This window comes from Pelophylax lessonae (assembly GCF_965119305.1).
Source record: "Pelophylax lessonae genome assembly, chromosome: 2".
Taxonomy (NCBI): Eukaryota; Metazoa; Chordata; class Amphibia; order Anura; family Ranidae; genus Pelophylax; species Pelophylax lessonae.
Window position 1 is genome coordinate 163,145,511 of NC_138769.1, and position 72,089 is coordinate 163,217,599.

The following is a 72,089-nucleotide window of genomic DNA, read 5'->3' on the forward strand; positions in this document are numbered from 1 at the left end:
AAAAACACAGGGAAAGTTAACCATCACATGACATCACTTCTGCAGTCGGCTGTTGTTGGCGGACAAAATTCGTGTGCAGTCTTTTGCACTTTTCAGCGGACACGACAGCCTGGGGACAAAAGACGGCCGATCGTTCGGCCGACAATCTGCACGTGTGTACGGGGCTTTATACAAGCTGTACACTCACAACTGTACATTGTAGCAAAGTGTCATTTCTTCAGTGTTGTCACTTGAAAAGATACAATAAAATATTTACAAAAATGTGAGGGGTGTACTTACTTTTGTGAGATACTGTATATATATACAATATATTACCAAAATATTGGGCGCCTGCCTTTACACGCACATGAGCTTTAATGCCAGCCCAGTCTTAGTCCGTAGGGTTCAATATTGAGTTGGCCCACCCTTTGCAGCTATAACAGCTTCAACTCTTCTTGGATGGCTGCCCACGAGGTTTGGGAGTGTTTCTATGGGAATGTTTGACCATTCTTCCAGAAGCGCATTTGTGAGGTCAGGCACTGATGTGGACGAGAAGGCCTCACTCGCAGCTCCAATTCATTCCAAAGGTGTTCTGTTGGGTTGAGGTCAGGACTCTATGCAGGCCAGTCAAGTTCCTTCACTTCAATCTCGCTAATCCATGTCTTTATTGACCTTCCTTTGCATCTATACTTACTATCTCCTAGATGGACAGAAGTCCATCTCAACCCTCGTTCACATTGGAGGCGGGTTTGAAATTTTGATTCCAAACCCGCATTTTATTGTAAGTTGGAGGGTGTTTTGAAAGACATCTGTGCAGGTTCATGCACAGATGTCTATTGAAATCATCCCTGAAGTCGCCAAAAGTCGTGCAGGAACTACTTTTGGAAATTAGTCGGCATGCCCTTGCCAGGAATAGGCTGCGATTTGGCATGCCATTTGACATGTCAAATGGCATGTCAAATCTTCCCAACGAGAATGGAGGCTAATACAGCTTCCTGTGATGATGTGGCAACAATGCTGCACTGCCCCTGAATTTGGAGCAGAGTCATCACTCATGTAGGCTGAACCTGTCTTCACTACAGTGGAAAGGGAAAAAGTTGCACTTGGCATGGCTATCTGCAGTGTCTCCGCTGATTTGCAAGCACGCAAATTTTCAGCCAGCACCTAGCTACACTTAGTCCTGTCCTCGGCTTTCTTGATTGACAGCACTGCTTTGGAGAGTTTAGAGAGATTTGATTAGTTAGGAAAGATATGGAGATATTCATTTAAGCCTCGTACACACGATGAGAATATCAGATGAATGATCGTCCGTTTTTTTGTTTTTTTTTGTATGCTAGTCTTATATTGTAAATGAAGAGGTTACTAAAGTTACGAAAATTCTCATAGGATAGAATACAATTTCGGAAGTGATGTAATATGTTGTATTGTATTGTAATGTATTCTGTTGTTTCTGAGCGTATGTGGTCTTGGTCTTCCGATTTTTTTCATACTAACACTGTACTGAATAAACAAATGTAACACTGTCCCGGTAGGGCTTGCTGTTGTGTTGACTTCTTATGTCTCCCTCTGATTACCTGCAGACAGTTGCTGGGGGTTTTTCACATATCCCTCCTTACTCCTGTTTGCTCGTTACTCAATAAACAGTCCAGGGCATTTGGTTTTGTATTTATTGAGGAATTTGGATGGGAGAAGGTAATAGTGGGATACTCCAAATGAACTATTCACAGTATATAAGGGCAACTCTCTCTTGGCTTCACCAGATTACTTGTGGAAGCAAACACACTGCTTTTACCATACTGGCACTTGTATGAAAGAATTAAATCTTCTTACTCTCTCTAGCAGCAGACTTGATGCAACTACTTTATCTTCAGGACACTCTCTAGCATCCCCTTGACTGAAACCCATCGACTGACTCTCTACCTCACAGGATAGGCCCCATGACACAGATTCTTCCTGGTGTCTCCCCTCTAGTCAGCTCTGCAGGACCTCTGGGTTCAGCATCTCTCTCTCTGACATTCAGGCCCTTAGGTGAAGCACCCAAGGCCGCATGTCAACTTCTACAGAGGAAGGGTAGCCGTACCCTCCTCCCAGGACCCCGGTCTCCATCCAAAGACCCCAAGCACATGTGCCCCTGGCATTTATACAGTCACCCAGCATGCACTGAGGCACTTTCCTTGGCCAATCGCCAGGGCTATGACAATGCCTGAGTCCTCACTTGTCAGGTTTCTTCCCACTGTCCAATATGCCTCCCCATTGGACCAGTGTGAAACACTCAGGCAAGCTGAGCTGCACCTGAGCACCATGGGCAGACCCTATCAATAGATCCCTGGTAGGCAGAGAGCACTTTAAATAAGCCTGGCAATCTTCCTGGTAAGCAGAAAGACCCAAAAACTACACTCTCTTCTGGCACCTACCTGCACCTACCTAGGAGTGTGCTACATCCATCCCCTGCCAAACTGAGCCATGTCCCCATTGGCTCTGGGCATCCGCCCCTACAAAAATACCTGTACAAAAATTTACAAGGAATATCCCACAAACTTGGAAAAGGGGGAAATAACATGTACAAAGCCATGGGGCATACCCTATATGTGGCCAATAAGCACAATATTAAAGGGAAAAAGTATAGACATCTGCTGTACAAGAAATGTACAAGTCTTCAAAAGAGTATCTACCAGGTATACTATATTGGTGCACCCCCGTAAAACAAAGACTGCTTGACAGGGAAATGGTAAAACACCCTGACTAACTATAATATAAATAACATTTTTACACATATACATTATTGGGCCATGGACAACCTCTACAGAGGCATAAAGACTCTACTTTACCAGGACAAGTCCTCTGTGGCAGAAGTTATTTTCTCCCAGGTGATAAAACAATGGCAGTTTAAGTGCCCCCCCCCTTCATTTGCAATTATAGAAGGGAAGGGAATTAGGGAAGGGGCCTTTAGCCCTAATAGCAACATTTCAATTGTGAAAATTATTTGGGCTCAACAGCCCCTTTGTAACATGCAGCCCTTTAAACAGACCAAGAACTTAGTGTACCTCAGTAGTAATGGTCAGGATGAGGTATACAAATCATCTTGCCTTCAGGACTCAAGATGCTGATGGCCCAAGCTTGGCCTTCCCTGTCTGGACGGTTGACAGTGAGTAGCACTGTCCTCCTAGGGCTTGCTGTTGTGTAGACTTCTTAGGCCTTCCTCTGATTACCTGCAGACAGTTGCTGGGGGTTTTTCACATATCCCTCCTTACTCCCGTTTGCTTGTTACTCAATAAACAGTCCAGGGTATTTGGTTTGTATTTATTGTGGAACTTGGATGGGAGAAGGGAATGGTGGGATACTCCAACTGAACTATTTACAGGACAACTCTCACTTGGCCTCACCAGATTAATTGTGGAAGAAGACATACTGCTTTTACCTTGCTGCCACTTGTATGGAAGAAATAAGTCTTATTGCTCTCTAGCAGCAGACTTTTTTTTTTTAATTTTTACATTTATTGTTTTTTTCAATACATTACATATTAATTACATAAAATCCACCAAACATACATCAAAACCTACAAACAATACTCTCAAAAGCATATAGCAGTACTCTCCTGGCCTCCCCCTCCCACCCTCACCCCCCCCCAAAAAAAAAAAAAAAAAAAAAAAAAAAAAAAAAAAAAACCCCCCAAAAAAAAAAAAGTGAGTTAATGAAAAAAATTACTACTTCTATGATCCTCACATCTTGAGGAAGTTACCTTGCATCGTGAAAAGAAGAAAAAGAAAGAAAAAAAAAAAAAAAAAAAAAAAAAAAAAAAAAAAAAAAAAAATAAAAAAAAAAAAACCCCAAAAAAAAAGGTGAATTAATGAAAAATTTACTACTTCTATGATCCTCGCATCTTGAGGAAATTACCTTGCATCGTGAGAAAAAAAAAAAAAAAAAAAAAAAAAAAACCCCAATCGTGTTACAATTCCTTCCATTGTATTCCTCCTGCATATATATATATACTGGAGTTATTAAATTATTGTGCTCTGTGAGAGAAAAAAAAAAAAAAAAAGGAGAAAAGGAAAAAAAAAGGGGGGGTAATCCCCCCCCTGCACCATCTTAAGTGACATAATTATTATGTGCCACATCATGATACTCCCCCCTACCCTCCCCATCCAAATTCAAAAACACACATATAAATTACTTAACATCCCCCCCCCACTTCTTGCCAAAAAAAACACAATACACACCCCAAGGAAAAAAAAAAAAAAAAAAAAAAAAAAGAGAGAAGAACGGGGAGGGGGGGGCAGATGAAAGAGAAGAAGAAAAAAAAAGAAAAACCCCCCGCCTCCCCCTCGCCCTAGAGGGTGGGAAGCTCAGCCAATTTACCACTCTACAATCATCATTCTATATCATCCTCATGTATTCCATCTATACTGTCCCTCCTGACGCGCACGTCAGGCTTCTAAGGATCCCTCCACTGACACTCCGTAAGGGGGGCGGGATCAGGGGGAAAAGGACATGAAAAAAAAAAAAAAAAAAAAAAAAAAAAAAAAGGGGGGGGGAATAGAGGAGACGGGGAAAAGCCCCTTCCTCTACTCTCTAGTCCCCTTCCCTCTCTCCAGTCCACCTTCCTCTGTCCCCGGTCTCCTGGACTTCCTATTTCCGTATTTAGCTTATCAGTCGTAAATATTCCTCTGAGCACGTATATTGTGACCATGCCTGCCATCTAAACCTACAACGTTCTTCCCTGCATGTACGTGCGGCTGTTAACATTTCCATCCTATGAATTTCCCCAATTTTGGCAACCCATAGCCGCACAGTAGGCGGCTGTGTTTGTCTCCACAATGCTGGTATGCAGGCTTTAGCCGCATTCAATAAGTGCGGCAACAAAGAGTTCCTATAATTCTTTACTGAGCTCCCCGTGCCATGTAATAAACACAGCACGGGGTCATCCCGTACCTTGGTCGAGGTTAGGTTCTCTGTTATACGAGCCACCTCATCCCAGAAACTCCTTATTGCTGGGCACGTCCAAAAAATATGCACCATTGTTCCACCCTCCTCTCCGCATCTCCAGCACCTATCCTGATGTTTCCTATCCATTCTGTGTAGTGTTGCTGGAACACGGTACCATCTAGCTAACACCTTATAACTGATTTCTTGATATCTACTAGCTATGGATACCTTATGAGTCAGTCTCAAGATTTTATTTATTTGTCGCTGATTAAAGGAGATACCTAATTCTCCTTCCCATTTTTGCAGGAATTTAAGTGGTTCCGAATCACGCGATGTCCCCAGAAGTGCATATATATGTGATAGTGCATGTGGTATTCTCTCCTCTGCTCTACATAAAGTCTCAAATGGCGTTAGGGGGCGTGGGATATAGCCTGTCTTCTGCATTTGTTTTAAATAATGTCTAACCTGGTAGGCACTGAATGCATCTAAATTTACTTCGGGCCATGCTAGCATTTCTGTCATCGTAGGTGGTTCCCTGTGGGTCCATATGTCACACAATCGTCCTCTACCCCCATTAATTAAACCTATAATTTTAGCATTCGTTCTACCAGGGGGAAAGTTTATGTTATCCCCTAAGGGGGTCATTGGTGATATTGTTGGTGCTACCGAGCTATTTTTTTGTGCTTTAATTGCTTCGCTTACCGTCGCCCCTATCGTCGGATGTAAATGTATTTTATCATTTTTTAATATCGGAGTCCATGGGGCTAAGGCCACTGTTGTATTCATGGCCTCCCTTTCCAATTGCACCCACTGTTTAAAGGTCCCACTGCCGTGCCATTCCATCACTCGCGTCAGGTGCGCTGCTCTATAATACCGCAACAGATCCGGTAACCCTACTCCTCCTCTCACCTTCGGGAGGGTTAAGATCTGCATCCCTATTCGCGGGGATTTTCTGGCCCACACAAAATTTCTGAACACTGCCCTTGCCTGTACAAAATATGTCATCGGGATTGCTATCGGAACAGCCTGGATAGCATACAGTAACCTAGGTAATACGTTCATTTTCACTGCGCTGCATCTCCCAAACCATGACAAAAATAGTGTCTGCCATCTTTGTAGATCTGCTTTAATAGATTTTAAGAGTGGAATGAAATTTGCCTCAAACAAGTCCTTCGGATCTGCTGTAATGTGAATCCCCAGATACACCACCGATTTCTTATTCCACTGAAAGGGAAAGGAAGATCTCATATGGTTCCATCTAGTCCCTAATATAGACACATTCAATGCCTCTGACTTCGACACATTTATTTTGAAGTACGATACTTCCCCATACTCTCTGATAGCCTTTAGGATTGATGGTATTGTTCTGTCAGGGTTTGTGACATAAAAAAGCAGGTCATCTGCGTAGGCTGCCACTTTATGTTGACCTCTACCCACTTGTACGCCCTCTATTTCTGCACTTTGACGGATTTTGCACAGTAAAGGTTCTAACGCCAAGACAAAAATCAACGGCGATAGGGGGCAGCCTTGTCTAGTGCCATTTTTTATCTTGAAAAAACTTGAGCACCAACCATTTGCCCTTACTGCCGCCGTAGGACCGGAGTACAATGATAGGATACACGTCATCATCCATTCCCCTAGGCCTAAGTGTGACAGGGTGGCCCGGATAAAATTCCATGCCACCCTGTCAAACGCCTTTTCCGCATCAACTGATAGCAGCATCATCGGGATTCTCCGCAAACGCACATTATATATCAAATCTATTGTTCGAATAGAGTTATCCCTTGCTTCTCTTGTAGGGACAAAGCCGACCTGGTCGAGATGTATTAATTGTGGTATATATGGCAGGAGTCGATTTGCCAATATTTTAGAAAACAACTTGGTGTCTAAATTTAATAATGAGATTGGGCGGTAACTCCCGCACACCGCGGGGTCCTTCCCTTCTTTCTGGATCAATGTGATGTAAGCTCTCAGAGAATCTGTCGGCATGACCCCTCCCTCCCCGATGTAATTTAGATGTTCCAAAAGGGGGGTCTTTAAATTTGAAAAAAATTGCTGATAGTATAACAGTGATAGTCCATCTGGACCTGGGGCCTTGTGTGGTTTTAACTGAGAGATAGCTGTTTTTAGTTCCTCTTCTGTTATCTTTCCTTCTAATGCCAATGCCTGTTCTGCATCCAGCGATGGCATATCTGTCTTTTTGATATAATTGATCGCCTCATCGAAGCCAGCACCCCCCCTATCAACTGATTCCGATGAGGCGATGTCATATAACTTCTGGTAGAATTTGCTAAATTCTTCGGCAATCTCTGATGATCCATATTTCATTTGTCCCCCGCCTGTTTGAAGTTGTGCAATTACCGTCCGTTTCTGGGGCCCCCTTAGGGCTCTGGCTAACATAGTTCCTGGTTTATCCGAATATTCGTAGTAATGTCTTTTTTGTGACACCAGTACTCTCATGGCTTTTTCATAAAGTAACTCGTTGAGTTTTTCCCTGGCCGCAGTCAGGGGCACTAGATGTTCCATCGCCATCGATCTTTTATGAGTGGCGCTTAATTCTTCTATCTGCGCTAGCAGCTCTGAGATCTTCTCCTCCCTTTCTCGTTTACGTTTTGCTCCCATTCTAATCAACACTCCCCTAATGACGCATTTGTGGGCCTCCCATATGTTCGACGGAGTAACTTCTGGTGTTTTATTTTCCTGGAAATATTTTGTCAGTTCTGCCTCTAACTCTGCTCTTGTCTCTATTCCTTGCACCAGTGATTCATTCAGTCTCCATGATGGTGGCTTTACTGGACCTGCCTCAAAGTTAATTATAATGTGGATGGGGGAGTGATCCGACATGGAGAAAGAGCCAATCTGTGAGGCCACTACTCTAGACAGATCGCCCCTTGAAATTAGGATGCGATCTATTCTAGAGTACCTATTATGTACTGACGAATAGTAGGTAAAATCTTTTTCACTTGGATGCATAATGCGCCAGGGATCGACTAGGTTGAGGAGTGTGATTTCCTTACTAAGTTTTTTAAGTCGGGCATATGAGAGATGTGATGTACCTTGTGATGTATCTAAGAGTGGCTCTGCAGCGTAATTAAAATCCCCCCCCATGATTACCAGCCCTTCTTGAAAGTTTAACATTATTGGTGCCACCAGTGTTAAGAATGAAATCTGATTCTGGTTAGGGAAGTACACATTAATCATAGTAATCAGCCTTTCACCTATCTTACCCTTTACCATCAAGTATCTTCCTTGTGGATCAATACAAGTTTCTAAAAATGTCCATGGAACCTCTTTGGCCACCAATATGCTAACCCCTTTTGATTTAGGAATAGGGGTGGGGGCGTGATAAGACCATGGGAAATCCTTATTTTGTAATTTTGGGATAGATTCTTTTTTAAAATACGTCTCCTGGCAGAAAACTATCTGCCCATGGTTTCGTCTCATGTCTGCCAGGAAGCGTATTCTTTTTTCAGGTGTAGACAACCCTCTAACGTTTAATGACATAATTTTCACTTCCTGCATTTTTCCTGTCTCAAATGATTCTAACCAATTTACTACTTTACTTCTGAATTTTCTTACTCAGCTGTCTTCCTCCCTTTGTCCCCTCCAAGTGCCAATGGCTTTAGGGCTTACTAGGCCTAGGATTTATCCAAAGTCGATAAACTGATCCCTCTGTACAGAAAGCCCCCTAGACCTACTCAGACCTAATAGAGACAGGGGGAGACCGAGTAAAAAAAAGGGACAGAGAGAGAAAGAAAAAAAAGAAAAAAGAAAAAAAAAAAAAAAAAAAAAAAAAAGAGAAAAAAAAAAAAAAGACAGAACAACCCCCCCCTTTTCCACCCCCCCCCCCCAAAGAAGTGCCAGTGGAGCGTGATCCTATTGGTCGACTCTCGACCCTGCGTAACTAGACGCAACCTATTTGGGTGGGCAAATCCGAGGATTCATACCGTGAACAGGAGCAAATCTAACACAACCCACAATATCTGTATCTCCTAATGAGTTGACAAATTAACATAAGCCTGTAGGTGCATTCATTTCCTCCAGTTTAGGATATAAAGAAAAAAACAAAAAAAAAAAGAAAAATGAAAGAAATAAACACACCGACCTCTGCAGGTCCATGTACCCTAGGCATCCGCCCCTGTGTTGCTATCTCTAGGGAGGATTGGGGTTCCCGTATATATTCCCCCCTACCTATACATTCCTGTATCCACCCGCTGTATCAGGATCCCTTTTCTTTTGTAATTACCAAACACATTATTTAACTCCTGAGCCCCCCTAGCTACCTAGTATTGGTGATCCTCCTCCCTCGACCCCCTCCCCCTCCACCATATCACGTATGTGCCCCCTCTGACCTGCTCTGTGCCTCCTATTGGAATTACTCTACCTTTTCTAATCACTCATCTGCTCGTTTCCAAACTCATAGGGCTCCTACTTTCGAAGACCATGCCCAGAGAGTTTTAGACCCAAGAGAGGAACCAAAGCACTAGACCAGCAGGACACCGAGGGGGATAAAGAGAGAACACAAATATAAAGGAAAGAGAACACCGCAAATTACTGCCCTTGAATACCAATTAATCCAGAATAATCATGGCTCCCCAATTACCCCTGGACCCGCATCCTCCCCCGACCGTGACCCCAAGTCAATCCCAGATTAGTCATATATGACTTATATTAATAATAGCTTTATTCTTGTATTGATATTCCTGGGTTCTACTTAAAAGCTGAGGGGCCCAGCCAGTCAGTGACCCTGATCGGCTGAATCTCTAGGAAGGCAAAAAGTCCTGGCAGTTGATCAGGCCAGCGCAGTGTAAAGGTCAGTTCCCCTTTCTTGACTTTTAGATGAAATGGGTGACCCCAGTGATAGATGGCCCCTGCCTTCCGAATTTCCTCCAGTAGGGGTTTCACTGCTGCTCGCATTCTTAGGGTGTTGCTTGATAGATCTGGTAAGAGCCGGATCGTTGCCCCTTCAAACTCAAAGGGGCCCCTATCCCATGCCTTCCTCATTATTTTTTCTTTTAGGGCGTAAAAATGTACCCTAGCCAGGACATCTCGTGGGTATCCCTCGCCCATGCTCCTTGGAGCCCTTACTCTGTGGACCCTGTCCATCTCAATTGCCTCCAACTGGGGTCTGTCCAGAAGGCTATTAAAAATCTCGGTCATTTTGGCAGATAGGTTGGGTCCCTCCACTGTCTCAGGTAGCCCTCTTAGGCGTATGTTATTCCGCCGATGCCTATTTTCTCCATCATCTTGTTGCAGCTGTATCATGATTAGCTGTTTGGCAAATGATCTCTGCAAAGACTCTATGCTCTCCACTCTCTCTGCCATCTGGGCCTGGTCTTTTTCCACCCCCTCTATCCTTCCATCCATTTTCTGTATCTGACCCCTTAAAGAGTTGATTTCGCTGGTTAATGAGCTGACTATCGAGGCAGCCATTGCAGTTAGATCTTGTTTCGTAGGCATAAGAGATATTAACTCTTTCCATTCAGGAGACTGTATTGATAAATTTTGGGGAGGGGGGGATTGTGCCGTTGACTGTTCCTTTCCCGCCACCGCCATCTGCTCAGCTGTGTCCGCAATGTTCTGAGCCTGTAATTCCTTACTGCTGTTATTATTTTTACTGTCTTTCTTTGATCCTGTGTTCCCTGCTGTTCCAGCCTTTGTTGGAGCCATCCTATACTGTTCCTCCACTCTTTCACAACGTGCTCCCCTTAAAAAGTAAGCGGAGATATCTGTGAACCGGCCTGGTCTCTTTATATTGTACAGTTCACTAGTCTGCATAGGAAATGGGGGGGGGGAGAGCAGACATTTACCAGCGTCCGTATCCTTTATCCCTCATATTTCTTAATGGGATGTTATATCTTCCAACCCCCCCCTTTCCTGAACCTCCTCCGTTTGTGAATGTACTCGTGTGGCACGGCCAAACATACAGCTCAAGTTGTAATAGTCTCGGGACTCACCAAGGCCGGTCCCACCGTCTCTGCACGACCTCCAACGTACAGCCTGGTCGTTCCAAGACTCTCCACTCCGCTCTGGGGAAAAGGAGGCTCCACTCCGGTCTAGGCTCGGCTCCTTTGGAACGGCTGCTCTCTGGCGCGCGGTGTGTCACCACGTGTACTCCCTTCCGGGTCTGAGGGGGGAGGGTGCCGCACGCTGTCTGTTGTGGGCGGATGCCTGCCTACGGGTCTCTGGACTCTGCTACGGTCCTCCTCACGGCATCATCCTCTTGCTCCACCTCGCTGCTGATTCTGGTCGTCCTAGCAGCAGACTTAATGCAACTACTTTATCTTCAGGACACTCTCTAGCATCCCCTTGACTGACACCCGACCAACTAACTCTTCTACTTGAATGGATGGCCCACCCAGAACAGTATCCATGACACAGCTCTGTACTCACTGTAGGCAGAATAAGATCCTTCCTGGTTTCTCCCCTCTAGTCAGCTCTGCAGGACCTCTGGGTTCAGCGTCTCTCCCTCTGACTTTCAGGCCCTCCGTTTGAACACCCATGGCCACATGGATTTTTCTACAGAGGAGGAGATGCCCCCTCCCTCTGGGACCCCACTCCACAGCTGAAGACCCCAAGCACATGTGCTCCTGGCATTTATAGTCATCCAGCATGCACCAAGGCACTTCCCTCTGCCAATCGCCAGAGCTGTAACAATGTTTGTGCCCTCACTTGTCAGTTTTCCTCCTACTGTTTAATATGCCTCCACATTGGACCAGTGTGAAGCACTCAGTCAAGATGAGCTGCACCTGAGCACCATAAGCAGACCCTATCAATAGATCCTGCTCCCTGGTAGGCAGAGAGCACTATACATTTGCCTGGCAATCTTCCTGGTAAGCAGAAAGACCCATAAAATATACTCTCTTCTAGCACCTACCTAGGAGGGTGCTACACAAAAATCATACAATCTAGTATCATACGAGAAACATTTTCATGTTTGTCCTTTCAGATAATTTTGCATGAACTGTCATGATCGGCTCTCAAAAGCTATATACTAATGATCAGATTATCATATTCTTGTGCACGCATGCATGCACCTGGCTAATGTTCCTACAGAAATATAGATGCAGGCGTATTTGCCAAGCCAGCTGGCAATAGGAATTCCCTGATAAATCACATGCTCCGATGTAAAGAACAAAGGCCATTAACAACAGGTTGCATGTGCATGTACATTTGTGTGAACACGCTAATTCACATGAGCACTCTCATTCACACAGGTATGTTAATTCATGCGGCACACTGCACAAATGTTTAAGCACAGATGCACAAGCATACACACTTAATCACAGGCTTGGCAACAGATAGCCTATTTAAGGAACAAAGCTGAGCCGAGAAGTTGCTAGATGGTCTTCGGTTGTTGTGCAACCCTGTGGTGTGCTTACCCATTGCTGATTTAGCCTGCCCCTGGTTTTGTCTGTTCTGATTCCCTGTTGTGACCCATTTTAAACGTGACCCCATCTTCATTTGCCAGCTCATTGCTGACTTGACCATGATTCTGCTGACTTCCCGATGTTAACTTTGCCCTGGCCTCCAGACCACGACTCATCCATGCCTGTTGTCTGCCTCCTCGGTTGCAGGTCACCACCTGTCTCAGACCACACTTTCAACCTGTTGTGGATTCCAGTGCCCCTACTAGCTGCTGTCTATTCTGCTTTACCATGGTGTTTCCTCCTGGAAATACTATGGTATGAGGCCCCACCCCTCAGTAATCTTCCTATGAGTCTGCACGTGCACCTTGTAGTTTAACCTTCTGCCAGAAGTGACCTTCCATGGATGGACCTTAGGCACCCATGCCACTCTATGCCCTCTCTTCCCTTGTTCTTTATTGTGGGGGTGTTTGAACCAGAAGTGTAAGGAAAGCCCAATTGTAATCTCAGCATCTAACCAGGTATGTTAAAGGGTAACTGGGTAATGTGAAGAAGTAGATAAAACCAAACACAATTCAGAATCACCCTTCACCCACCAGCATTGTTGAAAATCACTTGATTTACCAGTGGAAAAGTGGAAAGCAGGGCACTGAGGTTAGTAATGAGTTAAAACAACTATATTGAAAAAAAACAACACAATTACATTCAGGCTTTCACCAGTTCACCAGACTGATGATCACAGCAAGACACCAAAAGATAGGCAACTGCAGTAACTATGGGGCCAGAAGCACCACCGAGCATGCAGAGGACCAGGACTCACAGGGAGCAAAAACAGCCAGAGATGTGTAAGGAAACGGCAGCTTTCCCAGCCACTCTCATGGGATAACAACTGTCAGGCAGCCTGGATGATGTGGGGAGAGGGGGAGTGCATTTTGCATTTCCAGGGACTCCCCCCCCCCCCCCCTTTTTCAAATGCATAGGACATTAGACATTTGGGAGGAGTAGTCTTCATCAGCATTGCATGAATGCACACCCTCCAAAATGACCCACACCTATGATGGAAAACTGCTCCTGGAAATCATTTAAGATGTGTTCTAAAAATCGTCTTTACATAGAAAATGAAATATGGTAAAAACCTTCAAAAGCATATTATTATTCTGCCTTACGGAATGCATATTTCCCAGCTGTAGTGAATGGTCTATTACAATATGCACAGGGGACATACCTGAGATTGTTTGATAGCTGAATCATTCCGTAATGAGTGACTATTATCTAATATTCATGGAAATCTTTACTCTATAAAGTTTGTTGGCTTTTGGCAATGGATGCTTGTCACTAGTGTGGAACTTTTGGCAGGAGGAGAACAAGTGGAAATAACGCCATAAGTCTTTAACCTTAATCTAACCCTTAACCCAAGACTAAATCTCAAACCACCCTAACAATTAAAGCTTACTAAAATGAATCCTTAACGTCTGCGTAGCACTTAACCTATGCCCAAAACTTTTGTTTTCATTGTAAATACAGTAGGGAAATGTAAAAACATCAGTCATGTTTTTTTTTTTTTTTTCTTTGTCCTGTTGTGCCTTTTGTCACCAGGACATTAAGTGATGGGAAATAGGGACAGCTTTTCCGGGGACAGCTTTTCAAGTGGGAATTTTCCCTCGCTTTGGAGAGATTATCCTCTCATTTCCTGTTATGTCAGCAAATGAAAGGAAATGCTTCAAATGGGGCGCATGCAGCAAATACTCTTTGACTACAGATGCACTTCAATTCAACACCTGACCGTTATTTATCACTTTGCCCATTAGAGAGACAATTTAACTTTGCCATTTGGAGCAAAGGAACACCCCCAGATGCCTCTCTCTTTTATCTTTCATGGCAACAGCTAAAAAATATCTGGTGCTTCTGGCTGTGGGTGAGGATATGACCTCCTCCCTTAATGCAGTGCCTGGGCCTAATAGCCAAAAGCTGGAGCCCATTACTGTCGCATGAGGTGAAGTCACACCTCCCTCCTAGCTCTGATGCCAGGGATTTTGGTGACAGCTGCAATATAGGAAGAAGTGAGAGGGGATTGATGGAAACCTAAAGCAGTATTAAAACCCAAAAACAAAAATGTAATATATTGTAGCTTGTAAGGTGGGGCAAGTCAAGGTGACAGAGGGGTCATCACCTCCTCCATGGTTCCCTCTTGGGCACCAAGCAAGGGTCACATGAGGGGCCTACCCCAGAGTGGGTTATTTTTGCTATGCTAGGCACCTTGTACAGGGTCACTGTTATACATTTGGGGTATTGCTGTCTTCATCAATGCCCTTAAGCAAGGCTGAGGCTGCTGTGGGGGAATACTAGACCTTAAGGTGAGCCTCTACTCTTAGAGATGAACATACATTGCGTACATTGCACTGCAGCTGTTCTCCAGTAACTCTCGAGTTCCCCTGACAATGCACACCTTCATAGTAATTTGTTTAGGAGGGACACACTGTGCCCTGTCTACATCCAGCTATCCAGGGCTTTCCACTACCATTTCCCAGTAGTGGAGTGGGCCCCACTGTGCATCCTTCACAGGCTCCGTGCATGCACTTACCTTAACTCTTGAGCCTCCAAACCTCTGTACAGGATAGGAACCTCTGTGGCATGATTCCGCTCCCATTGCTTGGGAAGACAGAAGGCTTAAGGAGTTCCGACAACATCTTCCTCACTGCTAGAGGCCATTCTACTTTCAACAGTTACATGCTACCAACAGGCTGCTTTGTGACAGTCTGTTACCCTAGGGAACTACTTGTGTCTTCACGCCGCTCCACTCCACACCTATGTTTTCATACCCCAGTGTGTTTAAGATCCACTCAGTAGACTGTGTGTGCCAGTTACAGGGGAAAACATTTCAAAAGGCTTTGCTTGGAAAAGTGCAAAAGGTAATCACAAAGTCTAATGTTCAAAGACATGGTTCTTCCCTACTTTCCTAATCCTAACTGCTGGCTGTGTGCTGCCCCAGCATACCTAAAAAGCCTAAAAAGGTAGTGTCTATGTAATACAGAGTCCATGAGAGGCATTCTTCCAGTGGCTGGTGTCTTTGGGGTGAACCCCAGGTTCTGATGACTTTACATTAAGGTAGTAATGAGCAAAATTCTTCTGCTCCTTGCGGGTGCTATTTTCCATCTCACTCCCTTATGGACATCGGTCTTAGCTCTTCACTAGGCCTTTTTCGGGGACATTCTGCTAGGTGGAATCAATTCTGACTAACCAACCGCCTCCTGTTTCAGACCACTGTCCCTTATTTATATCACGGGATTAGTGGGCGGGACCCAGAGAATAGATAAGATATAGTGGTTGTATTATTTATTTATTTTATTTTTTTAGGCTTTTTCCTCTTTTGTTTTCACCTGGTGATCTGGCCAGTAACACACCTCCTGTATTAGAATGTCCCCATTCTGGATAAAATATCACAGGGGGTACCTTTGGACCGTAGTATTGTCAGTCTAGGGGGAGGGGAGTATTACATGTACGAGAAGATTTATATACACTAACAAATTGAAGCCAAACACTGTAGCTTAAATGCAGTTACAGCAACAGCTTTTTTTTTTTCGGATACAGGTTTTACATAAATAAATAAAAGCTGATCATGGTAAGCTCCCCTGTCAGTGGTAAATGGCTTGTCTCAATACTCTAATTGCTTTAACAGTGATACCATGATCATTAAACCAGGTATTGGTACTTTTTTCCGTGTAGGCAGGCACAGAATCCAAGTTGCATGAGGTCCAGTGTGAGGTTTCCATAGTCAGTGATGATTTGGGGAGCCATGTCATGTCATTTTCCAGCAGGACTTGGCACCTGCCCGCACTGCCAAAAGTACCAATACCTGGTTTAATGATCATGGTATCACTGAGCTTGATTGGCCAGCAAACTCGCCTGACCTAAACCCCATAGAGAGTCTGTGGGATATTGTCAAGAGGAAGATGAGAGACACCAGACCCAACAATGCAGGTGAGCTAAAGGTTGCTATCAAAGCAACCTGGGCTTCCATAAAACCTCACTAGTGCCATAGACTGATCGCCTCCATGCCGTGCCGCACTGATGCAGTAATTCATGCAAAAGGTGCCCCTGACCAAGTATTTAGTGCATACTATAATGTACATGGACATACTTTTCAGTAAGCCAACATTTCTATATTAAAAATCCTTTTTTTTTTTTTTGGATCTCCAGATGCTCAACATCCAAACCTCTACACAAGTATCAGATGGAAGGGAAGGGAAAGGGAGAGACAAATCCTAAACACCCATGGGAACAAACGATACACCTGCAAGTGCTATAGCAGCCTCCAAGCACACCGGCCACATCAATCCAATCACATCCTTATCACGGTGGAGGTGCACCAGGTGGATATTCATCTAAACAATTACATTTCTTTGGATGTAAGGCTGGCCATACACTATACAATTTTCTTATTCAATTTCCTTTAGATTTACCTTAAACTATGTAGTGCAAGGGCCTGCCTGACTGCATACAAATTGAAAGTGTTTAGGTTTGACCCTATATTACATGGTTTTGGTAAATCTAAAGGAAAGTTGAACAAGAAAATTGTATAGTGTATGGCCAGCCTTACTTCAATGGTCTTTCTTTTCATCTGTCACTTTAGTGTTCAAGCACTATATGGACTATTCTGTTTTGTAAAAAATGTACTTTGAACTTCATTTATATAGCGCTGCAATTTTTATCATGTATGTTTTTGCACAATCGGTTCTGTTGTGATATTGCAAGCAGCTTTATTTCACTTAGGTTATTATCACCTGCACAGTAATATTTTTTACTATTCATATGTGTATGTATACGGGGAAGCAGGGGATTTTTGAGTGTTTTATTCACTTTCTTAAACTTCCATTTTAAAACTTTTTTTTTAATTTATTTAAATATATTACTATCACAAGGGGGCTGATAAGCCCCTTTGTTATAGTATAGTGCAAGTGATAGATTCCCTTTAGACAGTCATCAGGGGTCTATTTGACTCCTTTTATCACCTTTGCACTATTTTGAAGCTGTCTGAGCACAGGCCGTGTCATATCAGCTCCTTTTCCTGCCAAAGAAGTTGGAGATTGACAGATCTGAACACAGAATTGCTCAAAGCTTTCAGATTCATTCTTTACAGGGGAGATCAGCAAACAGATGTCCCACCATTTTCTATCCTGGGCACTAAAGGTCCCACAAAAATAAAATTTTCCCTTAAAATACAATGTGCTGTTGTGTTTACCACTCCTCCGAAAAGTGATCCGCAGTGGATCATTTGACAGGCAGCTGAGGGATGACATGTTGCCTCCTGTAAACCAATTTTAACCAATGAGAACCCATTGTGCCACAATTATGTGCATAACTTCCAGTTGTGGGGCAGTCCCATTCACTGCCTGACAAATGCAGTGAGTGAGTATATATTTACCTGAGTTAATGTGCCGTTAGCTATGTTTACTTGCAGCTTGACATTTAGAGGGAGGTAAAACCAAGTCTTGGTCATTTGCAGTGGTGTATTTAGGTTTTGTGCTGCCCTAGGCCTGACTAAGTTTGTAAACCCCCTAATTTAAATATGACCTACCCCTTCCTGTAAAGGCCATACCCCTTCCTGTTTATGACCCCCCCTGTCATCTGTACACCATAGACCACAACCACAGTCTATCTGTGCCCATCAGCATAGTCTTATCAGTTCCCATAAGTTCAGCCTCATCTGTGCCCATCAGTGCCGCCTCATTACTGCCCATCAGTGCAGCCTCATCAGTGCAGCATATCAATGTGGCCTCTTTAGTGGCCCTCAGTACAGCCCCATCAGTGGCCACCAGTGTAGCCTATCAGTGCCCATTATTGCAGCCTATCATATTGGCATGTAGCAGTGTGACTGCTTTATGGGGGTGCCAGACTGATTTGCCTCCTGGACCCTGCCCTCTGGCCCAATTCGCCCTATAATACAGCACTAAACTAAAAGTGTAGCACAAGCCAGGGGGGACATTTTTTGTGCGGGAGCTGGGAGGAGGCTGTTTTTTTTTTTTTTTTTCACGCGGTGTGCAGCTTTTTTGCTGCCCCCCTGCAAACTGCCGCCCTAGGCCTGGGCCTTGTTGGCCTAGGCCAAGATACAGCACTGGTCATTTGTTTTTACCATTCCTTGTCCACTCGTGTGAATGAGGCCCTACTTTGTACATGTTTTCTTTACCTGTGCTGTACACATCCAGTAGATTTTGGGCTAAATTCACAAAGATATAGCACAAGGGTATGGATCTTTATTTTAGCCAAATTACTATAATTTTCAAATCTCATTGGACTCAACTAAAAGCAACTGTCACTTCCTTAAAATTAATATCCTTTTTTTCTGTGTGCTAGCTTTGTCAATTAAAGGGTAACTCCACTTTTGTGGGAAAAAAATAACAAACAAAAAAAAATGTATATAGTGTATATTGTAATTGAATGTTAATAAAAATTATCTTTCCTTTTCAATCTGCAGCTCTGTAATTTTCTGCAAAATGCAATGCAATATGGCTACCTGGAGGCTTTCTGTACACAGATGGTGCACAAAACGCCCCCCAAGAAATGTAGTCTGTACTAAGATACATGTCAGATTTTGAGCATCACCTGCAACAAAAATATAATTTTTGCTGAGATACTCACAAAGGAAAATCTCATCAAAGGGGATGCAGACCCTACTACTTTCCTTATGAGAGCCCTGCAGGTGCAGCAGCTGGTTGATAGTTATAAAACCACTCCCATACAGATTCACTTTGCACATGGACATAGACAAACAAAGTTTGTTACATACCCTGGTATGTGTACACAATTTCACCAGAACTCCTATCGGGCCCTTTGCTGATAACACCTGTTTGTACATTGAATGTATATACTGTTAATAATCTCTTCTCATATAGAGCTTGCATACTTACCTGCATATTTACTGGCCCCTTCCTCTGTTCTCCATCCTGACACATGCCCTGTACCCACTGCATCTGGCGGGAGAAGGAATCAGGCAGTGCCACGGGAAGGGGCGGGTGGAGGGGCCCGCACAGTGACAGGGGGGCACACCGGTGGAATCAGAAACAAGCAGAACAGGGAGGGGGATTGGTGCAGGTGAAGCAATTACAGGAAGATGCCTTGTCTCTGTGTCTCTCCCTGAAGCACAGGGCATTCTTCTGTAATTGCCTCTCTGCTCCTCTGCACCGTTTCCTATTGTGTGGCCAGGCCTCCTACAGGAGGATCAGTGGTCCCTCCCCTATCGGCGGCCCTGCTAAGGGGTCTATGTTTAAAACAATTCCTTATCCGGATGTCTTCATAATTTGCAAAGACACAACGAATTATCATTGTATTGTTTGTAATACAGTATGATTTTCTCCCATGATCATCAGCGCCATCTAGTGGCCATAAAACTGTGTTTTATTTATTATTATTTCTTATTACAAACAATATGTTGTTCATTACCTGTGTGAATGCTGAAGATATTCACATGGCACTTTTTTACCCCATAAAACTGTCCACTTGCCATGTTGTGTGCTGGAAATATCAGGACCACAATCCCACGCTCCTGTACCACAATACATCAGCACTGAGTTCCGGGTACTGGAGTAAACTGATTCATACTCTGGAAAGATATTTGATGATGCTAAAAAGTAAGATTTTGTTTTTAAACTAAGATCAATGGATAGAAAAAAAAGTCTTGGTTCTTGAACAAAGTGTACAATGCTTATTATTTACATAGTAACGATGAGAAACAGCCGCAAGTTTCAATTTTTAAGAAGTCTGTCCGTGTTGATCCATATTGTCAGAACACTCAAAATATGATTCAGGCTGGAATTTCTTTTTCCAAAACACAATATGTTGCTTAGCTTAGTTTTGCTCCAGTTTATGAACTTCAGGATTGTCATCAAGTTCTTACAAGACTATAAGTATTAGATAGGAAGCCTTGCAGACAGGCTTAATGGGTGATGCAAATTTGAGGGAAATTTTGTTTGTTTAATTTTGAGGCCAAGTAAAAAAGTGCAGTTCTAAAACCAAGTAACATGCTACAACAAATATCTATGTCTGCTTTCACAATCAATGGAGCTTGAAAGGATTATTATTAGCAGATATCAGTTGTATTTAGGTATAAAGTATGTAAGATCTGGTTGACAATGGGAGACCTTCAAAGTCAAGCCCAGAGGGCCATGTATGTGAAGTGAAGGAGAAAATATCACATATCTTCAGGCTATAGATGATATTCATAACACTGGAAGTTTCCAGAAACGCTTTTGGCCCGTGCCACTTAAACTGGCCATACACTAATAGAATTGTGTTTGAAAAGTGTTGTTTAAGGAACATTTGTTTGATGTTCTAATGGTTAGTGGATGTTCTTTTTTGACAGCAGTAATGAAAATTTTCGGAATTTTTTCTCAAGCAAATGAATTTTTAACAGTGTATGTGGCTGTCATACAGGAAAGCTCCTTCATTCCAAAACTGAATGTTAAAAGAAAATTGAATTTGAGGTACTTTTAAAAGTCATTTGTCAAGCTGTCGACTGTACTGAGAATGTTCCAGTGAATGTCCATTCAAAAATCTAGTGTATGGCCAGCTTAAAGCATTTACTTGATTGCATTGTCTCGCAGGCCAAGGCTCCTGACTAAATTCGCTTGTAAGTAAACTGCTACGATCTCTGGAAGTCCCTGGCAAAACACAATCCATGCCTTATGCTCCTCCAAAATAGGAGAGTTTCCACGCTCACAAGGCAGGCCCAAATCATCTCTCACTATTAGAAAAATATAATTTTGACTGTGTCTATAGAATGTCCTTTATACCTAAGGTCCTGTTCACACCTGAACGTTTTTCAGCTGGTAAAACGCTCAGCTCTGAAGCTCCAAAACGCCCAACAAGCAAATCCCTTTTGTTTCAATGGCTCCTGTTCACATCTGAGCGTTCTGTTGCCTGAAGTTCAAAAACGTACATGAGCTTCTTTTTGGCAGATTACAAGCATTTGTGGTCCTATAGACTTCAATAGAAACGCCTGACTTGAAAAATGCTCATAAAACACTGAAATAGCAACTCTCCACCCCTAGTTTCCTCTCCCTCCCCTCCCCCTAGTGCTTTCTATTGGCTAAACAAAAATGCCTGAATCTGTAAAATGCTTGTAACACAAAAAACTTGTAAAAAGCTACAAAAAAGTTTACAAAAACGGCAGTAAATCAATACGTTTAGGTGTGAAGGGTGCCTAACGGAAGATGCTTTCAAGTGTTTGGGGACACCTTTCCAACAATCAGAGAACAGAAACTCTGCTGCCATTCTAATGTGGGGAAGCAGGATCATTTCTCTCTTCATTACTTGATCAAACACTGGCATATTGGGTATTAACCACTTGCCGACCGCCGCAAGTAGATTTACTGCGGCGGTCAGCCCCTCACAGGCAAAGTGACGTTAATTAACGTCACTAGCCTGGGAGGGTCTGGGGAGCGAGCGCGCGCCGCCCGAGGCACGCTCCCGCTCCCGCGCGGTCACGGACCCCCCCGCGCATGTGACCGGCGGACCCGATGTCCGCCGGTCACTCGGCGATCATCGGGGGAGAGGGAGAAAGTCAGGCGGCTTGTGTAAACAAGCCACCTGTCATTCTCCTCGGTGTAAAAACACTGATCACACGGTTCTACTATGTAGAACCGTTGATCAGTGTCCTTACACCTCAAGTCACAGCCAATCACAGTAAGAATCACGCCCCTAGGGACACACACAGCCCCTCCCTCTCAAATAAAGTTAACCCCTTCGCTACCAGTGTATTTTTACAGTAACAGTGCATATTTATAGCACTGATTACTGTAGAAATGTCACTGGTAACCCCAAAAGTGTCAAAAATGTCAGTCAAGGGTCCGATCTGTCCGCCCCAATGTCACAGTACCGCAAAAAAAATTGCAGATCGCCGCCATTACTCGTTAAAAAAAAAGACACCAAAAATGACAAAAATCTTTCCCATTGTTAGTAAACGCGATAACTTTTGCGCAAACCAATCAAAATACGCTTTTTGCGATTTTTTTTATCAAACATATGTAGCATAAAACAATTTGGCCGAAAATGTTAAAAAATTTTGATTTTTACATTTTTTTGGGGGGGAATTTCATATAAAAAAAGTGAAAAATATTGTTATTTTTGCAAGAATTACGCACTTTTTTGGTTTATAGCGCATGATCAAAAAATCGCACAGGTGCTCAAATACCACCAAAAGAAAGCTCTGTTTGTGGGAAAAAAAGGACGTGAAATTCGTTTAGGTACAGTGTCGCACGACCGCGCAATCGTCCGTTTAATTCACGCAGTAAAAAATCGCAAAAAAAACCCTGGTCAGGAAGGGGGTAAAATCTTCCGGGGCTTAAGTGGTTAATCACATGTTCCCCCAGTATTGAGCATTCTGTGATAATAATTTGGAGGAAGTCATCTGTGCATTCTTGATCTTTGATCCTTGATTGATCTTTAAACAATTTTATATATATATATATATATATAGATATATATATCTATATATATATATATATATTTTTTTTTTGGATAGAGGGGGGATGGATTAGAACACCTGTAAACCTGTCAGTTTATATTGCTGTCTTTGTCCCTATTAGGGAGAATCACCCTCTGTATTTGTCCTGTTTACCATTATCATTGAAAGCAAAAGAAAAAGAAAATCCTAAATTTTGGGTTTTCTCTAGTAAAATAATAGAGGGGCAATCTTCCAATGGGGACACCATCTCCCCAAGAGATTCCCTTTATTTTCAGGGGATTCCTCTAATATCTTGTTTTGGCTAGGAGATAGGAAGTGAATGTAAATTTCCTTAATGGGACAAAGAAGGCTAAAACAAACCATACAGGGGTTAAAGCTATCCCTTACTCTATCCATAATGAAAAAAGTTTTGCCTGAATTTTTGCTTTAAATAAATCTGAATTTATTTTTGGTTTGATGACCCTTCAGTATAGCTTATAAGGGTCTTTCTTTATAGAAACATCTTTACACTGGCATCATTATTCTTTTTCTATGTTGCACATATAATGACCTATATCCCATTTTCTGCCAAAGCATGAAAGCTTTACAAAGATCACTGGGCGGGTTACACAGTTTTACATTGAGTGTTTCGTTAGAACTGTCCTTCAAGGAACCTTGTGTAAATAAACCAATTTAAGGTCAGATCTATGAGTTGGTACCGATGATGTATTTTTTCTTTAAATCTGTTGCCATTTTGCACCTGGCTGATTTCCACTAACAGAGCGCATTATTCTTTACAGTTTACAGATGTTCCTTGGGTGATCTGTGGACTGAGCAAGTGGAACAATGCTTAATCTCACCTTAGTGTAACAATAACTGAAAGTACCAGGAACAAGGTGAAAGTACATTTTGTTGATTTAAAGAGCAAATATATTCCTGAAATAAAAGACACTTTTATTTATGTATCGGAGTGTACTAAACCTGGTGGAAAATAATGTTTTACATTTGTACATTCTGCCTTGCTACAGCTAAACTACTAGGAATAGGTGAGTACGCCATACCACCACCTCTAAGACTATATTTTACTCAAACCAAAATGGTAGAAAATGCATAACACTGAAGAAGGATAAAAATAAGGTTAGCTGCTAAAATTGACCCTTTGCAATTCAATTCAGGTTTAAGTACACTCGGCAAATACATATTGACAAATTATTTCAATCTGCTGTTGAATTTGCTGGTAATCATATCATATTTTGAAACCGCGTATGTTAACTAAGGTTTTGGTTTTAACAAAATGGTTATGTAGGGGTACACATATGATTTGGTTTTAGTACACGTATTTTAAATCTAGTAAATTTGGACAATGTATATGGATCACATTTCATCACAATGGTGGTTGTATTATATGTTTTATCAATGTAATGATCTAACTTTTGTTGAGGCTTAGGGTTAAAGCTGAACTTCAGCCTTAACTTCAGTCTTGCACTGCTGTACAGGTGCCTCCCCTGTACTGAAATAGCTTACTTTGATTTCACAGCACATGATGAACTTGTCACAGTGTGAATCAAAGCTATAGCAAGTTAGATAGTGCCCATCTCACCAACTGGCTGGAGGATTTCCACCATTTTCTTGCCCTTTCTCTGACAAGTGTTTTCAGCGCAGCAGCATGGCGGGGGAAGAGCTACAGCACTGCGCAGGAAAGCGCGGCAAGAGCAGGACTTCCCAAGGAGAGGAGTGACCGCCCAACCGACTGGCCAATCCAGAGAGGCCCAGGGGACCCTATTAATATCCCCTTCTCCGGGCATGGCTGTGCGGGAGACACGTGGAGAGGAAGGAGACATGTCGTTCACCAGAGGAGCTAAGAGTGTTCCCGCTATTGCTAGTAAATACATATTCGCCAGCACACCAAGGCTCTTGCATAAGCAGTCCAAAAACTTTATTCAAGTTACGATCACATCAAAAAATAGTGCAACGTTTCGGAGCCGCACAGGACCCCTTCGTCAGGCATGTGATGCCTGACAAAGGGGTCCTGTGCAGCTCCGAAACGTTGCACTATTTTTTATGTGATCGTAACTTGAATAAAGTTTTTGGACTGCTTATGCAAGAGCCTTGGCGTGCTGGCGAATATGTATTTACTTGTAACGAATCCAGTTGCCAACTGGTGATCGCTTCAGCACCCAATATACACGAGCCTGCAAACCAGGAAGGTGTGCGATAGGAATATGAACTATATATTCCCGCTATTGCTGCCACCAAGGGCGAAAACCCTGCGGAGCAGAGCCGAGAGCAGATCTAACAGCCTGATCCCCCACTAGTTTGGGATACTGGTATCCGGATGGTACCGGACGGCGGGCTCACACTGTGCACCGGAGGAGGCCGGGAGTTCCTTGGAGTGGTATGTCCCCAATGTGCCACTGTTACTCTGAGGGTGCAGGCGTGGGTCCAATGTGGGCAATGCAGTGATTTGCTGCTCAGGGCAGAGAAGATAGAGGGCCGTCCCAAGAAACTTGCAGTGATGTGGGATACAGGCCTCACTCAGGAGGTGATGAAGAACGAGTCCAAGTTCCTCCGCGGTGCAGGAAGAGGGCTATTCAGGCTGATGATGCAGATAGAGACCTTGCCAACAGTCGGTGGGCTCACACTCTGTGGGGAGGGAGTTTGGTCGCATAGCTCCATAGGGAGAGGTTCCGTGTCCACACAGACAGTCGGGACCTGGCCAGAAGTGCTGCCGGTCAGGGCCATAACGGAATCCACCCCTAAAAAATGTCCCCGAGCCTGTGCAGACAGAAATTACCCAAATATCTTCTTCCAACACCAGTAGTGAGGGCGAGAGGTGCCCTGTCAGAGTGGCTTCCCCATCTTTTATTGCAAAGTATGGATCCTTGGAGGAAGATATGGAAGATTGGGGATCCATCCATGAAACAGAGTGGGAATGGGGATCAGAGACTGACCGCAGCTCCCCAGGTCCCGAGATTGGGGTACCTTTTGACCAAGAGGCCAAGGAGGCCATTGAAAGAGGGGAATTGGCCAAGAAACTAGGATTCTCCCAGGCCTATGTTACCAGGGTCCCAGATCTCACCCCACCAGGGAATATTGCTAGGGCCCAGGATCAGAACATTGCTTATGAGGAAATGATTCAGAGGGTGCACACCCTGTTTTCTCCACCAGGGAGAGGTAACCGGAGAACTCTTCCTAGGTTATCCAGAATGCAGCGCTGGATGCAAAAAAAGGTTGCCTTGGAGTATGGATATGACTACCCCTATGCTCCAAGGGTGGTCATGCTGCTTGTGGAGAAATTCAAGGACTGGTGGTGTGATGAGCTTATCTGGGACTATCTCTTTGTCCCCAAACCATATCGGGACTCCCCAGTGATTAAAAGAAAAATTCAGCAAAGTGAAAGCTCAGTGAACAAGGATATACAACACCGGGGGTGTACTGGCGCAAAGGAATTGGAGGGTGACCATCAATAAAAACCATCTATAAGAACCATCTGGGACAAATGGAAGAGCTATAATGGCATAGCACATATAAAGTCCATAGAGTCCATCAGAGAAAACAACAGGTCTGTATGCACTTGAAGGCTGCTCTGTCACAAGTGAAGAAGAGGAACTTGCAGAGAGCTATGGGAGAAAGACAGGCGCAACTCTAAGTGTAATATGACTCGTGTTTATTGCAAATTCAGCACACTATATACTCACAAACATGTAAGTAAAGACAGCAGTGGGTATTCATCCATATGGTACGGTGACTCCGGGTGCCTCTCCAGAAGAATCCGACCGGTCCGCTTTGAAGATCCGTTAAGGCCGATGGAAAACGGCGTATCCCGGACCCAGGGGACACTGTCGAAGCTTCCGGCGGCGTACTTCCGGCTGTGACGTGGAGCGTGATGACGTTAATAGGCGACGCGTTGTCGGAGCATGCGCTCCCTTCCTCAGGCCTGTCAGTTGCAAGTACAGCTATACAGAGTTCTACTTCATACTACCTCAAGCTAGGGGGACAGTATTCAGTGACTTCCACAGCACAACAGTTTTAGGAGTTCTACACTTCTCAGTCCTGGATAATTTGGACTAATAGTCGAGGATTCAGCACTTCTGTGTTCTACTACACTACACTACACTACTACAGTGTTAGAGAGCGTTGGCTGGCACCAGCTGGCGTCAAGGAAGCGCCAACGGGCATTTTCAGGATCAAGGTCCAAATTGTAATTAGTTCAAGCCTAAAGGAGTATCCCACTCATTCCCTTCTCCCACCCCTTTAAATCAAATAAAAAAACACAAACAAAGATGGCGGAGTTGTCGCTGCTTCAGTTGTCACACCCAGGGTCACAGCTCACATGGGCTGGAGAGAGTACCGGTACTAATGGCAGACCCACATCAGGCCACAGGCCTGGAAACCGTGCTACATTACAGCCAAGAGTTTTTTTGTATATTGGTTTGGCTGGTTCTGCTCTACCAGGTAAATACTTAATTAATTGCAATTGAACAGGGATGGAGGTGCATGATATTCCCACCGTGCGCCTCATATAAAGTCCCACACCTTTCCCCCTCTTTGCAATGTGATTTAGGGATGGAGGGACATGACGCTGGCTGACAGGTTCACATCTATTTTGTTTGTGTATTGACTGCATATGATGGCTTGCATTCCCCAGCCTAACATGCTACGTCTTTCTCTGGACCAATTGGGGGGTTTTCCTGTACTCCTTTATTCAATAGTTTACAACCATTATATATTTATATATTTATCAGTATCTTTTTACATGTTTTTAGCATTACATACTACATTTTTCACCTTGTATGCACTGGCTTGTGGGTTTGCTTGGCCTTGCCATTCCCCCTTGGAAGCTGCGATGCGTGCCGGATGTCCTCCTCATTCCCCTTGCTCTTCTGGGCGTGCGGGATCAGGTGGGTGGTGCCGCCACGCATCGGCGCCACGCCCTGCGCTGACATATGGCGTCATTTTGGCACCAATACTCCGGCGACTATTTCCTCCATCCTAGTTTACATTAGGCGGCTCGCTAGACAGTTCTACTTCGGCGGTTTCCGTTCCCGCTGTGGCCGCACATGTGTGCACTACCGTGAAGCTGCTAGCTGTAGGGAGATCTGTTGTTGCTGCCGGAGTCTATTGTTCCTGGGGGGGGGGGGGATTTGTGGTCCATTGTTAGGAGGATCTGTTGTTGCTGGCTGCAGGGGATCTATTTTACTACCTTTCTTGTTATCACTCCCAAATTGTATACAAATTACTTAGCACCACACAATTATATTTGGTTCTGTATTGTCTAAAAGGGCAGTATTGGGAGGTGGGTAGGGGATGGAATCAAGGAATGGTGGTAGGGGGTGGAATCAAGGAATGGTGCTCAGAGGTGGGTAGGGGGTGGAACCAAGGAATGGTGCTCAGAGGTGGGTAGTGGTGGAACCAAGGAATGGTGCTCGGAGGTGGGTAGGGCCAGAGAAAAGGAGTACCTCAGAAAGAGGGGAGTTCCTGCACCTATTGTCTGAGAAAAAAAGCCCTGGGTATAATAAATCTTAAAGGGTGTCTGATAGGACTCTGGTGAGGTGAGGTGGGTCTGGAGAAAGCCAATCTTTAGGAATGCATCGTCTTGCAGTGAGGAGATACTACACTCCTTCCCTATGAGCTGGTAAAAGGGGTGCGGAGCATGAGGATTTCCAATGGCTGAATATAAAGATTAAGGGATCCATAGGTATAGCTTGGCATCAACTTTATGAGATAAAATCTGCTACTTGCATTCAAAATATCTGTATCCTAGGACATTGCCAGAATCAATGTGCAAGAGAGCCTGGTATTCGCCACACTTTGTGACTCCAATTTGGAGCTATGGTGATGGAATGGCACATAGTACTAGCTTGCACTGGCTTTCCCCTCAGAGGTCATTGATAATAAATATGGTCCAACATCCCTAAGGAGTTTGTCTACTATGTTATCAACTTGAAAGTCCGAGTAGCACTTTATACAATAGATGTTGCTAGTTTAAAAGCCTTTATTTTAGCGAAGAATATACAAATAATATGGATAGATCGCATTTTCCCATGAGTCTGTCTAACGTGGTTGATGACAGGTCAGAGTGGGGTCTACTAGTAAGCTTTTTCCAGTAGGCCAATATTTGAAGAAAATGTATGTAGTCTGTGGTCAGGAGGACATGTTTTTATCTCAGTTCTTCAAATGTGAGTGGATTGATTCCCTGTGGACGGTGAAAAAACAAGGGTTACCCCTTTGTCTGTCCATCTACAGTGCATGTTACGGTATTCACCTGGGAGAAAAGCTGGGTTGTTTTTATTAGGTAGGTGTTTCAAGAAATAAGGAAATACTTATTACTTACCAGGCTACAATTGTATCCCAAATTAAAACATTGTGTTTTCAAGAGACTGGCAATTCAGCCATTGTGCAATGTAGTAGGGCTTTTAGCTTCCATGGTGACAACATGTCTACTTCTTGTTTATGGTTGGAATGTTTAGATGTTCCGTTCACCCAGTCTATGCTGCGTCACAATAGACATGCTAAGGTGTATACATGAATAATGAATACAGCTGTTTGGCGAAGCTGGTCATTTTAATTAGGTGTATGCGACCACAAAGAGAGATTGGTAGGAAGGCCCAATTTGTTAGTTCTATACAAATCTTATGACTGGTTGGGAGGGTAATTCAAGAAGTATAAAGATTTAGGGATTTTTCCTATCTTAGCTATTGGATAAGTGACGTGTTACATTGCAAAAGTAAAATTTGTAGTGTGAGGGACTGAATATTACAACATAGTAAGAAATAATACTTCACATTTGGAAGTATTTACACTATATTGTTAAAAGTATTGAGACGCCTGCCTTTTCATGCACATGAACTTTAATGGCATCCCAGACTTAATCTGTAGGGTTCAAAATTGAGTTGCCCACCCATTGCAGCTATAACAGCTTCAACTCTTCTAGGAAGGCTGTCCACAAGGTTTAGGAGTGTGTCTATAGGAATATTTGACCATTCTTCCAGAAGCGCATTTGTGAAGTCAGGCACTGATGTTGGACGAGAAGACCTGGCTCGCAGTCTGTGCTCTAATTCACCCCAAAGATGTTCTATCAGGTTGAGGTCAGGACTCTGTACAGGCTAGTCATGTTCCTTCATCCCAAAATCGCTCATCTATGTCTTTATGGACCTGATAAGACTGGGGATAACCGCTGCCCCATTTTATCCGTATTGGAGCATGAGGCTACATACCTACAGAAGGACTTAAAACCAGGCAGAAGGGGCAATTGCTAGATTATTTAACTAGAAACAGGGTAGATGGGCACTATAAAAGTAACAGATAAAATGATAGAAGAACCTCTCTTCTGCCAATTAGCCAGTACTTGCCTCCATTTGTGCATAATGTACAAACCCGATTCCAAAAAAGTTGGGACACTGTACAAATTGTGAGTAAAAAAGGAATGGACTAATTTTATAAATCTCATAAACTTATATTTTATTCACAATATAATATAGATAACATATCAAATGTAGAAAGTGAGACATTTTGAAATGTCATGCCAAATATTGGCTCATTTTGGATTTCATGAGAGCTACACATTCCAAAAAAAGTTGGAACAGGTAGCAATAAGAGGCCGGAAAAATTAAATAAACATATAAGCTGGAGGACCAATTTGCAACTTATTAGGTCAATTGGCAACATGATTGGGTATAAAAAGAGCCTCTCAGAGTGGCAGTGTCTCTCAGAAGTCAAGATGGGCAGAGGATCACCAATTTCCCCAATGCTGCGGCGAAAAATAGTGGAGTAATATCAGAAAGGAGTTTCTCAGAGAAAAATTGCAAAGAGTTTGAAGTTATCATCATCTACAGTGCATAATATCATCCAAAGATTCAGAGAATCTGGAACAATCTATGTGAGTAAGGGTCAAGGCCGGAAAACCATACTGGATGCCTCTGATCTTCAGGCCCTGCATCACATACAGGAATGCTACTGTAATGGAAATACCAACAAGGGCTCAGGAATACTTCCAGAAAACATTGTCGGTGAACACAATCCACCGTGCCATTCGCCATTGCCGGTTAAAACTCTATAGGCCAAAAAAGAAGCCATATCTAAACATAATACAGAAGTATGGGCGTTTTCTCTGGGCCAAGGCACATTTAAAATGGACTGTGGCAAAGTGGAAAACTGTTCTGTGGTCAGACAAATCAAAATTTGAAGTTCTTTTTGGAAAACTGGGACGCCATGTCATCCAGACTAAAGAGGACAAGGACAACCCAAATTGTTATCAGCGCTCAGTTCAGAAGCCTGCGTCTCTGATGGTATGGGGTTGCATGAGTGCCTGTGGCATGGGCAGCTTACACATCTGGAAAGGCACCATCAATGCTGAAAGGTATATCCAAGTTCTACAACAACATATGCTCCCATCCAGACTAGGGATGATCGAACTTTTGAAAAGTTTGGTTAGACCAGAACACCCGAACTTCCTGAAATTTCGGGTCTGGATTCCAGAACCCCATTGAAATCAATAGGACCCGAACTTTGGTAATCAAAAAACACCATTTTGAGGCCCTAAAACCCAATAAATGCCCCTAAAAAGTGCCTAGCGTTCTGGGTCATGCCCCAGGGACTATTAATCACACACAAAAAAGTTCTTAAAAATTTTCGTTTTTGATAGAGAGCCAATTATTGAAAAAATTATTGAAAAGAAAAAAAATGAGATTTCTTTGGATTTAGTGTCTGGGGGGTCTAAAAAGTGTACCTGTGAAGTTCCAGCTCTGTAGCATGTTCAGAACCAGAAAAAAAAGATAATTTTTCTTAGAAATTTTTAGTAGAGCAGGGATGTGGCTCTGCTATTTCCACGCTTGGGCGTTTTTGTTTCAGGCATTTATTGGGCATTTTTTGGGCATCTTTGGAGGCAGGCATGACATCTGAAATTCTGTGTAGGGGTATATATACACACACACACATATATGTATATATATACACATACACAGTGTGAAAGGAGCGAAATCCTATCCATGCGCTAATTAAATAATTTGCATGGATAGGGTTCCGCTCCTTTCACACCTATATGTGTGTATGTGTATATATATATATATATATGTATATATACCCCTATACAGAATTTCAGATTCATGCCTGCCTCCAAAGACGCCCAAAAAATGCCCAATAAACGCCTGAAAAAACACACCTGGGTATTTTTGTTTCAGGCGTTTATTGGTCATTTTTTGGGCGTCTTTGGAGGCAGGCATGACATCTGAACTTCTGTGTAGGGGTATATACACACACACACACACATATATGTATATATACACATACACACATATAGATGTGAAAGGAGCGAAATCCTATCCATGCGCTAATTAAATAATTTGCAGGAATGTGGCTCCGCTCCTATTACACCTATATGTGTGTATGTGTATATATACATATATGCGTGTGTGTATATATACCCCTATACAGAAGTTCAGATGTTATGCCTGCCTCCAAAGACGCCCAAAAAATGCCCAATAAACGCCTGCAACAACACATCTGGGCGTTTTTGTTTCAATGGATGCACACAGCCTAGCTGGAGAATGAGTTCGTAGGTGCGGTGCCATAGAAAAACAGCTTCCTTTGGGAGTGCACCAAGAAGAGAAGGATCTTGTAGCGCCAGCGGGAGACCACAAAAGAGGAGGTTCGGACCCACTCTGCAATACCATTGCACAGTGCAGGTGAGTATAACATGTTTGTTAATAAAAGAAAAAAAAACTGAACCTTTACACCTGCTTTAACTTCCAGCTTGCATGTAATCGCTTTGTCATAGCTGACATGAAAAAAAGAAAAATAAAATCACATGATCAGAAGCCACTATGATTGGTTCCTTATAGTGGGATCCAGGAGTGTAACAGCTGGTCTGACAGTTAGCAGCCACTCACTGTGTCAGTTTTTAGCTGGTAAAAATGGACATGTAGATTATTGTTTTCTCTGCATGAGGCATTATGCAGGGGTATGTTAATCTACGCATTAGACACAGAGGGGTTAAAGGGTATGTGTACTTGTAGTACTGTATAGAAACTCTTTTTGAAAATGTAAATGTAATTGGTGATAACATCACACAGAGAAAAATACAGGAACATCACAGGCTGCAGAAAGTAAATTCCCAGTGACCATGTCAAATATGTGTTGCTTCAATGGATTACAATATGCTCAGATTAAGGCAATTGTAGTGGCCATTTCTATTTTAGCAGCTTTCCTATATTTGCTAGAAAGCATTGGTAATTCACACCAGTCAGTTTTACTTGTATGTAATTTCTCTTCAATTTATTTTATGTAATTTATTTAAATTTAAAGAGAGCCTTGAGAAAGATGCGCTAAATAATATTAAAACTTTCACATATGCTTTTACAAATAAAAAATAAGAAAATACCCTGAGATTAATTACTGTGTCTGATAGAGGCAGCATTCTCCATCTTCCAACCATGTAATTGTTTTGGGAAATTTAATCAATGCAAACAAGGCAACTTCCGTGGAAATATTAAACAGCTCAAGAATCAGAAAGGAACACAAACACATCTGTATTGCAGAAAACCAAAGTCTATACCTGCACGAAGGCAAAAACCAGATGCCTTATAACCTTACAAAATCTAACCCACGATTGCTTTTTAACAGTAACAGTAGAGGAAACCATTTAGCATTACGCCTATTTGTAAAGGCTTGGAGTCTGTATTGATGTGCAATACCTGAGTAAGATCTATCCAATGTGACTGTGTGACAATAGAATTACCCTCCTATTTGTCCTTGTCACTGAGAAAGAAACTGAGGGCAAATCTAAAAATATAGAGGGGGTATTCTCTAATGGAGATACCTATTGCGGGGATAACTGTCTAAGATTGAAATTTCCTTTAGAACCCCAGGCATCTTAGAACCCTCACATTTTTTATTTTTTCAACTGCCAAAATTATTAAAGCACAAGCATGGAAATTCCCTATGGGTAACGTGATGTTAGTCAAGCACAAAATATCCTGGATCGTGCTTCATGAAAACCTGGCGAGTATCCTCCATGACAAACAATCTAACTTTGAGAAAATGTGGCACCACTGGCAGGGCTGGACTGGGAATAAAATTCAGCCCTGGAAATAATTTCATACCAGCCCCATAGCATTATTATACCGGCCCAACAGCATAATGCCATTATTTTCTTGTTCATAATAGGGAAAACCATGAGTTTTAAAGCACATTTGAAAAGTGTATTATATATAGATAAGACAGACATGAAAGCACATAGGACTTTATAAATATAAGAGCAAACTTCTTTCCAGGCTCCCTCACAGAGACTGCAGACACGATAAAAGACAAGAGATGGTCAGAGGCTGCGGATATGTTACAAGAGCTTGTCAGAGGCTGCGGACACAATACAGGAGATGTCAGAGACCGCGGACAGGATACAGGAGATGGTCAGAGGTTGCAGACATGGTACAGGAAATGTTGCGGACACGGTACAGGAGAGGTCAGGGGCTGCGGACACGGTACAGGAGAGGTCAGGGGCTGCGGACATTGTACAGGAGAGGTCATTGGCTGCGGACATTGTACAGGAGAGGTCATGGGCTGCGGACATTGTACAGGAGAGGTCAGGGGCTGCGGACAGGGTACAGGAGAGGTCAGGGGCTGCGGACATTGTACAGGAGAGGTCATTGGCTGCGGACATTGTACAGGAGAGGTCATGGGCTGCGGACATTGTACAGGAGAGGTCAGGGGCTGCGGACACGGTACAGGAGAGGTCATGGACTGCGGACATTGTACAGGAGAGGTCATGGGCTGCGGACATTGTACAGGAGAGGTCATGGGCTGCGGACACAGTACAGGAGAGGTCATGGGCTGCGGACACGGTACAGGAGAGGTCATGGGCTGCGGACATAGTACAGGAGAGGTCATGGGCTGCGGACATAGTACAGCAGAGGTTATGGGCTGCGGACATTGTACAGGAGAGGTCATGGGCTGCGGATACGGTACAGGAGAGGTCATGGGCTGTGGACACAGTACAGGAGAGGTCATGGGCTGCGGATACGGTACAGGAGAGGTCATGGGCTGCGGACATTGTACAGGAGAGGTCATGGGCTGCGGACATTGTACAGGAGAGGTCAGGGGCTGCGGACACGGAACAGGAGAGGTCATGGGCTGCGGACCTAGTACAGGAGAGGTCATAGGCTGCGGACATAGTACAGGAGAGGTCATGGGCTGCGGACATTGTACAGGAGAGGTCATGGGCTGTGGACACGGTACAGGAGAGGTCATGGGCTGCAGACACGGTACAGGAGAGGTCATGGGCTGCGGACATAGTACAGGAGAGGTCATGGGCTGCGGACATAGTACAGGAGAGGTCATGGGCTGCGGACATAGTACAGGAGAGGTCATGGGCTGCGGACACTGTACAGGAGAGGTCATGGGCTGCGGACATAGTACAGGAGAGGTCATGGGCTCCTGTAGGCTTCCTCCAGTGCTGTAACTTGTCCCCTTCAGCTTCTATGTAAAGTACTGGCTGTGGTCACACTCCAGCCTCCCAATCATCCTATACAGGGTTAATGTCCCTGCATTGTATGTGATGATGTCAGGACTTTGTGTGGAGGAAGAGAACACTGGAGCTGGCTGCAACACGGAATAAGGTAAAAGAGGCGTTTCTACCCCTCCCCCTCCCCACACCTACACTGCAAGGGTGCACTTTTTTTTTTATACTTTCTTATAGTTGGCTCTGTTATGTAATTACATTCAGTGCTGTTTATACTTAGATTTTCTAATAGGTTAGGAATATGCTTAGACTTCTGAGGTGATACATAGATGTACTCCATATACATACTATAACTTATTATAAAAGATGTGTGTGTGGAATACATCTATGAATCACCTCAGATGTCCCAGTATATCCCTAACCTATTCAAGAAAGTCTCTCTCTCTCTGTCTGTCTCAGTAAACCTGCAATACAAGATGCAGGGCAGGTTTACACACAGCATAGTACAAGGGAGAGAAGGTCAGGACTGACGGGGAGAAGATGAAGGCTGCCATCTGTCCTCTCAGATCTTCATTCAGGGAGAGTTAGAATGTGCTGGGCAGGAAGCAATGATCGGGGCTGCTGTCTGTGTAACCTCTTCTAGCTCTGCCCACCTGTATTGGAGCTCTGTGAAAGCCCCGACTCAGCCAGCTGACAAAAAGAGGCGTGACTGCACACCAAAGCAAATCACTCTGCCAGACACCAGTTCTAATGGATTGGACGGCACCCGGCCGCTGCTCTTGGGAGAAAAAAGAAACATCCCACAGCAGCTCATAAGGACAGCAGCCCCAGGGCAGCCGGCCTGCCGGGAAATTTCCCGCTATCCCGGCAGGCCAGTCCGGCCCTGACCACTGGATTAGATATCTTTAATACCCTGAGTGACTGGTGGTGTTCTTGGGGGTCTTTGGTATTCTGGTGTTTTTTGGTATTTGAAATGTCACATGCTCTTATAGCACCCTACTTTATCACCCATTTGGAGTAGAGCATATAGATCAGATATATAACATGATGTTGTTACACCTTGATATCGTGCTGTTTTATGTACTTATGTACTTAGTCATTTTTCCTTGTTTGCTCTCACTTACGAATGACAAATGCTCTACTTATTTGCTCCTATCCTGTTGTGTATTAATGCTCCTAAATAGTACATTTTTCCTATGACTAGGACGTGCTGGATTTTACAATTGGTTGTGCACCACTGCTTGATTTTTTTTTCTCTACCTTGGTATTTTTAGATTTTGTCTAAACTTCTTTCAATAAAAATATTGGAAATAAATTTCCTCTTGGAGAGGTTTTCTCATACTTTGTTTTGTGTTTTTTGGATAGGGCAATAAGGGAAACATGAAATAGACAGAAAGAATAACCTGTTAGGGCTTTTAACCCTACCTTAAAAAAGGGATACCATGGGTATCAATCCCCAGAGGGTTTTAAGGCAGCAGATATGATATGAAAGTATTGAAATCGAAAAAAAATTCAAAAAGGGGTTTCTAAAAAGATTGCTTTAACCCTACCTTACAGCTTCAAAAAGTTATGGCTATATAGAGGCTTTAAATCATAAAATGGGGAAAAAAAGCATATACAAAAGGTTACCTTCGGTAAAAACCTCATGTTGAAACGTTCCATAAATCTAGAGATAAAAACATCTGTAGATATACTGTATGCAAATCTCAACTTTTCCAATCCACCCTTTTCTTTCCCAAAGCTCCTTTAATGTGATGTGGGTGTTATTTGACCAGGATGGATAGGACTAGGGTGAATAGGAAGGTGAGTAGAGGGAGGGACAGTCACTGCTTTTGGAGAAAGATGGCATTTTCAGCTCATTTAAACTAACTATATCTTTAGATCTACTGATCATTTGACACTCAGTTTTCACTGATCATGCTCACTGCTCAGTGGTAATTGCTACCAGTTTATGATATCAGCAAAGGCTTCCTGTCGGTGATATCCTCCCTGTTTTCTTTTTCAGATAGTGATTTTCTTCAGAGGTTGCAGCATGCCTGTGTAAAGCATGGTGAATTGTAAGTCATCTCTGGAAATGAAAGTGTTAAGGGCTGGCAAATACTGAGTGGCTAAAAGAAAATGTCATCTGTGAAAAAAGAAATCTGTATGCAAAATCCAAGACCAATTTACAGGATCAAAACCCAAAAAGTGTTCCCGTAAAGTTGACATTTGCCTTCGCCTGGTTTTGTTTTGTAGCATTAATTTAAGTAAAGACAGATGAAAGCTTCACAGCAATGGCCTCGTGTTTGTAAAAGAACTTGATTTACTGGGTCAAAATAGGGGATTCTTGGTATGCAACCTGGAACATGTCAAGCAAAAACCCTTTAATTTAATAAGGCATACATGAATATTCAGCCTTTGGAAGTCTCCATGGGGTGCTTGGCAGGATCTCCCAGAATATTAGCAATGGGATATAGGGCTTTTAAGCATTCACACTGCACAGAAACACATTACCACATTACATGCTCAATGCTTTTATCTGCTAATCTCTCCTGCAATAAATTCAGTAGTACAAATGTGGTCAGTGAACACATTCTATACATTTAACTTATAGATGAGATAATGTAACTAGAAGACAATTAGAATGTAATATTTCTGAAAGCAACATAGCGTATTCAAACTCTAGAATATTAAACAAATTTTAAACACAGTATTAAAAAAAAAAGATGTTTCGGAGCAGGGGACTGCACCTGGGCCATGATGCTGGTGTGGCCCAAACTGCAGCCTCTTTTGATTTGTATCGAGGTTCAGGCATTGGCTCAGATTGGTGCAATGTATGGAAAGGCATACTAGGCATTGTAAGAATTGACCTCTTTTATAAAGAACTATCTCAGTCTTTTCTCCCCTTTAGCTTACATATCTCCTAAACTGTTACATACTCTAAATTAGGGAACTAAAACTACAACCCGTGGGCCTGTTACAGCTCACTGCTTGCCATAAAGTGACTTCTGCAATGAGAAGGCCGTGCATACAGAGCTTTATCATTGCTCACTGGACAAAGCCAGGCATTGGGTGCCTTGTACAAACAGCATTATAGCACATGTTCTCCTGTATAACCTCCTTCACAGTGGTGGCTGCATAGTTCTGAAGTGATATCAGTAGGTCAGTATTGGAAATGCATAGGACACTAGACATATTTAAAGGTAAGTAACCCCTGCACAATAACACTGACAGAGACATTCCAAATCCCACTGTCACCACTGATGGGGCACCATTCCTCCTAAATCATGCATGGAAAGTCATCACTCCCAATGGCCATTGGTGACAGGAAATTATTGCTTCCACTCACCCCTGACACAGGGGTATTTTTTTTTTCACTTCAATCTGCCTAAAGTCTCACTCCTCAACAATCTAATGGACAGTGAACTGGCTCTTTGTAAAAAGAATGAGTACCCTTATTCTAAAGGGAGAGTCTAATTGGTTTTAATGCTTGCATTTACCATGCACTTAATTTGCCTTACCATTGACTTGCATAAAGGAAAAAAAGAAATATAACCAATGGGATTCACAGCAAAAGCAACAGTATTTAGTAAAGACTTGTTCTAGGTATTATTGGTGAACTAGCCATGAACACTAAGGGCTGAAGGAGAGGAAAGGCACAAAAAAGTGGTGCAAAGGATACTTAGCTGTAATAGATTATAAGCAATATCATAAAGGCTAGCAGAGGATAGCAAGAGAGAAGGCTGCCAAGCACAGTAAATAATATATGTATGTAGCTTAATATCATAGGCCATGCTATGCAGGCCTTGACTAGGCTCTAACTTTGGCATTTTAGCAAGCTCCAATTTCTATCACTTGTCATATACCTCATGAAGACTGAGTTTATGAGGGGGTTTCTCTGTCATCTCATGTCCAGTAAGTACACCTGGAAGTGGCAACAAGGAATGTATGGCCACAGTTGGGCATTAAAGTGGGTTTTGCATGTCGTAATTGATCCGCTGAGGTGCTTGGGCCACATGACCATCAGCCACTGGACAAGAACCAAACGCAGAAAGTCTGTGGTACCAGAGCAAGCAATAGGAAAATAGACAAGATACAGCCAAGCACCAAGGTGCTAATTCAGAGACTAGAACAGAGACAAGGATTTAGGCAGAGGTCAGTAACAGCTGGGCAGAATGGTACCTATTCAGAACCAGAAGACAGGAATAGTGTTGGTGATTCAAGCCGAAGTGGAGGTACAATGCAGAAGGCAGTGAGTGGAGTCAAGTAGACAGACCGAAGTCACAACGGGTAGGAAAAGGTCCAAAAACAGGTCACAAGTTAAGCTGAGTCAGAAACAAAGCAGGCAAAAATAGCAGGTCAGTTTTTAGGTAAACAGTGAGTAGCCAAAGACCACTCAGCCATCTCTCCATGCAGTGCTGCAGTTTATATAGGCTTTTTGGTGCCAACACTAGTGCCTAGCATGCATGCACAATTACATGCACTTTGCAAGGTATACACGGTCATGCAGAAGCTGTAATATGTGCATAGTTGCACACATGCCACTAAGCTAAAAGGATATCCAGCAGTCACTCTATGCAGGGCTGCTGTTATAAGTCATGGGGCCCCATACAGCCTATCATTTGGGGCCCCTTTTGACCCACCCTTGACCCCTCCCCTGTCCAAGCTTTGAACATGTAATGGAATGAGACATGACAGGTCCTCTTCATTAAGAGATCTGGGGTCTAGTAGACTACTAGACCCCAGATCTCTCCTCTAGCCTTCAAAAGCATCTGATCATATTGAGATTTCTCCTTTAGAAAGCCCTGTTTGTTATTTGCAGAAATTAAGTGTAGAGGTGCCTGGGCCCCCTGTTAAGCTAATAGAGCCGGGCCCGGTACAACAGGACTGGCTGTACTGCCTTATCAGCGGCCCTGACTCTATGTACAGAACCATGTACCCTAGTATGTTCACATGCATATGCACACACTGGTCTTATTGTGCTGAAACAAAGCAAACCTTCCTTACACTGCTGTCAAATCAGGCAGCCCTCTATAAGCTATTATAGTTCTTTATTGGAGAATGGGATGGCAGGGAGTATGGCAAATTTCCGAAAGTCATATCCAAGTACTGTTTAGAGTCTGGACCTTTTCTGTTGAATATTACACTCTGCTGCTCCCAGTCAATTAACTCCAACACCATATTTTGATCCATACATCCTACTATAAACTATGGAAAAATATTGCTCTCCATATGCCCTCCTCCCCAAATGTTTCTGTGAAAAATACATTCATGTCTAAAGTTTTAAAATACATAATTTCCCCATGATACTCTTACAAATGTTTGCCAAATCAATATTTTATTAAAAAAACCGTATAAAATATATTATTGTTGAAACTAAGAATTCCAACTAAATCCAAAATATGAAACTCTGTAGAGATAATAAATAGCACATGCATATAGAATTAAGATTTCGTGGTGCACTCCCAAAAAAAAAAAAAAAAAAAAAAAAGAAGAAATGATGTTCACTAAAACTGCTGTTATATTCATTTATTATCGGTTAGCATTATAAGCACAATATGGCCCCAAATTTTTATAACACCATCAATAGGTACAGGAATACCTAGTGTACCTAAGTTATTAAGGGTTCTCAGTATGTACATATACATGTATATGTATGCTATCCAGTTTAGTGTGTTATATTTTTACACCTACTTTTTCTATTTTTTTTTTATTTCAGGAGAATGCATGGCTTACATAGTGCTACATTCATAAGTATGCAACATACAGCACAGCTTTCAGGTTGCAGATATCTGAAGTATATACTGCACATACAGCACAGCTTACAAAGTGTTGCATTCAGCAGTATATCTGGGGTATACCCTGACAAGAAGGTCTAACAAAATTAGTGGTTCAGTGTTTTGAGTGCCTGAGAGAATCCTGCCTGCCCCACACTGACAATGCCGTAATTATCAGACCATCATTTAAAGCGTAACTCCACTTTTGTTGAGAAAAAACCATTTAACTCCAGGTGATCTCTGTACATTGCAGGAATTTTAAGAAACTTTGTTGCAGATTCCTACCTTTTGTTATTCTGAAGAAATCCCAGTTGGGTCTAATGGGAGTGGTTTCATAATTATCTAGCAGCTGTGGCAGCTGCAGGGCTCTAATGAGGAAATCTGCTGGGCTTCCTTCCCTATTGGAAGTATCTAACCAAAAATGAAATTTTTGTTGCAGGGGATGCCAGAAATCTGATTTGTATCTTAGTGCAGACTTTTGGGAAAATTGGTGAACCAATCACACAAGCAGGAAATTATGTTTCTGGGGTGTGGTCAGTACATTCTGTGTACAGAACAGCTCCAGGTAGCCATATTGCATTGTATTTTCAGAAAATTACAACAGCTGCAGATTGAAAAGAGGAAAGTTAATTTTTAATAACATTCAATTACAATATGATTTGTGTCGCAATTGTATACGCTGTATTATTTTTTCTTTACAAAAGTGGAGTTACCCTTTAAGTATCCTTGCCATGACTATACCAGAGTTTCTAAACAGAGTGGTTCTTGCTAAGGCTAACATCCCTTCTGCTCCTTTCCTGGGCTTTGCATTATGTGATAGGTAAGTGCCACTGTGGTGCCTGGGCGAGTTTTATTTAACTGCATACAATATAATACTCTATGCACTGCGCAAATATTTCTTCAGCCTATAGATTTATACTACCTAAAGTCTAAGATAATTTACGTTGAAGTGTTGCCTGGCAGTATGTGCATGAACTATCAAATTAGGTGACTGATAAATGATTAGTCTTAGTCTTACATAAAGTCTCTTCTGTCGTACTTTCACCCACCTAATTATACTTGTGGCTTACAACACAAAAATACAATAATTTTAAATTTTTGGGGATTCCAAAGCTCCACATATTTACTATGCATGTTATTTTAGCACTATTTTGTATAATATTAACAAGAAAATGTTTTGTTTTTTTTTTTGTTTTTTTTAATGGAATGGGCCTTTTAGTTTCTATAGCAATATGGAAGAGACTGTGGCTTCTGCCAATAGCATTGGAGAACATTGTCGTAAAAGCTGGTTTTGTTGGATGGACTTTATTTACTCGTCAGCTTGTCAGACTTTTATGATAGCCATTTGATGAGTTTTGTTTCTGGTAAAACTGTACTCAGGTTTTCTGGCCAGAGGTGCTCTCCCATCTCAGCAGCAAATACTACCATTTTTCACTTCCCAACCCATTTTTTTTTTTTTATTATTGGATTGTTCTGAATTGCTCAGGTGGTTAACTGTCTGTAATTTTTCTTTGCAAAACTGAAAAAAACATTTTTATAAAGTTTCTGAAGTTTGCCATCCTCTTATAAAAAAAAACTCTTTCTATAATCGACAGGTTATATTTTACCAGCTTATTAAGGAAGCCATTTTGGTTTTCTCAGAAATTTGGACAAGGACTATTGCAATCACTAAACTTAGAAAGCAATGCATTTCACAATGCAACATTCAATCAGTATTTATTCAACCTAAATGATAGATTTATACCTATTCAGTAAATAGAATCTCAAGCTGCTTACAGTAAAAAAAAAGTCAGTTTATTCTTTTCATGTGTATTAAAATGTAGACCTGTGTCCACAAGAGGGCAGCTTGGTGCATGCAAATCCTTTTTTGATTCTAGATTCTAGATCTGTAACTCGTCTTTATTTTACATTTTTTTTTAAGCTTCTATTAGGAGTACAATTTTGAACTCTGATCTCAATTATGGAGCTAAACTTCTCTATGTGTATAGACATCTTGACTATTAAGGGTCCTTTCACACGGCCGTTCCGCTGCTTAAGTCCGCTGCGGGACTTTTTTTTTTTTTTCACGGAGCGGATGACATTTGTGTCATCCGCTCCGTGTGCCCGCATATCATCCCATCCGTTTGCAGATGATATGCGGACATAATGTAAGTATATGGCATTGCGGATGTCAGCGGAATACCATCCGCTGACATCCGATTTTCCTCCTGTCAGTTCTGTTCCGTTTTTTCGAATGGAACAGAACCCTATTTTTTCATCCGTGTAAAAAACGGAAAGGAAGGAAAATCGGATGTCAGCGGTGTCATCCGCTGACATCCGCAGTGCCATATACTTACATTATGTCCGCATATCATCCGCAAACGGATGGGATGATATGCGGGCACACGGAGCGGATGACACAAATGTCATCCGCTCCGTGAAAAAAAAAAAAAAAAAAGTCCCGCAGCGGACTTAAGCAGCGGCCGTGTGAAAGGACCCTTAGACTATTGTCACTGGAACATATGTCCCCCTCACCTCAGTGATAATGGTCATCAGCAAAAATAGAAGGGTGAATCTGCCTAGCGAGGACACAGAGAACAAAGATTTTTCAAACTCTTCACCACTCTAAATCTAAAATTTAAAAAAAGAGTTTTGCATTATTTACACTTGAAGCAGTTTATATTAACCCCTTTCCACCCACGCTATAGCGGAAATACGGCAACAGCGCGGCCTTCTAGTGCCGGTAGGGCGTCAATCGACACCCCCTGTGGTGCACAGACAGCGTGATCTGTGATCAGCGAGTCTTTCAGACTCCGCTGATAAAGGAACAGGGTAAAGGGCCAATCACAGCATGCCCTTTACCTCGTGATCATCTGTCAGCCAATGAGAGCTGATCATGGAAGTAAATTGAAGTGTAAAAGAAAGCCAGTAAGCAGCTTCTGTTATAGGGACATCGGTCCCAACAAGTGCCTACCAGTACTGCTAATCAGTGCCCATCAGTGCTGCTCATAAGTGCCAATCAGGGCCACCTATCAGTGCCCATCAGAGCTGCCAATCAGTGCCCACCAGTAACATCTATCAGTGCTGCCAATTAGTATCCATCAGTGCCTTATCATCAGTGTCACCTACTAGTGCCTATTAGTGCCCATCAGCGCCGCCTATCAGTGCCCATCAGTGCCGCATCTCAGTGCCCTTTAGTGCCGCCTATCAGTGCCCATCAGAGCTACCTATCAGTGCCCATCAATGCGACCTATCAGTGCAGCCTCATTAGTGCCCACCAGTGCCACCTAATCAGTGCCCATCAGTGCCACCCATCAGTGCCCATCAGTGCCACCTCATCAGTGCCATCTTACCAATGCCCATCAGTCCAGTCTATCAGTGCAGCCTCATCAGTACACATTAGTGAAGGAGAAAAATTACCTGTTTGCAAAATTTTATAACAAACTATGACATTTTTTTTTTTTTTTTAACTTTTTGGTCTTTTTTTGTTTGTTTAGCAAAAAATAAAAAACCCAGTGGTGATTCAATACCATCAAAAGAAAGCTCTATTTGTGTGAACAAATGATAAAAAATTTTGTTTGGCTACTGTTGCTGTCATGATAACACAAAAATGTAGTCTTCCTCATTACTTTCTGTCTCAGTGGTAATGGTCATTAGCAAAAATAGAAGGGTGGGCTAGGCAGATTCACAGAGGACAAAGATTGTTTAGCAAAAAATAATAAAAACCCAGTGGTGATTCAATACCACCAAAAGAAAGCTCTATTTGTGTGAACAAATTATAAAAATGTTGTTTGGGTACAGAGTTGCATGGCTGCGCAATTGTCATTCAAAATGCGACAGGGCTGGAAGCTGAAAATTGGCCTGGTCAGGAAGGGGGTATAAGTGCCCAGTAAGCAAATGGTTAAACAGAATTGGGTTGGTGAAATCATAAAATGACTTTAACATTTGAGTATATCTCTAGTGTTAAAGAGGTTGTAAACCGAGAAAAAAAATTTTTCTCTTCTTTACATCCTGAAAGAGAAACCCATAATGAGCTAGTATGCATCGCATAGTAGCTCATTATGAAATACTTACCTTAGAACGAGCCCCCGCCATGCCGTCCGCTTACCTGTATGACGGGCGACATGTATAGTCGCCCGTCTTCCGGGATCGCGGCATCCGGCCATCTGATTGGCCGGAGCCGCGGTGACGTCACTCCCGCGCACGCGCGCGGGAGCCGACAGTCACGGCACGGGGCTCTGAAGGAACGGCACGATCTGCCGTTCCTTCAGAGCGCATGCGCCAGTGACGTCACTGGCTGCATTAAAGGTAAATATCTCCTAAACGGTGCATGTTTAGGAGATATTTACAGTACCTATAGGTAAGCCTTATCATAGGCTTCCCTATAGGTACAACTTCCTGAGGAGGGTTTACTTCCTCTTTAAGGCCAAATCCAGGATTTAAAAAAAAAAAAATCAAATTCATTCAGTGGGCACCCCCAGCACTGCAAGAGTTAAATACTTGTTATGTCTAGGGGACACAGGAACATGCACTTACCCCATCACTCTCTTCAGATGGCTCTGATGCTGTCTCCATCTTCCCAAAGCTCCAGTTTGTGGGGGGTCCCTCAGCGTAATCATGTAAAATGCAGTGGTGTTAACCCTTTATTGTATGTATTGGGGCCAAGCAGATGATCATGGCCATGAGCAGCTTAGACAGGAGGATGAAAGTGACATGTAGGAAGGTTGCCAACAAGTGTATTAGATAGTTAGTGGCTGGCCCAGGTTGAGGGGGAGAAAGAGTTAAATGTGTGCGCTCAGTTCCTGGACTTCTTGGATCCAGCCTACTTACCAGTACTATAAATATGGGAGAAGGCTGGGGGATTGAGGCCTTTCTTTCTTGATCTTGCTAGTTCAGAGCCATACATGCTGTGAAGGAGAACTGCTGAACTGCAGGAGAACTGCAGAACCAAGCTGGCCACCGTAAGATAGACCCTATGGAGAAATGTATAATTTATTAAATGTTCTCTAGTAGACACCAATCTGGTAAAGAGGACATCCCAAATATTCTCCCATTCCTCCCAGGCTAAACTAGGAGCCACCACAGCCCATGCTGACACACAGGGCCTCAGCAGCTTAGGAGTTTCTGGGAATAGGTCCATGTAAATGGTAGACGATTCGTCCATTGAAAGATTCTTAAGTAAAGTTGCATCAACTGTTCTGAGCCTGGTCTGAAGTCATTCAAAAGGGGTGTTGGTTTTGGCATATCAAAAGAACCAGGGTCTCTAAGGCACATGTGGGGTATAAAGCTCAGCTGCTGCAACAAGAAGACTACTTGGCAAGTCAGGCAGAGAAGCAGTGTAGTTGGTGTGCGTTCCCAAGCACTATCTCAAGTCCCAAAGCAACACGTCGTTAGGCGTGATACTGGGTAAGGTGACAAGTCCTCCGGTAGCGAGGGGGTCGATGCTCTGGCTCCCACCCTAGCGGTTGGTTTCTAGTACCAACTGGAATCGAACCTGCGTTACGGAGACCTATGGTCTGGTCACATAGGTACCCAAAGGAGTGCACACATGAAGTCCATGCTATGTGCACAGTGGGATCCCATTCTGTTGCAGGGTAACAGACAGTGGTGTATTTTGGTTTTGTGCTGCCCTAGGCAAGACTAAAACTAGGCGCCCCCCCTCCTATTTAAATTTGCCCACCCCTTCCTGTTTAACGGATGCAACGCCCTTCAAAATTGAAGGACTACAAGTCCCAGCAAGATCTCATGAGAGAGAGAGGGGGAGGGGGAGAGAGAGAGGGGGGGTGGGAGACCCCCCCAGCCCTCCTGTTCCCCCCTGTCTGTGGGTAGGTGTGTGTGTGATGCACCTATCTCCCGCCCGGCTTCGTCTTTTGGGCCCTCGGTCAGCCTGTTGATGTCCCAGCTGGGAGCGAAGAGGAGGTATGAGTAGGAGTGCAGGCTCTGGCACGTGCCAGGGGTGTTGCACCCACTGTTGCTTAGGACAGGGTGGCGCAGTGGAGGTCTTCTTCCTCACAGGCTCTCAGTTCTAGCCAGCTTCCAGGGCCGGCCGGCTGCCCGCTCGATGTGTAGACGCCACAGCTAAGCAGCAGCAGCTGCTGTCGGCGGTGGATTGGTGGATTTTGCTTTGTTGCCCTGCACCCCACTGTGACCAGACCAGCGGGACTCATTGGGCCTCACAAGCAATAGGTGCGAAGGAGGAGGATTTAACTTTGAATCATGGCCAGGGCCAGGGAGTCACGGCCCTGACCTCACTGGTTGCTAGATGCCAGCCGGCTCTAGCAAACAGTGGCCAATAGACTCTCAGGTGGAGGTGGGGGCAGCCATTTTGCTGCCCCCCTGCAAAGTGCCGCCCTAGGCCTGGGCCTTGTTGGCCTAGGCCAAAATACAGCACTGGTAACAGAGGTACACTGAACTGGTGAAGAGGATCAGCAGAATCCCTCCTAAATGCAACCTACATCAAGTTACAGTGTGTAGTGGCACGGGGCAATACTTTCAGAGGAAACTCTGTACTTTATTTCTGCACACTGTGATAGCTCATCTCTAAATCAGGAAACTGCCTTAATGTTAGATTTTTCCCACAGACCAGTCACACATCTAGAGGTCCCTGCTAAAGCATTAAATAAGATATTTTTCCTTATTCCATATACCCTAAGACACAACTGCCTCTTCACCCTTGCAATGTGTGGGGCCCCACTGCAAGAGTAGATTTTTTTTCTAATTGCCAGGGTTGAGCTTGAAAGGAAAAAATCTCAAACTACAGTTTGTTGTAAAATATAATCCATACAGTACCTACAGTACTTCAGCAGATGCTGAGAGAGCTAGGGGGACTTATATTCAGGTGAAACCTGCTAGTCAGCAACTCTGCCGGAACAGTAATCCACCACCCCTTCAGCAAAGACCATGTGACCAGTGCCTGGTATTCACTAATGCACAATCAACTAAGGTAACAATTTGATAACATTATTCTGTAAGTGCTGAATTTTGAAATGGAAGCTGCATAGAATAATGAATAAAGAATTTCTTCAAATAATCACTTACGTGTTCTGCTACCAACAATCTCTAAATGATCAAAATGGTGAAAGAAAGGATAAGATCTTTACCCAGGCATTACCTATTATAAATGAAACAGAACCCTGCACACTGAATTTCCATAGCTGAGTTTATTTCTTTGCATTCTCCTCTTTTCACACCCTAAACACTTAATAGCTGAGGTCATAAATCAAGTAGCTTAAAAAAACGAGGCAGAGAGGTGATATGGAGGCCCACCCGGATAAATGAAATGAAAACATTCAATGTCTCCAGATTTTACTTTACATATTACAGTCCCAGAGCACAAGATTACTTATCTATAGCTGTAGAAAAGATTTACTTTACCTAATGCCACAGCCAGTTTTCAGATGTTTTACTCTTCAGAGTGAGAAAACTCAGCTTAGACCCTTTGATTTTTTTCAAGCACCAGTGTGAAAGGGGACTGGACTAGCCTATTAACGCTCTGTTTAAATAATATATTTGAAACAAAAATTAGTCCTTTAAAGAGGACCTGAACAATAGAAGAAATGCTGAACAAGGGTAAAGAGAGGACAAATCCTTATTGCCTGTGGGCGTCCTGCAGCCAATCTTTTCCCTACACTACATTTCTATGCCTTGTTCCACATTGTCTGTCTGTGTGGTGGTGGCAATTTTGGTAGAGACAGGGCTTTGTATACTCATGTCAGAACTGCCCCTGTTGACTGGTGATCCAATGGCTGGTAAGGGAATATTCAATCAATATTCTGATTCACACAATGTATAAAGCGGAGGAGATCTTTTAAATGCAAGTCTACAGGACGTATCGGACGAAAAATTGATGTAAACGGACAAATGATCCATTTTCATCCGTTTTTTGCATTGGTAGTGGATGTAAAAAAACGGATGAAAAACTGATACATTTTGACATGACTGAACTGATGAACTGAATGGACCGTATGTGTGAAAGGGGCCTAAAGCTCATAAGACTGGCAGTCATGGTCACAGTGCATTAGATGATCATACGGCAAATACACAGCTAGTGGGGTAGTACTGGAGTGCCTAGGCACAGGAAATGTGCTGCTAATTATCAATATAAAATGTAAGGTACATTTTATGTGTTCGACTAAGGCACAATTAACATTTTGGATGTTCCCTATGAGATAGTAAATCTTCAAATTGAGTTCAGGTCCACATTAAAAGGTATGTTTATTTTATAGAAGTTAGTATATAAACTGCTTGTCATCGCAAGCAAATATTATGCTTACAGATTCTGGAGCTATTACTGCAGTGTATGGACTCTCTTCTCTAAAATTAAACTTCTAAGCCACATTCATATGATGTAGTTCTTTGTACTTACGAAACATTTAGGATTTTATTAGAGGAAATTAAAATGATCCCCTTGAATCCTGCTCATAAGCAAAGGAAATAAGCATGAGACTGATATCAGGTTAGTTTGCCAGCTGCGGTATTAAAGACATTATGCAGGTCTGTGCTCTGGAAGTGTGAGTTGAGTTTTTGGATGAGATTTGTGGCTTCTCAGTAGGTAGCGATTAAAAGAACGAGGGATTTGGTGCATGCAGCAAATATGCTTTTTATTGTCTCTGTAAGACTACTAGGCTAAAGCTACCGATGGGCATGAGATGACAGTCATCCAATCTGACTGTTTTCCTATCCTGTATGGTATTATCCCCAAAGCTGTGATAAGTAGTGCTAGCAGTGTCTGTCAACACGCATTACTCCTGTCTTCTTAGCTCTGCACAATCATCAACCCCGCCAGGCCAAAGGTTTGTCCTTTATGGAACTCTCTGCCTCCAGAGGTGCCAGGAACAATCCGATGGTACCTATGCAGAGCATTTACATTTATGTGGTAGGGTTAGGGCACCTTGGAGTAGGGCCGCCACTCCCTTAAATCAAAAGGTGCTACATTAAGTGGTTTTTGCATCATATACAGATGTCCTCTGATGGCTTCCTCCTTATCTCTTCCAAGCATTTCCAAATAATGGGAGGCTCATGGCCAGAATCAAACATGTTGGTAGGCTTATGTTGCGGCAACCAGAAAGCAAGTACGTTGATGTCCGTGACCAGCCCGATGTCCTGACTGTAGCTGATCGTCACTTCCGGGGACGCGATCCCCACGTCACTTCCGGTTACCGCGGAGGAGCCGGCGGACCCGGAAACCCGAGCGCAGGAGAGCTGTCACCAGCTGTGGGACTGTGCGGCGGCCGCGCACAGCGTCCCCCTCCAGCCTGACACCAGTGCAGTGTTTTTTTGAGGTACCCCATCCTCCACCAGCCGGTAATTACCATTGTGACGTCTGGAGATCCCCAGTAAATACCAGGTACCACCCGCTGGGTCAGCATTTCCCTTGGAATCTCACAGCAACCCATGGAGGTCTGGGAATTTTATACTTAAATGTTTATTTCTGATTTCTTCAATAAATGCCATTTCTACTCAAGAGACGCTCTCCAGTTTTCCATCCATAGAGTATAGTATTTATAGACACCAGTGAGCGCCACCCTTCTTTTCCAGTATTGCCATATTATGTTGGGAACACACTGTAATGCTGAAAAGAAAATTAGAGCCTGTGAAAAGGAAAGAGAAATACACAGAAAATGATTAGTATCATTTACGTAACATCAACATTCCGTAGATCTTTACATGGAACATTTTGCCATTTACATTACTGTCTCTGGTGTTAATCCCATTTATATCATAATCAATACAATACAAACACATGAGCATATTGGGGACAATTTACATTTACAAGTTTATAGCTATTTATAGCTAACAGTATGGTTTTGGACTGTGTGTATGGAGAGACCCACACAAATATAAGAGGAACATATATATATATATATATATATATATATATATATATATATATATATATATATATATATATATATACAGTATATATATATATATATAAACAGTATGTATACACTGCTCAAAAAAATGAACACTTTGAAAACACATCAGATCTCAATGGGGAAAAATATCATGGGGATAGCTATATTGATTTGGACTGGGTAGGAACGAACGAATGTGTTAGGAACGAAAGGATGCCACATTGTTTAATGGAAATTAAAAGGATCAACCTACACATGGGATGAATTTAGAGACACCCCAAAAATCAAAGTAAAAAAATGACGCAGCAAGCTAGTCAATTTTGCGGAGATTTCATTGAAACAACTCAAAATGGTACTCAGTAGTTTGTATGGCCCATGTGTTTGTATGCTTGCCTGACAATGTTGGGGCATGCTCCTAATGAGACGACAGATGGTGTCCTGGGGTATTTCCTCCCAGATCTGTACCAAGGCATCACTGAGTTTCTGAACAGACTGAGGTGCAACCTGGCGACATCAGATGGACTGAAACATAATGTCCCAGAGGTGTTCTATTGGATTTAGGTCAGGCAAGCATGGGGGCCATTCAATGGTATCAATTCCTTCATCCTCCAGAATCTGGCTGCATACTCTCGCCACATGAGGCCGGGCATTGTAGTGCACCAGGAGGAACCCAGGACCCACTGCACCAGTGTAGGGTCTGACAATGGGTCCAAGGATTTCGTCCAGATTCCTAATGGCATTCAGGGTCCCATTGTCTAGTCTGTAGAGGTCTGTGTGTCCCTCCATGTTAATGCCTCCCCAGACCATCACTGATCCCCCACCAAACCGGTCAGACTGAATGATGTCATAGGCAGCATAACGTTCTCAACGGCTTCTCCAGACCCTTTCACATCTGTCACATGTGCTCAGGGTGAACCTGCTCTCATCTGTGAAAAGCACAGGGTGCCAGTGGCAAATCTGCCAATTCTGGTGTTCAATGGCAAATGCCAATGCCAATTCACAGGGCCCACTAGAGGACGTCAGGCCCTCAGGCCACCCTCAGGATGTCTGTTTCAGAATGTTTGGTCACATATTCACACAAGTGGCCTTCTGGAGGTAATTTTGTAGGGCTCTGGCAGTGCTCATCCTGTTCCTCCTAGCAGAAAGGAGCAGATACTAGTCCTGCTGATGGGTAAGGATCTTCTACAGGCTCTGTTCTGCTCTCCTAGGGTAACTGCCTGTCTCCTGGAATTTCCTCCATGCTCTTGACACTGTGCTGGGAGACACAGAAAACCTTCTGTCAATGGCACATATTGGTGTGCCATCCTGGAGGAGTTGAACTGCCTGTGCAACCTCTAAAGGGTCCAGGTATTGCCTCATGCTACCAGTAGTGATTATGACCCTAGCCAAATCAAAACTAGTGAAAAACAGTCAGAAAAGATGAGTAGGGAAAACAAATGTCAGTGGCCTTCATCTGTAAAACCATTCCAGTATTGGAGGTTGTCTCATTGTTGCCCATCTAGTGCAGCTGTCAATTTAATTAACCCCAAAGAAGCTGAAACTGATTAACAACACCCTCTGCTACTTAACTGACCAGATCAATATCCCAGGAGTTTAATTGACTTGATGCTATTCTCTGATTAAAAAGCGTTCCTTTAATTTTTTTGAGCAGTGTGTCTCTCTCTCTCTCTCTATATATATATATATATATATATATATATATGTAGCGCTACCCTCGTAGGAGCCGTTGGTATTTTTCCTGGATCTTCCCTTGTCTCAGTCCCACAGTCCCGCTCATTGAAGTGTTTCTTTGTTGTGTTATTTTTGTTTAGGAACTTGGATAGGAGAGGGGATAAAGTAGGTACTCCAAATTGAACTATTCAAACTTGAGGACAGCTTTATCAGTAGTGTATCAGAATGTACAGAAGTGAGCAAAGTCCCTGGCAAATAGAAGGAAATTGACTGGACCCTTCTCTTCAAGACACAAGCCGGTGTCCCATTTAGCTTACGCCAAGTAGCAGATTTCCAGCACCCAGAGGGGGATTAAGCAGCGCCAGTCCCAAGGATCCCTTTAGGGGGTCAGTACTCACAAGGCCCTGGTCCCAGGTCATCTTCCTCTGTGATACCAGACAGGATCCATGGATATCCTCCCATAGTCAGCACTCAGGAGAACCCTGGTTTTTCAGCATTCAGTGCTTAGGCCCTAAGGTTGCCTATCTGAGGCAACATGGCAGCCTGTGCTGGGGAGAGGCAACAGGCCCCTCTCCCCAACTGGACCTCTCCTCTGAGAGTGAGCATGCTCACTGAATATAAATATAATCACCCAGCATGGTCAGGAACACCACTCCCTGTAGTTTGCTGGAGCTGTATCCATATTCATGCTGCTGATCTGCATGGGTCACTCCTGTTCACCCAGAACCTTCCAAGGCAGTCTTGATACACAGGATCCAATCAGCAGCAGTACAGTGAGTTACACAGGATACCCTCACTACAAAATCATAACTTTCTTGTTAAGCTGAAAAGCTGCCATGTTTTACCCCACAGTCTCGTGTTAAGCAGGAGGCCACACTATACTAAACTGACCTATTTGCATCCTAGCACCTAACTAGGAGAATGATTATATATATATATAGAGAGAGAGAGAGCAGAGGGGGGACCTCAATCTGTGATGGCTTGGTTCCATATAAATTATGCACAAATAATCCATAAATAGATGCACTCTATGGTATGTGCCTGTGACGGAATACGCCCCCCCCCCCCCCGACTGGGTATCTCCACCAAGAACCTACTTCCTAAGCTCTGGAACATGGGTTCCGTGAATCTGGCTATAGTTACCCCAAGAACTCGACAGTACAAGTTTTGGAGTCAACCAGAATCAAACTGTTTATTGAAACACAAAGCACAAAGAAATATACACTCTGGGACAACCCCTCCCCCTTAGAGTCAATCCACACACACATACACATCCCATAATAAGCTTACTCAAGGCAGACAGGAACAAAAGAACAATGGAATGCAGGTATTCAACAATAACAAACCCCACCCCACTAGCAAGGGTCTATGAAACACTTCTGATATATCCTAGCAATCTGCAATATATCTTTATATATTTCATGAGGGACATTGTTCAGAAATATTATTGTCCCAAGTAAAAGAGCCCCTTTACTCTTTCAACACAAACCACACATATAGAACCCAGGATAACAGGGGTAACACAAAAGGCTGAGTCCAGTGTGGTTGTACAGCGAGTCTGATTAGTGCAGACCAGACTGGGGTTCTTAGTTACCCTGTGCCCCTAATAGACACAGGGCGACTTACACATAAGAGGGTCGGGGAAGCTGGACAAGGAGTCTCCCAACCCCCCTAAAGCAATCTGGGTTCCACAAGCCCCCCCAACCAAAGTGACTCACGTCACAGTGTCGATAAAGATAACATTTAAAAGTGTAGATTATTCAGGTTGACTTTTCAGCAGGGCTGTAACCTGCTGAAGTGTTGACCTGAATATTGTTATCCCTGCTGCCAAGTTCTGCCTAGTGTACCTATTTACAGATTCAAACTATATAATATACTGTATAAAGTATATATAATATATATGAACACTTTATAGTGTGCCCTGTACTTCTATCCACTGAGCCACTGTGGCATACAATTCACTTCCCCAGTGATATAAGACAAAGGCTATCTTAGAATTACTGCCTAGTAATTACTGTAATGATTTTCAACTTTGCTTTGTGCCATTAGACTACATGCAGATAAGAAACAGATTATATAATGGTTCTAGCTATGTGTTTTATCATGAGCAAAATTGTAGTTCTCTGCATACCATGCTGCTTAGTAAGAGATCAGTGCTGATCTTCTTAGAGGCTTACATAAAGCAGTCAGTAAGATGCTCATTGGCCTTTGCACTAATGGCTGGGAAAGCGTCTGTACCTGCTGTGCATAGAAGTGGAGGTTCTCCTGACATCGAGTTAATACGTTTTCCCAGCTCACACAGACAGACCTATGAGTTCTGTTCTCTATCAAGATTTGTAGCTTTACTATTGTTTCATGCTGAGCCAACAGTTGTCACTGGGGACCTGTAACTCCACATTATGTCAAGGCAAAGTTATTCGCAGTCAGTCACACAGTTCTTGTTATTGGAAGGAACCCTCTACTCTAGACTGTGGCACTTAATCCTTCTCCTAACATTCCCGTGTCTTTGCGCCCTTGGGAGCACATGTTCACATTGCATCATTCACTTGGGATTATTTTGAAATGTGAAGGGTAGGGCATAGCAAACATGTGGGGATTGGAATATACATATGACAAATTTGGCCTAATAAGTAATATGTACACATCTATGTAGTAACTAGGACCTTTTACTTAAAGCGGACCTAACATTTTCTCAAGGGGGATGGAGAGCTGCAAGATACGTGGCCTGTGCATTTTCATGGAAAGTCTTTTATTAAGTTCCCTGCTCAAGAGAAGCTTGCAATCTAAGTTTCCAGCAAACACTAATAAATGGACACTGAAGCTGAAAGATTCTGTGAGGAAACCTACATACATACATACATACCCTACATACCAGAATCTCTGCTACTATGTAGTAAGGGCCTGTGTTCCTGCACTGCAGTATTGAAGTGCTAACATCTAAATCTAGGCTACCTTCAAATATATATATATATGTAGTGCTACCCCCACTGGTTGAATCAGGTCCTCTGTTCTTACATTGACCTCTACAAAGACCTCTGTACCTCTGACAACTTGGGCATACTCGTCAACAGACACAAATTGACAGGGTTTGGTAAATGCCTCAGGGTCACCCTGAAATGAGACCTTGAAGTATGATAACGAGTTATATCAGGAATATGAGTAGTCAAAAATAAAAGGAAATCGCAATGCAGTACACGTTTTAGCATATACAGTTTCAAATATCAATCAATGCAGTAGGAGTGCCTCCTTAGGTTTTGATAAAGCTGCATAAACTGTAGCTTTCCCCCAATGGAAATGAACAACATAAGGCAACGGTGAATTTGGTATCAATAGAACAATGACTAAATGACCTAGTGTCACTTACAGTGAGGAGGCTATGGCCTAGGCTACAATGTAATGACGGTAAAATAACTATAAACTCTTGACTGAACAGGATAATAATGCAGTCTTCAAAGTAAATCTTCGGCCAGCCATGTTGGAGCTTAAGTTTAAGAAATAAAGAAAAAGTTTTCTGTAATAAAGAAATGGTTGTAGAACACTGATTTCCCAAGGGCGGTGAATGGCAAAGTGTTCGGCAAGGGGTTAATTATCAGGAGCATATAATTTATGAGATGTATCTCGGATGTTCAGGGTTAAAATTCTAAACAGCAAGATTGTTGCAGTACATCAAAGGATAGTTGGTGATGCTTTTATAAGGGATAGTGCGGTTTGTCTTACAATGGATTTCACTGCAGAGTCAGTCAGTGAGATACAAAGGATTAATATTCCGCTCACCAACAGCACAGTCAGTGGCGGTTCTACATTAAATTGCTCCCCGGGCAAGACTCCCTCCCGGCGCCCCCCTCCCCCACCAAAAAAAAAATAACATGAAACATAACAATAAATGCAGAGTGCCACAGCATTGCCCCCAATAAATGCAGAGTGCCACCGCATTGCCCCCAATAAATGCAGAGTGCTACAGCAATGCCCCCAATAAATGCAGAGTGCCACAGCAATGCCCCCAATAAATGCAGAGTGCCACAGCATTGCCCCCAATAAATGCAGAGTGCCACAGCAATGCCCCCAATAAATGCAGAGTGCCACAGCATTGCCCACAATAAATGCAGAGTGCCACAGCAATGCCCCCAATAAATGCAGAGTGCCACAGCATTGCCCCCAATAAATGCAGAGTGCCACAGCAATGCCCCCAATAAATGCAGAGTGCCACAGCAATGCCCCCAATAAATGCAGAGTGCCACAGCATTGTTGCCCCTAATAAATGCAGAGTGCCACAGCAATGCCCCCAATAAATGCAGAGTGCAACAGCATTGTTGCCCCCAATAAATGCAGAGTGCCACAGCAATGCCCCCAATAAATGCAGAGTGCCACAACATTGCCCCCAATAAATGCAGAGTGCCACAGCAATGCCCCCAATAAATGCAGAGTGCCACAGCATTGTTGCCCCCAATAAATGCAGAGTGCCACAGCAATGCCCCCAATAAATGCAGAGTGCCACAGCAATGCCCCCAATAAATGCAGAGTGCCACAGCATTGCCCCCAATAAATACAGAGTGCCACAGCAATGCCCCCAATAAATGCAGAGTGCCACAGTATTGTTGCCCCCAATAAATGCAGAGTGCCACAGTATTGTTGCCCCCAATAAATGCAGAGTGCCACAGCAATGCCCCCAATAAATGCAGAGTGCCACAGCAATGCCCCCAATAAATGCAGAGTGCCACAGCATTGCCCCCAATAAATGCAGAGTGCCACAGCAATGCCCCCAATAAATGCAGAGTGCCACAGCATTGTTGCCCCCAATAAATGCAGAGTGCCACAGCAATGCCCCCAATAAATGCAGAGTGCAACAGCATTGTTGCCCCCAATAAATGCAGAGTACCACAGCAATGCCCCCAATAAATGCAGAGTGCCACAGCATTGCCCCCAATAAATGCAGAGTACCACAGCAATGCCCCCAATAAATGCAGAATGCCACAGCAATGCCCCCAATAAATGCAGAGTGCCACAGCAATGCCCCCAATAAATGCAGAGTGCCACAGCATTGTTTCCCCCAATAAATGCAGAGTGCCACAGCATTTTTGCCCCCAATAAATGCAGAGTGCCACAGCAATGTCCCCAATAAATGCAGAGTGCCACAGCTTTGCCCCCAATAAATGCAGAGTGCCACAGCCTTGTTGCCCCCGATAAATGCAGAGTGCCACAGCATTGCCCCCAATAAATGCAGAGTGCCACAGCAATGCCCCCAATAAATGCAGAGTGCCACACCAATGCCCCCAATAAATGCAGAGTGCCACAGCATTGTTGCCCCCAATAAATGCAGAGTGCCACAGCAATGCCCCCAATAAATGTAGAGTGCCACAGCATTGCCCCCAATAAATGCAGAGCGCCACAGCATTGCCCCTTTTCAATGCAGAGCGCCAGAGCATTGCCCCCTTTCAATGCAGAGCACCACAGCATTGCCCCCTTTCAATGCAGAGCGCCACAGCATTGACCCCTTTCAATGCAGAGCACCACAGCATTGCCCCCTTTCAATGCAGAGCGCCACAGCATTGCCCCTTTCAATGCAGAGCGCTACAGCAATGCCCCCTTTCAATGCAGAGCGCCACAGCAATGCCCCCTTTCAATGCAAAGCTCCACAGCATTGCCCCCTTTCATTGCAGAGTGCCAGCATTCCCCCCGCGAGACCCGTCCGTGCACTTACCTCACTTCTCTTCCGTTCAGTCCCCGGATTCCTCACGTCTCCTCAGTCCTCCCGTGGCCCCTCCTCCTCGGCCAATGGCGTGGGGTTTGCCTTTCGGCCAATCAGGAAGCGGGAGGACCCGCTCCCTGATTGGCCAGGAGATCAATGTGACACAATTGTCACACAATGGGCGGGCTCGGGGGGGAGCAATGCTCTGCGCCTCGGCTGCGGCTGTGGCGGTTTTAGGCACGGGAGCACGGGGCTCCGGCGGCCCGGTACCATTTGATCCACGGACCGGTACCGGTCCGCGGCCCGGGCATGCCGCCCCCCACGTGTCATGGGCTGCCCTGTTCGCCCATGCCTAAAACCGCCACTGAGCACAGTATTTGTAGCAGCAGGTCTCCTTCGGTGATGAACCGGGGCCCCTTTAAGATGAAACGATTCCAGGTGTACCTCTGCAATGAAGCAACAGTCTTTCGGCAGCGTCACAGCAGAAATCAGCAGGTCTGGGTCTCCCACAGCTCCAGTACTAGGCCTCAGGATGATCGCTGGCTCCCACACACTGTGAGATGGACACAGACATGTCTTGGCAGATGGCAGCAACTCTAATAGTTCTCTGGAACTGACAGGCACTGTTCCTACTATAAAGCACAGAATTCTCCTTGATTTTTTCCCTGTCTCTCTCCCAGACAGGGCCTGCACTTCCTCACACACCAGTCTCCTTTCGCAGACTCCCCTCTGGTTTTCCGGGTTTTCTAATTCATATAACCCCTCTAGAGGCATAACTAGATCCTTCAGGGCCCCGGTGCAAGAAACCATGAAGGGCCCCCCCTGTACTCTTGGGCAACCCAGCCCCATGCGTCACCCCAGTACACCTGGATAGAAGGGGGTGGCAGGGGAGGCATGTAGAGGAACTGATCCCCTACATTTTCTTTCTGCAGCAGAGAGGGGATCGTTTCCTCTATATGCCTCCCCACGGCCCTTCCTATCCAGGTGTACAGGGGTGAGGCATGAGCCCCCTGGAGCATGGGGTTGGAATGAATCACAGTGGTGGTGGTAGTGATGGGGGGATGGAAAGGGATGAGTGGCAGCGGTGGGGGGATGGAATAAGTGGCAACAGTAAAGGAATGAGTGGCAGCGGTGGGGGAGAATTTGATCAGTGGCAGCATTGGTGGTGGGGTAAATGGAATGGGATTGGGAGTGGTGGTGGTAGTGGCGGGGGGATGGGGTGAGTGGCAGTGGTGGTGGGATGGAAACAGTGGAAGGGGTGAGGGTGGGATAGGATCAGTGACAGCGGTGTTGGGATGGGATGAGTGGTGGTGGTAGTGGCAGCAGTAGTGGAGGGGATGGGATGAGTGGCAGCATTGGTGGTGGAATGGAATCAGTGGCAGGGGTGGTGGTGGGATGGGATCAGTGGCAGTGGTGGTGGGATGGGATGAGTGGTGGTGGTAGTGGTGGGGGGATGGGATGGGATGAGTGGCAGTGGTGGTGGGGGAGATGGGATCAGTGGCAGCAGTGGTGGGAGGGGATCAGTGGCAGTAGTGGTGGTGGTGGTGGGGTTGGATGAGTGGCAGCTGTGGTGAGATGGGATGAGTGGCATTAGTGGTTTTAAAGGGGGTGGGAGGAGCGGCAGCGGCGGTGGTGGTGGTGAGGGGGGTCTAGCCAGTAGCAGTATTGGTGGTGGTGAGGGGGGTGGGATCAGTGGCAGCGGTGGTGAAGGGGGTGGGATCAATGGTAGCGGTGGTGGTGGTGAGGGGGGAGGGATGCGTGTCAGCATTGGTGGTGAAGAGGGGGTGGGATTAGTGGCAGTAGTGGTGGCTAAGGGGGTGGAATCAGTGGCAGCCGTGGGGGTTAATAGGATGGGATCAGTGGCAGTTGTGGTCAGAGGGGGTGGGATTAGTAGCAGCGGTGGTGGTGAGGGGGGTAGAATTAGTGGTGGTGGTGGTAAGGGGGGTAGTATTAGTGACAGCAGTGGTGGTGATAGGGGTAGGATTAGTAAGAGCGGTGGTGGTGAGGGGCATACGATTAGTGACAGCGATGGTGGTGGCGAGGGGGGTAGAATTAGTGACAGCGGTGGTGAGGGGGGGGGGGTTGGATTAGTGACAGCGGTGGTGGTGAGGGGGGAAGGATTACTGACATTTGTGGTGGTGAGGAGGGTAGGATTAGTGACATCGGTGGTGGTGAGGGAGGTAGAATTAGTGACAGCGGTGGTGGTGGTGAGGGGGAGTAGGATTTGTGACAGTGGTGGTGGTGGGGGGGTAGGATTAGTGACAGTGGTGGTGGTGAGGGGGGTGGGATTAGTGACATTGGTGGTTGTGAGGGGGTAGGATTAGTGACAGCGGTGGTGGTGAGGGGGGTAGGATTAGTGGCAGCAGTGGTGGTGAGGGGGGTAGGATTAGTGGTGGTGGTGGTGGTAAGGGGGGTAGTATTAGTGACAGCGGTGGTGGTGATGGGGGTAGGATTAGTAAGAGCGGTGGTGGTGAGGGGGATACGATTAGTGACAGCGATGGTGGTGGCGAGGGGGGTAGAATTAGTGACAGCGGTGGTGAGGGGGGGGGTAGGATTAGTGACAGCGGTGGTGGTGAGGGGGGAAAGATTACTGACATTTGTGGTGGTGAGGGGGGTAGGATTAGTGACATCGGTGGTGGTGAGGGAGGTAGAATTAGTGACAGCTGTGGTGGTGGTGAGGGGGAGTAGGATTTGTGACAGTGGTGGTGGTGGGGGGGTAGGATTAGTGACAGTGGTGGTGGTGAGGGGGGTGGGATTAGTGACATTGGTGGTTGTGAGGGGGTAGGATTAGTGACAGCGGTGGTGGTGAGGGGGGTAGGATTAGTGACAGCAGTGGTGGTGAGGGGGGTAGGATTAGTGACAGCGGTGGTGGGGATGAGGGGGGGTAGGATTAGTGACAGCAGTGGTGGTAAGGGGGGTGGGATTAGTGACAGCGGTGGTGGTGAGGGGGAGTAGGATTAGTGACAGCGATGGTGGTGGTGAGGGGAGGTAGGATTAGTGACAGCGGTGGTGGTGGTGGTGGTGGTGAGAGGGGGTAGGATTAGTGACAACGGGGGTAGGATTAGTGACAGCAGTGGTGGTGGTGAGGGGGGGTGGGATTAGTGACAGCGATGCTGGTGAGGGGGGTAGGATTAGGGACAGCGGTGGTGGTTGTGCGGGGGGTGGGATTAGTGACAGTGGCAGTAGTGGTGGTGGTGGTGGGGTTGGATGAGTGGCAGCTGTGGTGAGATGGGATGAGTGGCAGTAGTGGTTGTAAAGGGGGTGGGAGGAGCGGCAGCGGTGGTGGTGAGGGGGGTCTAGCCAGTAGCAGTATTGGTGGTGGTGAGGGGGGTGGGATCAGTGGCAGCGGTGGTGAAGGGGGTGGGATCAATGGTAGCGGTGGTGGTGGTGAGGGGGGAGGGATGCGTGTCAGCATTGGTGGTGAAGAGGGGGTGGGATTAGTGGCAGTGGTGGTGGCTAAGGGGGTGGAATCAGTGGCAGCCGTGGGGGTTAATAGGATGGGATCAGTGGCAGTTGTGGTCAGAGGGGGTGGGATTAGTAGCAGCGGTGGTGGTGAGGGGGGTAGAATTAGTGGTGGTGGTGGTAAGGGGGGTAGTATTAGTGACAGCGGTGGTGGTGATGGGGGTAGGATTAGTAAGAGCGGTGGTGGTGAGGGGGGATACGATTAGTGACAGTGATGGTGGTGGCGAGGGGGGTAGAATTAGTGACAGCGGTGGTGAGGGGGGGGGGTAGGATTAGTGACAGCGGTGGTGGTGAGGGGGGAAGGATTACTGACATTTGTGGTGGTGAGGGGGGTAGGATTAGTGACATCGGTGGTGGTGAGGGAGGTAGAATTAGTGACAGCGGTGGTGGTGGTGAGGGGGAGTAGGATTTGTGACAGTGGTGGTGGTGGGGGGGTAGGATTAGTGACAGTGGTGGTGGTGAGGGGGGTGGGATTAGTGACATTGGTGGTTGTGAGGGGGTAGGATTAGTGACAGCGGTGGTGGTGAGGGGGGTAGGATTAGTGACAGCAGTGGTGGTGAGGGGGGTAGGATTAGTGACAGCGGTGGTGGGGGTGAGGGGGGGTAGGATTAGTGACAGTAGTGGTGGTAAGGGGGGTGGGATTAGTGACAGCGGTGGTGGTGAGGGGGAGTAGGATTAGTGACAGCGGTGGTGGTGGTGAGGGGAGGTAGGATTAGTGACAGCGGTGGTGGTGGTGGTGGTGAGAGGGGGTAGGATTAGTGACAACGGGGGTAGGATTAGTGACAGCAGTGGTGGTGGTGAGGGGGGTGGGATTAGTGACAGCGATGCTGGTGAGGGGGGTAGGATTAGGGACAGCGGTGGTGGTTGTGGGGGGGGGTGGGATTAGTGACAGCGGTGGTGGTGATTGGGGGTAGGATTAGTGACAGCAGTGATGGTGAGGGGGGGGTAGGATTAGTGACAGCAGTAGTGGTGGTGAGGGAGGGTAGGACGAATGACAGTGGTGGTAGTGAGGGGGGTAGGATTTGTGACAGCGGTGGTGGTGAGGGGGGGGCGTAGGATTAGTGACATCGGTGGTGGTGGGGGGGTAGGATTAGTGACATTAGTGGTGGGGGGTAGGATTAGTGACAGCGGTGGTGTCATCCTCCCAATTTTTGTTTATTAAAAGTCTTGCAATCAATAAGCATAAAAGCAATATACATAAATAAATATATACATATTTACATGAAAAGGAAAAAAAATGCATACCAAAATCTGCTCTCAAACAAAGACTGCCTTTACAGCAAAAACAAAACTCACATCATGAAACATATCATTACCGGGGAAAATAATCTTAGCAAGACTCACACCACCACACCAGACATCCAACCTGCGAGGTCAAGAAACAAAACCACCCCCATTATGCATGCAGCCCTTCTTCAAAAAGAAGATATTAACCAACAAAAGCTAAGGGCATGAAAGAAATAGCATAGGAAAAAAGCTCCTCACCCAGAGATGGACAGTTCACCAAAGGCAGGTCTGATATTCCTCCACGCCCTTATCCAGATCGCTCGAGGCTCCCTGCCCTTCTCAAGACCCCAAATCTTCCCAACCTCACCCACAATAACGTACACCACCACCTCGACAGGGAGGACTTTCTTCCGCAGGGTAATCTGGCACTGTGCATTCCACGTGAAGTAACTGACCACTATACTAACTAGAAAAAGTATATCCAAATCCAAATCCCAGCGAGTCAGGAATGCCCCGTATACCCACTCCGCATAACTCATGCGATAGAGAAAGGGGATGCCTAGAGCCCTCCCCAACCTTTTATACACATCTATGTTAAAGGGACACTGGAGCAAAAAATGGTCCATAGACTCCACACACACTCCGCTCTAGGACCATCCCGATCATCCACAGGGCGATGCTTCAGGTTCGCTCTCACATAGAGCCTTCCATGGAAAGCGAGCCAGGCTTGATCCCTAAACTTCAAAGGGATTCTTCCCAAGTTAATCAAACACAACCCCTCCCTCATTACTGGGCCTGGGCAATCCCTCAAGGTCAGTGACAGACTGAAAGCAGAGCCCAAAATCCTCTTCTCCACGAGATTTCTGGGGAGGCACTTGATATCCCCCACTGTCACTTGCCACTGCCTAAGTATTTTCAGACACGGGGCAACATAAGCCGGAAGCTTGCCATGTCGGACTCTCAGACTTTTCACTGGCCCGCTATCTTCCCAGCATCGCAGAAAAGGCCTAAACCAAGATTGAAAAATACCCACCCATCCCGGCAGGGTCTCTGCTAACATATTACCAAGATTATACTTTAAAAAGAGCAGAGAAAAGAAAACTATAGGGTTGACCATTCCTAGACCACCCTCCCGTCTGGACAGGTAAGTTACATTGCGTTTGATCAGGTTCAACCTATTTCCCCATAACAGTTGGAAAAAGCAACTGTACACCCTTGCATAGAGAGATTCCGGCAAGATACAGACAAAGCTGACATATAAAAAGATTGGGATCAGGTACGTTTTAATCAAGTCAACCCTTTCCCTCAAGGAAAGTTTCCATTTCTTCCAGCTTGCTACCTTGGCATTGGCATTCAACAACCTGCCAATTTCGATGACCATAGTCACCAGGACCAAATTTCCGAACCGAAGTTCAAAGCTTTCACCCTCCTCACCCATCCAGAAAACGTCACTCTTTTCATGATTGACTTTAGAGCCAGAAGCCTCCGTGTACTGCTTTATCACAGAGACCACCTCCTTCGCCTCCTCCATCCCAGAGATAATGACAGACACATCATCAGCATAGGCCACGACCTTCAAAGGCGACACACCAGCAATGCCCAAAGGCACCCCAAAGGCACAACGATCCACCCTCTAACCTTCTTATGAAGGGGTCGATTGCGAATACATATAGCAGGGGGCTCAAAGGACACCCCTGGTGCACACCAGAGCCAATCTCAAAAGGCAAGTGGGAAGCTCTCAGCCCTTTTATATAATTATATAATGTTTTATATAATGTTTTCAGACAATCTATAAATCTCCCCTGCAGGCCGTATCTACCAAGTAGCAAATACAGGTACTTATGATTGACTCATTTAAAAGCCTTTGCCTGATCAAATGCCAGCAAGTACTTTCTCCATCCAGCAGCCCTGCATCGCTCCAAAGCCTCCCGGACAGCTAAAACTGCTGAAAAGTTACTTCTGCCTTGGACCGAGCAGTGCTGATGATTGGACAACAAATCGCCTGCTACTGATGACAAGCGTCAAAAAGAATCTTCGCCAAGATCTTTCTATCAACATTGAGAAGACTGATGGGGCGCCAGTTCCCAATTATTGAGGGGTCTTTACCTTTTGACAAAAGAATCACAGCAGATTGCTTCATGGAGGGAGGGAGAGAACCCTCTTCTAAACAGCTGGTTTAAACCTCCACTAGAAAGGGAGCCAGAATGGACTTAAAACACTTGTAAAATTCAACTGTCAACCCATCTGGCCTAGGCGATTTTTTGGTAGCCAGCTTCTCTATAGCACAAACTACCTCATCCGCTGAAATTGGTTCTGTCAAATCCATCAAAGGCAATGTACCATTTCCCAATCCTGGAGTAGAATTCAGAAAGCTTTCCATCCTGTCCCGACTAAGGTCCTTTCTTCCCAGAAGGTCTGCATAATATGACCGGAAGATCTCCAGGATCCCTGATCTGGAATTCACCAGGGAACCCGTACTATCCCTCAGACCTATTACCGTCTTAACTGCTATGCCTTGCTTACTGTTCTGGTAAGGATCAGGCGAGTGATATTTCCCATAATCCCTCTCTAGAACCAAGGAGGCATGCCAGTCGTATTGACACTTCCTAAGAAGAAGCTTCACCTCAGAGATCTCCCCTGGATCTCCTCCATACGAGACAAGACAATCAAGCTTCCTCCGCAAATGCTGGTAGGCAATAAACATACCAAGCTGCTTCTTCTTACTTATAGCCTTAAAAAGTCCAATTGCCCTTTGTTTCACAAGCTCCCACCACTCTGACTTACTGCTACAAAAGTCCAGAATAGAAACCTGTGACTGAAAAAAATCCTCAAAGGATTGTCTTACCTCTACATCTTCCCAGAAAGCTGAATTCAGTTTCAGATTAGTGACAGCGGTGGTGTCATCCTCCCACCACCACCTCTGCCTCTTACTAATCCCATCACCACAGATCTCATTTTTATCTGTTGTAGAGGTGATGGGTGGAATGAGGATGAGATCTGTGGTGGTGGGGGATCAGTAAGAGGAAGAGGTGGTGGAGGTTGTGATCAGATGCACTAGCAATTTGTCACTTACTTGGTCAGTCAATTGATTCCCCCTCAGTATACATGCGGCTCCTGGGATTCCTCTGTGTCATGTGGTCTCCTTGCAGAGGGGAGAGCTCCTCCCCCTTAACTGTATTGGTGTCAGCTGGTGAGCTGACATTTTCTTTTTTTTCAGTGTCCACCTCCACCTCCCTACATGGCTTCTCTCTCTCCCTGGAGAGGATATGCAGTTCTCCAGACTCCGGACACTCCAGTGGTAAGCTCAGCCTCCCCTCTGCGGCTGGCTGAACCCCCTGCATGGCAGAACGAATGGACGAACAAACTGGCGGGCGGACAGACGAACAAGCAGATGGACGAGCGGGCGGACGGGCAAACGGGCCGGGGACGGGCCCCCCAAAGTGGCGGGACTCCAGGGGACTCCAGGGAAAAAAAGAGCTTGCAATAAAGATTAACTATGATATATAAATATATATATACATATATATAAATATATATATATATATATATATATATATATATATATACACACACACATACACCGCTGCTTGCTATATCAAACATAAGCTTAACATTATCTTGAATACAGTGCCAAATATTTTTTAAAGTACAATATTATTTGCCTTAAAAAAATACACAGAACTATCATGATTCATGATTCAAGTCTTTTAGCTACTGATGATAGTTCTATGTATTTGTTTTTTGACGAGAAATAATATTGCACTTTATATATTTTTGCTACTGTATTCATGATAATGTTAGGCTTATGTTTGACAGCGCTGGTATATACACTCACTGGCCACTTTATTAGGTAAACCTTGCTAGTACCGAATTGGAGCCCCTTTTGCATTCAGAACTGCCCTAATTCTTTGTGGTATAGATTCAACAAGGTGAAACATTCCTCAGAGATTTCAGTCCATATTGACTTGATAGCATCACCCAGTTGCTGCAGATTTGTCAGTTGCATGTCCATGATGCGAATCACCCATTTTACCACATCCCAAAGGTGCTCTGTTGGATTGACATCTGGTGAATGTGGAGGCCATTGAAGTACAGTGACCTCATTGTCATGTTCAAGAAACCGGTTTACATAGTAGGTGAGGTTGAATAAAGACAATAGTCCATCCAGTTCAACCTGTGTAGGTGTGTGTGGCCGTAATAATCTCACATACCCCTGAATGTTCATATCATTGAGATGTACGTCTAAGAGTCTTTTGAAAGCCACCATACTTCCCGCAGAAACCACCTCTTGTGGTAGAGAATTCCACAATCTTGTAGCTCTAACAGTAAAGAACCCCCCACGTTGCCTGAGGTTAAAACGCTTCTCCTCTATTCGCAATGTATGCCCTCGAGTCCTCATTCCCTCCCTACGACTGAATAGCTTTTTTTCCATGCCTAGATCACCATTGAGATATTTATAAATTGCTATCATGTCCCCTCTCAGGTGTCTCTTCTCCAGGGAGAATAAATCAAGCGATTGCAGATGCTCCTCATAATTAAGGTCCTCCAATCCCCTAATTAGTTTAGTTGCCCTTCTCTGGATCCTCTCCAGCTCCAACACATCCCTCCTGAGGACTGGTGACCAGAACTGGACAGAATACTCCAGATGTGGTCGGACCAGAGTTTTATAAAGTGGAAGGATTATAGTCTTATCTCTGGAATACATCCCTTTCTTTATGCATGCTAATATTCTGCTGGCTTTGGCAGCTGCTGCTTGACATTGCATGCTATTGCCTAGTCTATCATCTACCAAGACTCCCAGATCTTTCTCCATTTTTGATTCCCCCTAGGGTTCCCCCCCTAACGTGTATTGTGCTTTTATGTTTTTAGTCCCCAAGTGCAAAACCTTACACTTCTCCACATTAAACCTCATTTGCCATGTCATAGCCCACTCCGTTATGTCAATAATATCGAAGAGGTGGGATCGGATGTGGGGCCGAGCTGCACTAGGTGTGTCTATAGAAGGGGGGTAGTAGCCGGCGGGGGACTCCAAAGAGCAGGTTCGGGGCTGCTCTGTTCAAAACCATTGCATAGCGCAGGTAAGTATAACATGTTTGTTATTTTTATTTTTTTTTTAAATAGCTTAAGTAATGCTTTAACTAATGATTATTCTTACTATTTTTACAGACCCAGCTTATAGTATAGTAAAAAAAAAAACATCCTCATCTCTGATGATGATCATGTAAATTACCGCTTGTATGCTGTATAAGAGGACTCAAAACGATAACATCATACAGAAAACCACTTTTGCCATGCAAGTAGTCTGCGTAAATGTATGTGGGTAATACAAGATTTCACCTGCACACCCAGATGTGGGCATTTACATCAATTTGCACATCTGCAATACAAGATCATTATGACATTACCAGATGCATTACAAACACTATTTCTCTCTGCAATTGAATAGTGAGCTGAAATATAATAATGTATCTCTCAATTTTAGTAGACCAGTTTTAAACTGTACAAAAATACATACTGTAATATACACTGTCCCTAAAAGGGCCAATCCACCAAGTTGACAGAGGTTTGCATCACCCAACAAAGTCTAAATTAGGCAACATCTGTTGGTTTCATGCTTTCAATGTGTTTCATCTGTATAATGCAGCAAATGTTCAAAAAGGCAAGCACTGAGTTTCTAGAGAGAGGATGTTGGAAGTAACACCAGAGCTATTATCATGAAAGTGGGATTTTTGTGGTGTTTTATAAAGTATATCAGCAGTCAGGTTATATTAGAGCCAGTCTTATATACTCATTACTTTTATACCAATCTGGATTTATATACGTTTATAAAAATTAAAAAAAGTTAGAAAGATTAAGATTAAAATTAAAACCTAGTGTGGCTCACATCCAGGGGCGTTGCTAGGTGGGAAAAAGACCAGGGGCTTCAGCCCAAAGGTAAATTTGATAACCCCGCCCACATTTTAAAGAAAGTCCCACCCAAGCTCCTCCCACATTTAAAAGTAATGCCCAAGCTCCACCCAATGCCCCCCTCAGTCAAGGTATGGTATGGAGAGGAGTACAGGGGGTCAGACATGGAGAGGAGAGGGGAGGGGAGGAGAGGGTCAGACATGGAGAGGAGAGGGTCAGACATGGAGAGGAGAGGAGAGGGTCAGACATGGAGAGGAGAGGAGAGGGTCAGACATGGAGAGGAGAGGAGAAGGGAGGAGAGGGTCAGACATGGAGAGGAGAGGGTCAGACATGGAGAGGAGAGGAGAAGGGAGGAGAGGGTCAGACATGGAGAGGAGAGGAGAAGGGAGGAGAGGGTCAGACATGGAGAGGAGAGGGTCAGACATGGAGAGGAGAGGAGAGGGTCAGACATGGAGAGGAGAGGAGAGGAGAAGGGAAGAGAGGGTCAGACATGGAGAGGAGAGGAGAAGGGAGGAGAGGGTCAGACATGGAGAGGAGAGGGTCAGACATGGAGAGGAGAGGAGAAGGGAGGAGAGGGTCAGACATGGAGAGGAGAGGGTCAGACATGGAGAGGAGAGGAGAGGGTCAGACATGGAGAGGAGAGGAGAGGAGAGGAGAGGAGAAGGGAAGAGAGGGTCAGACATGGAGAGGAGAGGGTCAGACATGGAGAGGAGAGGGTCAGACATGGAGAGGAGAGGAGAAGGGAGGAGAGGGTCAGACATGGAGAGGAGAGGGTCAGACATGGAGAGGAAAGGGTCAGACATGGAGAGGAAAGGGTCAAACATGGAGAGGAGAGGAGAGGAGAGGAGAAGGGAGGAGAGGGTCAGACATGGAAAGGAGAGGGTCAGACATGGAGAGGAGAGGGTCAGACATGGAGAGGAGAGGGTCAGACATGGAGAGGAGAGGAGAAGGGAGGAGAGGGTCAGACATGGAGAGGAGAGGGTCAGACATGGAGAGGAGAAGGGAGGAGAGGGTCAGACATGGAAAGGAGAGGGTCAGACATGGAGAGGAGAGGGTCAGACATGGAGAGGAGAAGGGAGGAGAGGGTCAGACATGGAGAGGAGAGGAGAGGGTCAGACATGGAGAGGAGAGGGTCAGACATGGAGAGGAGAGGGTCAGACATGGAGAGGAGAGGGTCAGACATGGAGAGGAGAGCGTCAGACATGGAGAGGAGAGGAGAAGGGAGGAGAGGGTCAGACATGGAGAGGAGAGGGTCAGACATGGAGAGGAGAGGGTCAGACATGGAGAGGAGAGGAGAGGGTCAGACATGGAGAGGAGAGGGTCAGACATGGAGAGGAGAGGAGAGGGTCAGACATGGAGAGGAGAGGGTCAGACATGGAGAGGAGAGGAGAGGAGAGGAGAAGGGAGGAGAGGGTCAGACATGGAGAGGAGAGGGTTAGACATGGAGAGGAGAAGGGAGGAGAGGGTCAGACATGGAAAGGAGAGGGTCAGACATGGAGAGGAGAGGGTCAGACATGGAGAGGAGAAGGGAGGAGAGGGTCAGACATGGAGAGGAGAGGAGAGGAGAGGAGAGGAGAGGGTCAGACATGGAGAGGAGAGGGTCAGACATGGAGAGGAGAGGGTCAGACATGGAGAGGAGAGGGTCAGACATGGAGAGGAGAGGGTCAGACATGGAGAGGAGAGGAGAAGGGAGGAGAGGGTCAGACATGGAGAGGAGAGGGTCAGACATGGAGAGGAGAGGGTCAGACATGGAGAGGAGAGGGTCAGACATGGAGAGGAGAGGGTCAGACATGGAGAGGAAAGGGTCAGACATGGAGAGGAAAGGGTCAGACATGGAGAGGAAAGGGTCAGACATGGAGAGGAAAGGGTCAGACATGGAGAGGAAAGGGTCAGACATGGAGAGGAAAGGGTCAGACATGGAGAGGAAAGGGTCAGACATGGAGAGGAAAGGGTCAGACATGGAGAGGAGAGGGTCAGACATGGAGAGGAAAGGGTCAGACATGGAGAGGAGAGGGTCAGACATGGAGAGGAAAGGGTCAGACATGGAGAGGAAAGGGTCAGACATGGAGAGGAAAGGGTCAGACATGGAGAGGAAAGGGTCAGACATGGAGAGGAAAGGGTCAGACATGGAGAGGAAAGGGTCAGACATGGAGAGGAGAGGGTCAGACATGGAGAGGAAAGGGTCAGACATGGAGAGGAAAGGGTCAGACATGGAGAGGAAAGGGTCAGACATGGAGAGGAAAGGGTCAGACATGGAGAGGAAAGGGTCAGACATGGAGAGGAAAGGGTCAGACATGGAGAGGAAAGGGTCAGACATGGAGAGGAAAGGGTCAGACATGGAGAGGAGAGAATCAGACATGGAGAGGAGAAGAGAGGAGAGGGTCAGACATGGAGAGGAGAAGAGAAGAGAGGAGGAGAAGAGAAGAGAGGGTCAGACATGAAGCCCCCCCCCCCCCCTGCACTTATTTAACACCACTAGAGGATGATCAAATAAAATGGAATCAGTATACAGAAGTTTACTTCTTCTGATAGATAATAAAGGAACACTCTAACCACCATGAGCACTTCAGTGATTTGAAGTGGTCATGGTAGGAGGAGTCAGAAACACTGCACATGCTGGGATAGTTAGTTATGTGCTAGTTGCACCCCTAGCACATGTGACTTAGGCAGCCAGAAAATGTCATGTCCTTGTTTATACATGTATGAACAAGGACATGACATATTATGAAAAAACACAACTAGTTTAACTTATTAAAAAACATATTGCAACAATTTACACACGCTAATGCACATACCTCTCTACTTATTTTGCAGACTGCTGTCGGTTACTGCTGGCGGGTAATGCTGGCAGGTAATGCTGGTGGGTAAAGCTGGTGGGTAGTGCTGGCGGTTACTGCTGGTGATTACCGCTGGTGGGTAGTGCTGGGGGTTACTGCTGGCAGGTAGTGCTGGCGGGTACTGCTGGTGATTACCGCTGGTGTAATGTTGGTGGGTACTGCTGAGAGAGAGAGAGAGCAAGAGAGGGAGGGCTGAGAGGGGGGGGGTGTGGGCAAGAGAGGGCTGACAGAGAGGGGAGGGCTGACAGAGAGGGGGGGAGGGAGGCTGTGAGAGGGGGGCTGAGAGTGGGGGGAGGGGGTCTGGGAGAGGGGGGGAGGGAGGCTGAGAGTGGGGGGGAGGGGGGCTGGGAGAGGGAGGGCTGAGAGAGGGAAGTGAGGGGGAGATGTCAGAGACCCCTAGCCCTGTTCCTAGCTGCAGTCCCTCCCCATTGTCCCAGAGTGTCTGTTTGCAGATCTGCAGGCCAGGTCTGTGTATGATGACAGACAGTACCTTCCATGCCATGATGCCAGTCTGTCTTCTTGATTTTCTTTCACTTCCAGCAGCTC